Genomic DNA, 66836 nt, shown 5'->3' on the forward strand with positions numbered 1-66836 from the left:
TCCAGCTTGGGTCATCCCCTCTCCAGCTTGGGTCATCCCCTCTCCAGTTTGGGTAATGAGACCCATGTGGTTTCCACACTCTTTCATTCTTCTTGGTCCCTGGTCATGAAACCTGCAATGCCATCAAGGCAGCACTCCCCTGGCCTAGAAGAATGCCAGTAGGTTGTCTGCAGCTGCTTTTATGGAGTTGAATTCATGCCATTTATGCATCCTGTCTGTGGGGAGAGTCTCTGGCAGTTGCATGTGATCTTCTGCAGAAAGATGGGCTACACCTCTGACAGGGCAGGTGTGTCCACACTGCACCTTTGGCCTCTGAGATGAGGATTAAGGGTGGGCCAAAGTCTCTCTCCTGCTGGTTCCTGAAGGTCATCTCAAACCTGTGACTGAGTACAGTCTTGTGTCCCCTCAATGTGAACGTGGCTTCCATTTGTGGGCTTGAACCCATGCTTGAAATGAGCGTACACATAGTCTTTATCCTCAAATTTATGTCAGCTTTCCAAGTTTGAGATGTTTTCCCACCTCTCTGTTCTGTGAAACATCTAAAAAACTCCTAACTATAAAAATGTTAACTATTCTTAGTTCATTTAGTGCATACACTTTGGGAAAGTTGCCAGTATTCATGTACTCAGCTGCTTCTTATTCTCCACAAGTTTGCTTGCTCTTTGTCCTTGTATACGTAAATATTATTGCAGACCCAATTCTCCTGCATCCTGCAAGAAATGAATCTTCTAAATGCCTTGTCAGAGTAGGACTAGTCAGACATGGAAAACCAGCTGGAAAACGGCCAAAAGGAATGTGGTGGTAGATTGTTTTTCCAAGGGCTTGGCAGAAGGTCCCTCCCAGAAAGAGCTAGCAGGAATGTAATGCTCTGTGTCTGCTCCCTGAGTGCACTTCACATCTTGAGTGCTCACTAATGCAGGTTTCATTGGAACTGCAGATGGGAAAATGGGATTTGTGGGGGGTTCCATCCCTCTGCAGTAATGAAGATTAGTAAAGGTTGTTCAAATTAGCAGAAATAAGGATGCAAGCCTAGTGAACCAGCCATTGTTGAGCCTGATTTGTTTACAGTATCTTGGACTGAAAGAGTAGGCAGGGTAGAAGGCTGGACACTGGATGAAATTTGCCTGAGTTCCTGCCCCTCAGTTAAAGGCACCACCTTCAGCAACGGTGAGATCTTTAAAGACATAAGTAGAAAATGAACTCTGGAACTTCTTATAAAATGTAGCTGTAAGTTTAAGGAATGATGACTGATTTAATACAGAACATGAAGGATGTATTAATCTCCAGGTTCAGTTATTGCATGTCAGATGACTGAGCTGTATCAGATGATGAATTTCACATGAAAATATTTTTCTTTTCAAAGGTCCTTAGTATTAGGAATTCATGGAGGGAATCAAATCAGCCACAGATACTAAAACCAGTCATGCTTCAACTGAAGAAGAGTAGACTAAAGGGCAGCAGCTGAGAAGAATGGACTCATTCAGCTTTGGAATTATCTAGGTATATTTAGATTTAAATGGGATGAAGGAAGGCTTACTCAGCTTTCTGTGGATTTTTTAATCTTTTTATATTTGTTTGAGTTTATTTTTTTCAGTTACTTATAAAGAGATGGTACAGAAATCATTCTGAAATCAAGAACAGTGGTACCTTTCTGCTTTCCTCAAAATGGCACAAATTTGTGAATGTGAGTGTCAAAACCTTTCTCGAAGTTGTTCCAGCTCTGTCTCTTTCCAAGAGTCTACTTTAACACATGTGCTTTGTAGCAGCTTCAGAGTAATTCAAGCCAAAAGAAAAAAAGCTTTATCTTGGGACATTATCTCTAAAATCTGACTGTGGGGAAAGCTGAGAAACGCTCTTAAATGTAAACCTCTGGCCACAGTGAAGGTTCTGGAAAAACAGAGTCTTGTGTGAATCTGAGCTTGTTATTGAGAGATGTTGGTGAGTTATAAAACATCCAAAGCATTCTTGCAAGGGATAGGGTGATCTTGACTAGGGGCTGCCTGTTGTTCATGTAGAGGAGGAGTCATAATAGCACGTAAAACGCACAGCTGCAGGCATTAAGCACAACTGAGAAAATGTACCCTGGAAGTTCCTTTGTGATTAAAATGATACCTTAAAAATACAGTGGCTTTCAGGATGAATGCAGAGAACTGGGCTCCAAACAGCATTATTTCATATGCTTTCAAGCTGAGTCTAGCCAAGTTGTTTATAGGCTATCAGCTACCACACTGAGTGCCATTATGCAACAAGTGGAACAGTCCTGTACTTACATTATATTACTTTGGCCATTTTGCATGTTTTAGAGCCTTTAAGTTATCTTTCTCTTGGGTTCTGCAGTGTGAGAGCAGCTAATGATATTCTGTAGCTCTGTTGAGGCTGGAGCACTATGTTTTCTCTACTGTTTTCTGCTCCCTACCATGACAGTCACATTTCTATCAAGGAAGATTGCTCAGAACAATCAGAGCTTTTAATGAAACTCTAAAACTGTATTTTCAATGTTTTGAAAGTTAACATTTTTAAAAAGTACTAAAGAATCCTTTAGAAAGTTCAAATATGTGGATTGTTGCAGAGTCCAGGTGATCTTCCTGCTTAGCAACATTTCATAGAACCCAGAGAAGCAACTAAGGGGTACCAACAACACAAAGACCAGAAAACTTCTAATATGCCTCAGACAGACAGTTCCTTTCAGGTGAGAAATGAAGCCATCTTAATCACTTTTTCAGTCCTGAACAAAATATTCTCTTTCTCCCATATTTTGCTCCTATCCCTGTTGTATCTTGCTATACAATTCATCTTTTATGACAGTTAGAATGTTCTTTGTCCAAAGTTGTACTTTTATACTTCTGTTTTCACATACTCGTATGCCTTGGTTTTGTGTGTACTTTGTTACCTTAGCAGCAGTAAAGTTCTGTTTAATCTTCCATGAAGACCTGGTATAACAATGAATCATTCTTACCATGAAATCTTTAGAAACTACCCCTGCCCCTCCTATAAGCATTGGAAACTGCTCATAAATCATTTTAGCAATGTTTTTAATTTATTACATTTTCTCTACTTAACTAGATGTTTGTACCATTGTCTTCAAACCTCTAGAACTGTACAATAGAAATGGAGTTAGAGTATGGCCTTAAATAAATGGCCTCAGGACATTTACCAGCAGCAGCTGCAGGACAGAGCATGATATCCAGTCTTAACCTGTACACCACCTGAAAGTGAAAAATGTCACGTGATGATGTCTGATTGGTTTTACTCCCCACAGAGTAATAGTTCCCTGCTTAGGAGCCATGTAAAGTAAGAGGCTGCTCTACAAGCTTTAAAATCTTTAACTACTCAGTGTAATGTTTCTTTTCCCTAACTTTCTAGATTACTTCCACGATGAACTAGCTTCTTGATGTGTATGGATACACTAGCAAAAGAGATAAATGAGAAAGCTGTCTGGATTTTCAATGCCTGTGTTGCATCCCAATTGATACCACGAAGTTAGGAGTGCCAAAATTTTAGCCCAAAATATTATAAATTTACTTATAAAAATGGAGAACTGTAAGAAAATTCATTGAAATGCAGATTTGTTCAAAATCTGCTTCAAAGGGTGTTTGAAAGGATACTTTAATTAAGTTGTTGCATTTGTTGTCAACTGGTTGAATGCAGGTGGGAAGCCCCCTGCTCTGTCTTGGATGGTGTCTCTAAACATGTGTGGAATAAGGATGCTGAAGCTTTGGCTAAAGCTGTGTCAAGTGTGATGGTTGGAAGACCTCCATGAGCTCTGACACTTTAGCTCAATTTGAGTCTATCAGCTCTGGCCATAAGTTTAGCTGCTTAGACTCTGTTTTGAAACTCGAACTGTAGGGACCTCCTGACCTAAGGGCTACAGGAGCAAAAGGGAGAATCTAAAAACAAAAAGAAAAATGTATATTGCCTTGGCCGGCTACAGATTAGTTTGGGGTATTTGAAATGGAATAGTGGGTCTGGATTCCTCCAACAGGTGATAGTTTTACCTTTTCAACTACCTCATTTTTTCCCCATAGATTTTTGTGAATTTATGCAGCTCCGAAACACTTTCAAGTGAACTGAAATGAAAGTTGTTTGTTTTCCAGATGAGAAAGGAGACTGAATCTGTGGCTTTCGAAGGTTACAAAGTAGAAGATTCTTTAAAGGAGGGGAAACAACCTTTAAAATACCTTAGTTACAGTTTTTACAGTCCCATTAGAATTCTTAACTTCTTTATTTACAGCTCATGCTTTTTCCAGTTAGTGCCATTGCCACATAATTTCTCTAGGCTACTGGTTATGTGTCAAGGCTCTCTCTGATAGGTAGGAGCATCCTCTTCTTCTATTTACTGAGACATAAAGGTGTTCAGCAGCTTTCAGAATCAGACTTGCTATAATATTTTTTCTTTTTTTTTTCCCCAGCTATATTTAAGAAATATATTAGAAAGCAGGAGTTATTACAGTTTAGTGCTACATACTAGTACTGTGAATGAATCACATACAACCAGCTGCAGTGAGTTGCCCTGATTCTATTTGTTTCATAAAATATGGCCAAAATTGAATATTAAAGCCAATATTTTCTAGTAGTGAGTAAGTAGAGAAATAAGTGGGAAGTAAGCACCTCCATCTTTTAAAGAAAACTTAAAGAAACACAGGAAAATATGTTGTCAGAAATAATCCTGCCGTGTGAAGGAAATTCATTGAGTAAGGTAATGGGAATTTTCCAGCAAATTCCTATAATTACACACCTATCACAGAATTTTAACAAGCTGTTTGGTGTTACCTTACAAACCAACATAAAGAAAAGTTTGTCTCCTTCACTCCTTTTGCTGAGCAATCAGCAGCAATTAAGCAGTAAACACTTGTTGGTCACCGGTTAGTGGTTCCCACAGTAAAAGTTATGCTCAAGTGAAGACAGGAGCACTGAAGCCAGAAAATCTTAACCTTTGTACCTAAGTGTACTCTGAGGAAGTTTACTCTTTTTTTTCAACAAGCACTCTCATGAAAATGAAGTAATGCGTAGCTATAAATCTTTGCAGGATTGGTAATTGAATTCACATTTTGGGATTGGACTTTATATTGCTGACATTAAGCTCCATTCCAGAGGACAGTGAAGTCAGCTTAAAGCTTCCCAATGACTTCCACAAGATAAATCAAGCTCAAAGTGAGCACTGAGCATTTTATGGCTCTTGCTAGGTATCCTCTTCAAGACCTGCCGGGTTTCAAAACAAATGATCAATATTAAAATGTAAAGAAAGTTTTAAGGACATATTTAGCAGCAAGTCAAGGTCCATGCTTAATCTGGACAGTGGAAGATCACTGAGGGCAGTGGCAATGCAAAGGTGTGAAGGAAGCTGACACCATGCACTTTAGCATTGGGGTGAAACGGTTGAAAGGGAGAGTTTAGTCGGAGGAAATGAGTAACCATCTGGCTGCATGTAGAGAAGTAAGAAGATGAGGGTTACAACTGTAGTAACATGTGTAAGGCTGCCAGCTATGTGGTTCTTAGACTTTAAATAAAGACAGGCTGTGTCCTCACAGACCCAAAAGCTGACAAGGGCTGTAGGGATTCTCCTTGGCCCCTTGCAGATGAGCTGACTGACGAAGGGTTATTTGGGGTTGTCTGCTTATCCCTTTGATTAATAACATCTGTTCCATAGCTGACAATACTGGGAACTGTACATCTATACCAGAGAATGAAAACGGGCAGCACTGTTTAACTCCTTTGGGATGTATGGTGTAGGACAGCTCTCTTGCCCAGTGGCCTACTCACCTTGTGTTGTCCCTCTAGCTTGCCTCGACAGGGATACCTGCCCAGAACGGCTTCATTTTCCACCTCTTTGCCGCAGTAAGCGGCGGCCAGCGGGGCCAGACCGGGCCCCAGTGGAGCAGAGCTGACAGCTCCGCACGGGGCAGAAGGACCAGAAGCAGCCTGAGCTGTGAGCGAGGAGCAGCTTTGTTGGCGGGGTAGGTCAATTTCACACGTTGTTCACCTCGACCTGTGAGCAGCGCACCTGGAGGGCGGCGCAAACCCCTCTTATCCTCCCAAAGGCACCCGTGGCACCAGGTAGTCCCGGGCGCTGGGCACGGCAGCTGGGGGCGGGCAGGCTGCCGCTCGTCTCCGTTTACCCGGCAGGCGGGCGCGGGCAGGCTGCCTCCCACCCCCGTCCTGCGGCTGTCCCCGCCCGGGCAGGACTACAGCGCCCGTCGGTCCCTGCGCGCCGCCCCCACATTCCCGCCTCTCGCCGCTATCGCCTGCCTCTTGCCAGCCGGGAGCCGGACCCGGCTCACGGAGGGGGGCTGCGGCCGCCGGGCAGGGCAGGGCAGGGCGGGGGTGCTGCTGCAGGCGGTGGCCGCCCTCGGGGGCGGTGGCGGGGTGGAGCCGGGCGGCCCCGGCCCCATCCGTGCGGGGGAGCGGCTCCCGCAGCCTCGCTGCCCTGTCCCGTCCGCTCCCGCCGCCGCGGCTCATGAGGTGAAGATGGTGATCCGCGTCTTCGTCGCCTCCTCCTCGGGCTCGGTCGCGGTGAGTGGGGGCGAGCGGCGGGGAGGAGGGAGGGAGGGAGGGGAGCGGGGCCGCCGCAGGCAGAGCTCAGCCTGCGGGGCCGGTGCTGCGCGGGGCTGGAGCCGCCGCTCGCCCGCCCCGCGGCTGCCGAGCCTGCCCTCGGCTCCCAGCCTTCGTCCCTAACGCCGAACACGGACCCCAGACCCCAGAGTGCGTCCTGTCCTGGAGCGCCGGGCTGAATTCGCCAGGTTTGCGTGTGCGTTGGGGAGGAAAAAGACAACTATCCCCCGCAAGGTTGCCAGAGCTTAAACTAGTTCGTAAATTGTCTTTGGCAAATCAAGCACCCCGAAACCCCTTTGTAGGGGGCAAACCTTGGGTGTGTTTAAAGGGTCTTGAAGGTGATTAAACAGGGCTGAACTTGCCCGCTTGGGAGGCGGTCAGCAGGGGAGACCGCCCCGAGGGGCACCGAGCCCGGGTAGGTACGGTGCCTTGGTGCCTGCACCGCTGCAGGATGGACAGATAAACACAAGGAGAGCCCAGGGACACTGGGCTTCAGGCCACCAGCACCTCTCTGCATTAAGAAATACTCTAGAAAAGGTACAGTTCCTTTCAAACTCTTTTTTGAAAAAGACATCACTGTTTAATTGAAACTCATGCATCATTCTCTTGTTGAGTTAATTATGTATGTGACCTATGAATTTCCATATTTTCATATAAAGTGACAGTTTTCCGTTAAGGAAATCTGGATATAAGTGTTCTACTAAATTTGTTCTTTAATGACAAACATCAGAAGGATTTAAATATAATTGATGTTCTTTATGCTTCAGCAGTGAGGCATTTTTTGCGTTGCAGAAGGATGTAGCAATGAATTTTCCCATCTGAAGATTTCTTGTGTGTTCACTTCCTCCAGCCTTTTACTGTGTGGTACTAGTTTTCAGTTCAGTGGCATGATGACAGCTATATGTTCTGATATGTTTTGGCATGAAGTGTTCAAAATGCTTAGTGGCTGCATTACAGCTAATAAAAACTAATTACCCATTTGAGTAGCCAACTGAGTAAACAGAGTGTCTTCAGAACTCTATAATCCAGGTCTATCAAGCATCCATAAGAGAAACATCTTCTTCCCCTCATGGGCAGTTGTTTCATGCTCTGGTAGCTTAGTATTGCTAGGTTTAGTTTCTGTTTCATGCCTCATAGGTTGAACAATAATGCATGGGTTTGTGTTTTGTTTTTGTTGAAGCCATAGAAAAGGGCCACATAGTTAGCTCACCCACATCTCCAGTCTGCAAGGAGGTTATTGATAGGGGTTTTTGGTTCTGCTCTCTCCGTACACTGGCTGTCTGCAAGTACATATCCTGTTAGCAGCAGCAATATAAACCTCTTAACTATCTATTAACCCAACAAACCAAATCTGAATTTGACAAGCAATTTAATTTGCACATTAGTTCACTTGCTGACTTTTTTTCTTGGTTGGACTACAAGAAAATGATATGTAATATGGGTAAGAGTTTGTATGCTGGTGATAGTGAAGTTTCTTCATCTAGACAGCAGTACATCTGAGTACAGCCTAGCCAGAGAAAAACAGATTATTTAGTGATTGAAGGTACTGTTATACAGGACAAGAGCTGTGACATCTTTTCTGTCTTTTTTTCTTCATCTGTGTTATTGCAGCATTTAAGAGCTTTCATTATGGGCTAGGTTCCTGCTGTTCTCAGTGTCATATCATGGAGGCTTTTTTTCTGTGGGCTTTGCAGGGGGTGTCTGTAGATCCTGGTTAAGTGATGGAGGAAAATGAAAAAGAAAAAACTAATATTAGCTAGTTATGTGGGAATCTGCATCTGGAGAAAAAGATGGTTATTATATTGTATTACATGTCTCTAAACATGGAAGTTTTAAACTTATTTTCATTCTCCTAGAACTAAACTTTAGTGTAAAGGAAACAAAAAGTGTTTGAGTATCTAATTCCTTGTTTTCTCCTCCAGCCTTCAGCACGACTACATCAGCTGTTTTTTGGGATCCTGTGCAATTCATGAGACAGGATGATTTCCCTGTCTAGAGAAATGAGTATCCCTTTTTGATCCTACTCTGTCTCCTGCTAAAAATGGTGTCAGAATCCATGATTTAATTTCTACCTGTAGGTCAACCTGAGTCAAATTGTAATCTAGCTGCTAGTGAGAGTGGATGTTGCTCAGATTAGTATCTGACCTGCTGTAATTGACCAAAAACTTCTATATGTAATACTGACTGATAAACAAAAACAATGTTGTTTTGACACAATTCACTTTCCTAATCTCACTACACATACTTTGTTAAATTACTTTTTATTTAAAAAAAAAAGTCCATGTAGACTCTAGGATAAGCTTTTGTTTTGGTAAATATAGTGAGCTAAACTCTTTGTGTGTGACTCCTTTTGAAATCTTCAGAATACTGAGGTCAAATGATAGGCATTTGGCTGAAATATTCCTGAGAAATATACTGGTTATGTAGTATATAACCAGGCTTCAGTCAGCACAGGATTCAGTTTGCATAAATATAATTTCCTCTGGAAACTACTAAAATATTTATTGATCTCGATACTTAGTGTAATTTCCTTTGTGAGAAAGAAGATAAAAATATGCAATTGTCATACATAAGTCTAAAAGATAAGCGCACACAGTGTTTTTAGGGGTCATTCAGAAGAATGAGAAAAGGAAATAATTGGAGCAGATGAGAAGGAGCCAAGAATAATATGAATTTTCCCTTCATTTAATCTTGGAGTTCTCCCTGCAATATCTTCCAAATATCTGAAGGTTCTTAGACCCTTGAGAGGTTACTGGTAATAATTGTTTTTTTTGTGGTTTTGTTTTGTTTGATTGGGGTTTTTTGTTTTTGTGGGTTTGTTGTTTTTTTTAATAGAAGCTATGAGTATAAACTCCTCATGAGCTTCAAGCAGCTCACGGATCCCAAAACCTAGCTATTGCTTGAGTGGAAACATTGATTTTCAGTGTTTAGGGAAGCTGGACTGTGGTTTTAGCCTGTAGGGACGCTGTAGACAAGTTTCTGAGACCTTCTTGTGAGAAAGGAGGAGAGAGGCATTGTGTGTGTGTACATTTCTGAATAACCTCATGTTGTTTGAAGCATGCATTAGGCAGATCAGATTGAATCACAATGTGAAGCCTCTGAATAGGCAGGCAGGCATGTTTCTACAAGCCTTACTGTCTCCTACTTTTTCTGACCTGAATTTCTACTTGTGCTGGTAAGCTGTGTCTTGAATTCCAAGCACTTCTTTGTAGGGCTGGGGAGACAGGCTTTGCTACTCCTCCCTGATAAGGACATTCAATGTTCTTTTGTGCCTAGGAGAAAGGTTATTTTTAAAGTAGCCTTTGCTTTTCTCCCTCAGCAGCGCTTCACTGTTTTCAGGAAATAGCTTATGTCCGTGTTTTTCACCAAATCATTCCTAGGTGACTGTAATTTTATTTGTTTCACTTTTCTGAGTCTATTAATAAAAATTTACATTTGTGCTACCATATTATGTATTGACTCGTAGTTAAATGGTTTTCAGTGTTTCAAAGCAGCTCTACCTTTGTCAGGAAGCTGGTAGCATGAGCTAAGTATTCTATGTCTGGAATTCTTACAATTGTCTAGAAATACCAAACCAGAGAAGACTTCAGTTTTGCAGTCAGAGGACTGAGGATCATGTAAGGGGAATATCGTTGAAGAACTTTCAGATAATGGAGAAACTTCAAACAACTGCCTCACTTGTACTTTCTTCTTTGTGATATTTATTTATTGAAACTTCACCTGTTAAGCTGGACAGATAATATAGGGAAGTTAATGGAATAATGACACAGTGGGCAGAATCTACTCTGACTAGTGAGAGATGTGAACACACAAAAATGTCAATGGGAAAGCATTTCATAAGGTGAGAAGAACACATCACTGAAATGAATTCCATTTAGTGTACAAGGGCAAGTGCTGCTCAACCACATTCTCCATGAAAACATGTTTAGAGGGACAGGAGGGTTTTAGAAGGAACAGCAACAACTTGAGAAGAATAGACTTTTTTTAAATGACCAAAACTTGGACTTTGACTCCTGCTACTGAAGAGAATTATGGATTTTTTTACTAGGAAGCTTGATAAGTGCAGTTACAGTTAAATTGTTTCTACAGCAAATATTGGGTTTATGAGACTAAAGCTTGGGTTTTGTTTAAGCGTATTATGGAGGTCAAACAAGTTGGATTTTTTGTTTCCTGGAATGATTTTAAATCACATTATAAAACGTTGGAATGTCAGAATAATTACAGTCAAGTTTGTTTGGTTCACGTGTTGTTGGGTAATGTAATGAAGACAAATACAGTGCTAGCATTCTTAAGGCTGAACCGGTCTCCTATCAATGGTGAATTTCAACTCCACCCATGTTTGTACAAAGTCATTGTACTTCAACATTTCAGGAATATTGTGCATCTCACTGAGTGGGGTGGAATAAGTTAATTTATAATATGACACTTAGAATATCCACCATCTAACTTTTTTTTTTTTGCTTCTCTGCACCCCAAAAGCACAACAGTCTAAATTGAAAGTGATTTGATTGAGTGATTTAAGTGCCTTTTGTGAAAACAGTTAGTTATGGTGGTGATTTGCAGGAATTTACAACTTGTTGCATGTAATTTACAGAAGTTCAACTACCTATAATATAATAATCTTTGCAAATTATAAACATTATCATGATTTTTTAAGTTTATAATTTAGTAAAATCAGAGCAGCAGGTAAGTTAGCTTTTCAGAATTGAGACAGTCTTTACAGTTAGAAGTGATCCTGCAATATCTACTTGGGAAGTAGTAGTAAATTCTTAACCACAAAATTGCCTAACTTGTCAGCATGCCGAGGGTACACCTGTTGGATTGGATCTTCAAAGCCTGATTTATGAATCCCACATGAACATGGTACTTTGTCACTTGGTCAAGATGGTGCTTTTGGTTGTGCACCTGCAGAGCGATGCTGTAACCTCAGCAGTGATACTGGATGAAAAAAGCTGGATCCTTTCTCAGTCACTGGACGCATCATGTATATCCATGTCTTGGACATTAACAGTTATGCCCATAGGAGAGATCTGGAGACTTTCTGGATTTAGTCCCTTTGACTGACAAAATTAGTTCCCTCATTCTTCCTCAAGTTTCTTATCGTCAGGTCAGTTGTTTCATATTCCTCTTTGCTGGCTTCTGTCAGTCCTATTTTGCAGGGCTGTGGTAGAGGGGGTTTGAGAGCCTCACTCATGACTGTGGATTCTGTGAGGCAGGGAGGGCAGTGCTGGTTTTCACCTTTAGCTGGTTTTCACCTTAAGGCCTGTGGATCTAGGTTTCAAGTCTGTATTCCAAATAAGTCTAAATTCTAGTTAATTCTCCTGCCTTGTGATAGAGAGAACTGTGAGCCTCTGAACAGCAGTTTAGATAGCTCAATGAACATGTTCAGGAGGGAGCCGAGTGAGAACCCTAGTCACAACGATGCAGGTGGAATTTGTGTATGTTATTCAGTACCTAACAGTTGCACCATTCTTGTATGCTCTAGTGCTTTTCAAATATTTACATTTCTTCTTGGCAGATAAAGTATGTCAGAAATAATGCTACCTTGAAGAACATGCTGTGGACTACACAGTGTCATGAGCAGTAGGACAGTTACTGACCTTTGATTACAGTTGTAGCTGTAATAAAATTTCAAAGGAGGTGTTGTTCTGACTGGGTTTAAGAAAACTTTTCCCCTTTGTTTTTCTATAGAGTACAGCAGTGTCAAAGTGCGAGTCCCCAGATGGGCATACTTCACTGGTGGTGACCTGTTCTCCTTAATTTTCCACCCATATCATCAAAGCCTAGAAATTCTTTTTCCTGACCCTGATCATAGTGTCAGTGATTACTGGATGTCACATATAACTGAATTTGAATATATTAATGAAAAAGAATATTGAAATAATAACTAACTTGTATGCAGTTTATTAGTACAAATTACTTTTGGAATGCTTTTATTTTCCATATTGTTTTGCGAAATGGAAATTAATTTGGGCACATAACTATCTAGAGAAGGAAAGGGAGGGATTAAAGTGTTTGCAGTTCTTTGGTTGTCCCCATTTTGTTGTCTGACAGTAGTACACCAACATATAAACTGTCACATTTACAGTTGTCATTGTCACATTATTCTCTGCCAACATTGCTCCTGCAGAGAGTAACTCCAGCTGAGAGGTGAGGCTGGTGGCTCCCATGCTGGAACACTTTGGGTCACTGCACCTTCTCGTTTCAGTGCTGCTTAAATGAAGATCCTGGTAGCAGCAACTTTAATCTGGTGAATTCCAATTGAAAGCAGTACATTTTCCATATGCAGCCTACTGCATGCTGAATGTCTGGTTTCTTGTCACTACAAACTGATTTTCACTACATTTTGGCATCACAGAACTGCTTTCCCAACATTTGTTCAACTATTCTTCTGTAAACCTAGGTCAGATATTTGCTTCCTCTCTACAGACCTTTTTTTTCCCCAGAAAGTATTATTTGGGCAAAATATGCTAAGCACTAGAGGTTTGGGTGGTGGGTTTTTTGTTTGTTTGTTGTTGTTGTTTTATTTTATGAACTAAATATCTATGTAAAAAGAGATATTAAAGAAGATATTGAATTAAGGTAATTGCTGGACTAATGCGAATCCTGTGATCTGCAGTCATTTACTAGTTTGTGGTGTTTAGTGCAGTAAATTCATGTAAGATGTGATCCAAAGTTTGTTGAAACTGGTGAAAACATCTTCATTGTCTGACTGGGCTTTTGTTCAAGCTAGATGACTTCCACGCTTGTCATTAAACCCAAATGGTATCTCATGTGTATGAAAAGTTCAGGACTTCATTAATGTGTATTGTTCTGAAATTTTTTTTTCATGCCTGTAAGAGAGAAAATGCTCCAACTTGGAATTGCTCAAGTATGTCTGCAACATTACGTGTCCTCATTAGCAGTAAGGAGGCATGAACCTCAGGATATAATCTACCTAAAATGAAAGAACTAGCTTGTTGGTAGAAGGGTTGTATTGGACTCCTAAGCCTCTGTCCTTTGGCAAACCATAGCAACTGAGTACCAGCTACATGTTTTACAGTCCACATTCTAGGCAAGAGAGCTGAATTTCCTGAATCTCCACCTTCTGGTGGACAGTAAGGCTAGAAACAAATAATTAGTTCCTGCAAAGTTATGTCTCTCTTTCATTACTGAATATTTCCCCATTTTTAAGGTTTAAGGACATGTAGGTAAAATCCAAGAAAAGTGAAAGTTTACTAGGCAAACTTACCTGATAGTGCCAAAGCCCAGCAAATCTTGCCAATGTAGTGGGACAGTATTTATTCAGAGTGAACTATCTTTCTTAGTACTTGTAAGAGCTTGAAAAAAAATCCTATATTTTAACGGATAGATTGAATATTCTAGTTCTAATAGTCTTGCTAAAAATGAAGTATACTGCTAAGTTTCACTTGCTATATGAATGCTTTTGGTTTTAATTTAAATACAAGCAAAACTTAAGTCTATAATTCAACGTGTTTCAGCTGACCACTGATTCTCTCTGATACTCTTCTGTACTATCCATTTCCCAGAGTAATTATTTCAGACAGTTTATAAATCTGTGTATCCAATAAGGGAAATGTAGAAGAAATTATTAGTTTTGGAAAAATAGTCAGCATTTAAGGAAGTTCGTTGTCGTATAAAATCATTATCACCTTTGTCTTTAGCAATTTGAATGGAACTTGGAGATAAAGAATTGTCGCTTAACTGGTAACCAATGTATCTCATTACTAGCAAGTACACTAATGGCAACAGCTTCCTCAGCTGCAGCCTCAAGTGTTGATCCCCTAAGGGAGTCTGTCCAGAAGGAAATGCTGCTATCTGTGTTTTGCTTGCTAAGAGGAGTAATGAACACAGAAATGCTGTATTTTGTAGAATCTATTCCTAGTTGAAATCTACTGTATCTAGCATTCCAGTATGTCAGTGTTTTTTAGCAGCTTAATTTTTAAATAAGTTTTACAGATGATAGTTAACGTTATGCAAGTCCCATAAGTTGGTAAATTTCCAGCTTACAAGATGAGAGGATATCTAGAGGCAGCAGTAGCGTTTCTTACCTGTAGCTGGCAATGGAAAAAGTCTGCAGTTACCTGCAAAAGTTCAAAAAGCTTCTGAGTTACTAAGTAGCCATGAGATTGTTTCTGTAATCATCTCTCCCGGGGTTGGTATATTGTTTGGTCGGCACTCACTAGATGGGCAAATTGAGTCAATTCAGAAACTTAAGTCACTGTTGACTGTTGTTTCTGAAAACACCAAATTTTAGTGTGACTCATGTAGGTGAGCAAAGTGTGACCTGATCTTTCAAGAAGTGACTCAAAGTTGTTGGTAAGAGGGTGGAAGGGGTGACTGAGATACAAACATTGTACAGGCAATTAATTTAACATGGTTTGTCTCATAGCAAGAGAGCGTGCATATAAAGCTTCCTTTCTTTTCTTGCATAGGCTTTAGACCTCCATCTGTGAAGTTTTTTTGGGGTGAAATCTTTTAATTATTTTGTTCAAAGCTGTGGCAGTTCTTCCATTCAGGTGTGCTGCTTTACTGTAAGAGATATTTGTCACTATTCTGAACGGGCTGAGTCTAAAGTGTGTGGATATTCTTCTTTTGGGGTGAAAAGAGCTACAGTGATGAGGAACCTTCTCCAAACCAAGTTATTTCTATCTCATTAGTGGGGGAAGAGAAAAACAATTTGATTTTACATCAGTAAACAAACTTATTTAGTCTAGATTTAATATTGTACTTCACTATAAACTAATCAAATTTGGCACAGAGAAAAGGGATTAACTGTCTTGCTAGCTGATTTATGAAGAGAAGCTCTTAGGAGATGCAGGTTGTTCAGTGAGTCATGTGAATCATCACAGCATGCCCTTCTGTTGCTGCCCATCTCCCTTGTGTAGGACAGACCTTGCCTTCACAGTTTAGAGTTCCAGGATTTGTTTTGCTGTTCTCTCTCTGGATAACTAATCCCCACCCTTCCTACTAAGACAGTGTGGGAAAACACAAATTGTTTCTCATTTTACTGCAAGGAATAAACTTGCACACATTAACACCTGGGAGAGACCTTTGTATATGCATTAACCTGTATTTTGTTTGAGTATACATATGTAGAAATGTACTTTTGCATACACACATATATATGGAGAGAGAGAGAGAGATAGATCTACATATATATATGGAGATAAATATATATGGTTATGTATATATATACAGTGTATGTTATGTATGTTTATATCTGTGTATATGTATGGATGTAAGTATGTTTCTTAAACTTGGAATCACCGATAGATACTAATTATCACTCGGTAAAAATTAAACCACTGATTTTTGGATCCCCAGAAGAGAAATAAAGTTCTGGTGTGTTGGTTACTCAAAATATGTCAGCATCTGTCAGGGCTGTGTCAAAAATGCCTGGTATCTGTCTTCTGTGTAAGCTAGAGTGCTGAAATCATGGTGCTTGCTCAGCTATCTCTGTTATTCCACATCTCTGACCTATACTTAAAACTTTACTTCCATAACTTATTTCAGATAATGAGGTGTTTACAAAATATCAAAATAGCTATACCACTGTAAGATACCCACCAATATAATTGTGATGGCTAATGGGGGCATGCAGTAGCATAAATATTTCCCTTCCTACCTAGGAAAAAGGTAACATGGGTGTAAACAATGTTTTGAGGATTTTTATCTAGCAGCTCTCACAGGGCTATTGGAGGCAATTGAAGACCTTAGTGCTGATAACTTCTAAGTTGCTCTTCTGCCTGTTACAGAGCTCCAGGACAGAACACATGCCTGCAGTGTTATGCAATGCTCTTTGTCACAGCCTTGAGCATTTGCTTTCATGAATGTGAAGATGGACTAGTGATACATTGGCCCATGAAATTGAGCATCTGCAGCACCAGGCCATGCCCAGTTTTGTCACTCTTGCAGGAGTGATGATAACTTTTGGCAAGCTTCTACTTGTGACAAAACCTTAAATAACCACAGTTTGTGGCTTTCTGAATGTCTCGTTTCATGGGACTGTTCTGTTGCAAACTACCAACAGGGTTACCCTCAGAGCTTTTTGTTTTTTGTAGGTAGAGCCCTGAAACCATGAACTTGTATTTCGTGTTAAATGGAAATCAAAGCATGATTGTGTATGTTCTCTTTACACATGCTAACAAGTTTTTCCTGTTGGCTTTTGGATTTTTATGTTTTTACAAAAAGGCAGAAGATTATTTACTTTCATATGTTAGGAAATATGGCCCATCGAGATTCTTTTCACCAATGCAGGTCCCGTGAATTGACTGGATAGATCCCAGTTTAAGCAAGGGAATGTGACTCAGTAAAAAATTCATCAGAATTTAACAGTGGAAATTCTATCACAACTTCCACAAGTTTGTTTTGTGTCCTGGCACTTTCGTGTGCTGCAGAGGATGATATTGGGTATTATCAGTGCTATTAAATCCTTTGAGTGATTATTTGGAAAAATTTAAAAGTAACATTACAAATCAAATTTCTTAATTATGAAATTGGGGTCTGTGTTTTTTAGAGAAAGACAAATGAATTTTTGTGTGTCTTCATTTGAAAGGAAGCTTCCTTTGCTTTGTTGAACAATATAGCATCAGCAACTGTAACCTGTCATTAAGTTGCTGCAGGGATAATAGTTAAATGATCCCTGTCTAATCTAAAGAAATGCAATTCAAGTGTGCATTAAACCTTTGATCTGGATCTGCATCTCCTAAGGTCAGACAGTGTTCCTGAAACATCTCTGAGTGATCTGATATGTGTATATAGAAGCAGAGATAGGAGTGGCATTTGAAGGATTTAAATAGCATCTAATTTTTCAGTAGGAACCTCTTAGGAAGCTAAAATTGGTTAGAAAGAAGATACAAAACCAGTCTTTGATCAAAGAAGACAGCTGCTATGAAGGCCCTGATGCACAAGCAGTCCCATCCTGCTCAGTGAAACTGGGTTGCCTGCAGCGAGGTCTGTTTTCTAGTAAAGGTTCCCAGCATCAGGCCCCAGCGTATGAAAATCTATGGTTTTATGCAGAGTGGTATTCAGTGATAACTTTGGCTATGTGGAGATGACTCCTGTTGACCTTACAGGAAATGTGTTTGCAGTTTATGGGATAATAATCAGCTGGCTGCTGTGTTTGGGGATGTAACTGGTCACTAAGAAAAGCGTCTGCAGAAGTATAAAAGAAAAGAGAATTTACAGATATGGAGCTCCAAGAACACATTATCTACATGGATATAGCTGCATTTGTTGAAAGAGAAATAATGTTGACATTTATTAATAAAGTTAGAAGCCTTGTTCTGCTCAGTTGAGTCAAAGATAATTTTATTACTGATATGAATAATAGCAGTGGCAGTCAGCCTTGGTTTAGAGAATGATATCAACAAAATCCATCATCCTAGCCTTACAAAAACATGCTGATAGAATGTTGCAGTAATATAGTCCAAGTTTATCTGAAGTATGACATTTGTCTAGAGCCACAAGTGCATTTTTTAGTTGCAGGTTCATATACTGCTGGGAAAACATGTAAATATCTGTAAAAACATAGCATAACAAACTCTGAATGACTTGCATTGCTATTACTGCTGTTACTTGCATTGTCAGAGTGTGTATATCTGTAGTTGGCAGAATGACACATCTGTGCCATGTGGATAGTAACTGTCAGAAGAAAATAAGGAAAGCATTGACAACTTTATTTCACATACTTGTTTTTCAAATTCTTGGGAGCATTTTGAAATCATAGTATCTCTGATCCTTTAAGATGAGAAAACAAGTAAATATAAGCATAGTCCTTTTAGGGAAAGGCTAGATTTCCTACCACCCCTACCCCCTCAAGTGTCCAAGAGGTCTTATCATTCCTCCAAATTCCTGGAGGAGGATTAGTACTTATGTGGGAGAAATATGGCTTATGTGGGAACAGGATTTTCCATTAAGCCCAGCATGCCTCTGCTGGGCTAGGCAGTACTTCAGTTTTGGAGCTTGCCTAAATGTCCTTAAAAACTCTACCATACTGTCAGGAGACTCTGCTGCATGTGACATCTTGCAGACCCACATTCTACATTCACTGGCTCTTGTTTCTGGAATAGCTGGAGCTGCAGTTGGCTGTAGCTGGCTGTTGGGCTATGGGTCCTGAGTGACAAAATATAGAGGGTGCAGCCTCATGAGTATGGTAGAAGATGGCCAAGAAACTTGTATCTTGAGCTGACAGAACTGAAACCCCACCCATGCAATGAGGCTGATTACTTGTTACGCCTCATGGGCTGCTGGGTGTTTTTACCCATTCTAATAGGTAGATACTCCTACGCCACTGGGTTTTGATGCTTAAAGCTAATGAGAAGGAAGAAATATGACCTACGTTTTTTAGTGCAGAAAATTTTTCTTTTATATCTCATTTGCAACAAGTACAGAAAACATAGCTGGGGATACTTTATTCATTGTGAAAAACAGTGTGATTGATAAATACATAGAACTAGTTCAAACACTTTCAGTGCTCTGCTGACTTACTGTGTCACAAAAAAAGATAATTGTGTGTTTTCATCTTGAAAGTTTAGGTGATGAACATGTTACATAATAGGAAATGTGTGTTCATGTCTTGTTAGGGAGATTTTGTGGTTTTAAACTTTTATTTTTCTTTGCAGAATTTAGAGTAGAATAGAATATTTCAGTTGGAAGTAACCTACAGTGATCATCTAATCCAACTGCTTGACCAGTTAAGGGCTCACCGAAAATTAATTAAAGCATGTTATTAATGGCATTGTCCAAATGCATCTTAAACATTGACAGGCTAGGAAGCCTGTTCCAGTGTTTGACCACCCTCTGAGAAAAAAGTATAAAACTCCCCTGACACAGCTATTATGTGTCTCATCACTGGGTACCAGGGAGATCAACACCTCCCCCTCCACTTCCCCTCCTCAGGAAGCTGTAGAGAGCCATGGGGTCGTCCCCCAGCCTCCTTTTCTCTAGACTAGGCATGTCCAGAGTCCTCAGCTGCTCCTCACAGGACACTCCTTCCAGCCCTATCACCAGCTTTGTTGCCTCCTCTGGACACATCCAAGGACCTTCACATAAGGTATGGGGCCCAAAACTACACACAGCACTCCAGGTGGGGCTGCACCAATGCTGAGTGCAGAGAGATAATCACCTCTGGTGATGCTGTGTTTGATGCACCCCAGGATGTGGGTTGCACTCTTTGCTGCCAGGATGCATTGCTGACTCATACTATTGAAACATTTTCTTACTTTCCAAAACCTGCTTATAAAATTACTCTCTTTGGTGCTATTTCAGTGAACTTTAAACAATTACCACGTATTTAGCGTTTTAAAAAAATGAAGAAACAAAATGCATTTATCATGTTTTTCTTCCCTTCACAAAATCATAATTCTACCAAGCAAGCTTGATGTACACTAACAAAGTGACATCTCTAAATCCTTGCAGATTTTTAGCTATAGCACTATTGGACTTCCACGGGCAAGATACCAAACTATTCCCCACTCTCCTAACTCTGTGGTAGGAACTGTGAGATTCAAATATCAGCTTTCTGTTCATCTATGCAGGACAGAGTTTCCAATAGTTCAGAACTTGACAGTTCTCATCCACCTTGCTGAGCTGGGACCTTGCTGGAAAGCAAAGGATATTCTTCAGGATCAAATAATTTAGACAAATCAAAAGAAATAAACATATGAATAAACATAATATAACATCGAGATCAGAGAACAACTTGCATTTAGTTATGAGGTACTGAAGAGTAGCTGAATTAATTAGGGTTGCAGCTGTCATCCTTGTATTTATGTGCAGTATACATTTTGGAAAGGAAGATAGATGTTGCTTGTTGAAAGGGTTTGTTTCATGATGCGAAATACTTGCTATAAATGTGCCACTTTGACAAAAGGATGTCAAAGGAGGAGTTAAATATAGAATGCTAAACAGGAGATTTAAATTATTCACTGGCATCTTTGAGAGGTTTCTGTTGGAAAAATGCATGAAAATAACTCTTTTTAATCACTTTCTTAAACTACTGGAACATATGGTAAGTCACAAACAAAACCATTTATCTATTGAAAGAAGTTAACTGCCAGTCGTGGTTTGAATTGTTAGTCTTTTGAAGCAATAGTCTAGTCCTGCAGGATGTTTCCATCAGGAGAAGTTTTTGATAGCTCTGAATATGCATTAGGAATCCCTGAGACCTTATAAGCTGCTCAAAGTTTCTCTTGTCTTTTGTGCTAGCCACTAGGATTGTCAACTTTCTTAAAAAAAAGAAGTCCTAGCACATAATTCTAATAATTTTGACTTCTCAGCTCATTGTTGACTGAGACATTTTAAAAGCTAAATCAAGTTACCAGCAAGCTCTGGTAATCTGCCCTTTGTTTTAGGTAAAGTCCAGTCATAGAAGAATCAGCATGCTTTCCCAGTGTCCTCACAAGGAAATACTTATGACTAGGACAAATCCTGTATCTGAAGCACAAATACCATTTCAAGTGAATAGGAATGTTTTCAGGGCAGTATAATTTCACAGAATGGAGCTCTGTCTGTAGGTTACAATGTACACTAGCAATAGGCTTTGCAAGCTCCCCTACAAGAACAACCAGCTGTACATCCTGACCTTCAATCTGGCAATCACCTGCTTCTTGCCAGGCTAGGCAGGGAACCTTCTTGCTGTGTTTCTTAGTTTGCATGGAGTAGACCTTATCTTCTTTGGCTGCTTGTCTGTCTCTCTGATTTGGAGCTGCCCATCTGTATACTCAGTGGGACTTCCAAGTTCTAGTTCAATTCCTGTTGCAAAGTCTTCAAGTTTTACTTTGTTTTAAGCCATTTTTTATTTTCACAGCAGTGCTATTTTTTTTTTTATAGTTTCACATTGATGCAACAGAATGCAAATTCACATCAATAATTGGAAGATAGATCCAGCTTCAGTGACATTCTTATTCTTTTGTTGAAGAAGTAATGAACCAAAATTTGGATCTCATAATATCTGTTTTCCTGCAGTCCATCAGAGATTCATGTGAGTGGATTTTCAACACTGTAAGGACACATTGTTCCTACTGCAAGAAGAAAATTATGATAGAATCACTTACTTAATTTGTGTACTTTGTTGGCATGTCTTGTTTCCTGAAATACAGAAGAAATCAAAAGAAGTAGACTTAGGAGTGACTTTAGAAACTTTTTCAGCCAAATACAGCTCAAAGGCACCCTGTGTGGTACTGCCTCTAGGTGATTCTTCTGTAGAACCTTCTCCTCTTGCTTTCTTGGTCTTTCCCCTTTTTCTCTTTTCTCGATTTTTGTCTGTCCTTTTCCCTTTATATTTACTGAAACAATGCCTAGTAAACCCCTGAGCAAATTCTCTCTCATCTCTCGTCTTGAGCAGTGATAGATGTATTTGTACTCGCTAAAGACTCCTTCATGTTTCTGAATGCTACTCTATTACTTGCACAGAGAACAATGATTTCAGACAAACTACCTTAAATAAGAAACTTTTCCCTTCAGCTTATGATAGACATACGTAAAGACAGAAATAGATTTAAATGCATTTGTCATAGTGCAACATCTGACAAGAAAAGTATCAGATTACGAATGCTTTGGACGTGGAGCAGTCTACTGTCTTTGTAGCTCTACAGAAAAAGAAAAAAAGCTTTCCTTTGCTGACTGCTTGTGATGCTTTTAAAAAACAAACCAGTCTTAAATTTTAGTTGTATTTCTTAAACACTGGACTCTTTCAAAAATACCATGCATACATTACACTGAGGTAAAAGTGTGCACATTACCTGACTAAGCAGTACTTCAGAAGCTCCCAGAGACCTGCAAACTGATTTTTCGTAAAGCTGAACAGATTGCCCTCCCAGTTCAACAGAGTGTTTCATATTGTGTGTCCTTAATTATGTCTCTGTGTGCAAGCAGAAGATTGCTGCTAGCAGGAGACCAGGGCAGTGCAGACTGCATGTGGCCACTGTTCACAGACTGTTCCATTTCTTTTCAGATTGAAAAGTTCTGGGCTCAGTTTTTACGGTATTGAAACATTTTCTTGAGGATGAAGCATTCAGGTGTTTATTATTGCTTCCTTATGGAGCAGAAATGTATTGGAAACACTGAAAAGAATGCAGATGTTGCTAAGTGTGTTTATAGAGGCATTGCCTCCTCTTGGCTTTTCTAAGGAAGGTGTATGTACACTTGCAGTTAACACTGTTTAGAATTCTGTTTGTTTGATGTGGTTGGGGCTTGCATCTCTTTGTTAGAGCGTAGAATCTTCTTATTACGTGAGAGTATGTGTTAAACCTCATCTGTATGAGAAGTGAAGATTAGTAATCCTCTGCAGTAGCTATATTATATTTACATTTTACACTTCAACAGTCCCTTTGGTTATGGTTGCATGACTTGTAAAGGCAGAGGCTCACATATAATATTTTCAGTTGTAGGAGTGAGCTGAGCTTGTGTTTATGGAACACAAATGCTGCTTATGCAGTTCATATTTCAAATACCTGTAGCTGGTCATGCTTCAGCCTCTGCTAAGCCATTTTCTTAGGATGCAGTTTTGTTACTGATATAAACTGATGAGATTGTGGTACTGGCATTATTGATGCTCCTTCTGTTGTTTCCCTGGTTCCTGCATTATACTTCTGAAGGGAAAGCTGCAGGAGCTACTTGGCAGGAGGGAAGAACATTGTGTCACCTCACTGACAGCCAGCAGTGAGATCTGCTGAGCTGTATTATCAAACTGCGCTATAAAGGTGCCCCTGCCAAATGGAGTACATTCAGATTTTGGCTGAGTCAGTGAGTGGATAATGTGGCTCATGCAGTTCTGGAGTAAGGGCAGGTGTGAGGAAAGTGTAACCAGACGGAAAGGGAGGGAAGCGAATCGGTGGGACCGTCTCCATCTTTAGAGGCACAGGTCTAAATAGGTGTATGCCAGGCTGTGAAACAAGTATTTGAGGTGAACTTAGATGTGCATTCACTTTTCGTTTTTTTCAAATGGGGGACTTCTAAAATGTGCCTGTGGTCTGATAACTTAGAAGATAGCCATCACTTTGTTCTAACTCCGCATGTGTGGTCTGAATATTTTTTTGGGGTGGGATTTTGTGTCAGAAAGCTGGCTATTTGTTCTTGGGATCTGTTTGGAATGAGTGGACAGTTCAGATTAGGCTTTCAGTTCCTTCAGTTCCAGGATGAAGAGGCTGTAGGACAGGCAGTGCAACACATCTCAAGTCACCAGCCAGTGCACGGAGTGGTACCTGCTGTCATTTCCTTCACTTGCAGGCAGGAGGACAGAAACCCAGGGAACACCCTATCTCCAGAAGGTGAGAACTAGAGTCTAGAGCAGAAGACCAACCTTCTGCATCTGCTTTGAGAGCACCACACACACAGCAACATGCCTGCTGACAGTGTGAAGAAATTTGAAACTGAGAATGTGTCTGCTTTGTACCATTTATATTGACTGGGCTAATGAAATAAGGTGGAGAAGTTGTCTTTAATCATGGCTATTTAACAGTTCCTATTAATATTACTACTTGAGTCATCTTGCTTATAGCATATTAGAAGTAATATTCATTTATCCTATTTGAGTTAGATAAGTCCTGGACTAGTGAGTTTTTTGCATGGTATTGAATATCTTGGTTAAAATAGTACAGAATAATGAAATGTTCCTACCATTTAGTAATAAAGAGACCACATGCTATGCTCCTCTGGTTCAGCAGCTGTCAGTAGGCAAGCCTTTCTAGTACAGAAGAACTTCTGAAAACAGATTCAGGAAGCGTAGAGAGGGGGAAAAAAAAAAGAAGGAAACTCTTACCTATTGGAAGTGATGAGAAGCTTCCAAGGAATTTTGGATAGAGGATGTGATCTGATTTTGCTAAACCTTTGCTCCAGTCTGGACATGATTTATGATGGTAACATCCTCATTTTCTCATTTTGCTGTTCAATGAACAATGGGATTTCTCTTGTTACTGGAGAACATACTACTCTCATATTACTTGTGTGGGAAACGGAAATCCTAGAACAGAATAGTTTTTAGTGTGGCCAAAGACATGAAAAGTAAAGTGTCTGAAAGCTGGAAGTCGGGTAAACTCTGAACAGAAGCAAGCAGATATTTTTAAAGTGAAAACAGTTAATTAACTATGGGAACAATTTGCAAAGACTAGCAGATTCTCTGTTATTATCAGTTCAGGAATGGAGCTTTAGAAGGAAAAAAATTTGAAGAAACTCTACTCCTGAGAGGAATTAATTCAGGGATGCTGAAGGTCAGAACAGATAATCCCAGTGGTCCCACCTGGCCAGACCTGAATATGTCTTTTTCCAAAGCAGTCTGAAAGTCAGGCTATCCTCCTGTTACCTGTTGCAAATCAGTATAAAAAAATGAAAACTAGGGCAGAAAGACAGAATACTTGGGCTACAATAGACTTGCTTCATAAATTAGGCTACTGGTTAAATTGGGCTGAGTGATTAGCTCATTTTAGCAGTTTCGTATGTCACAATGGACATCCTATTTTGACTACTTTTTAATTCTAATAAAGACGTCAGCTCTGAATATCAGGATAAAATTGAAATGTTTCTGGGGATTTTTTTCTGTCTTAGTTTTTTGAGTAGAAATATAGATTAACAGTAAAACCAAACCCAGAGAAATGATGTTCAGAAAACAATCACCCTTCTAAAAATAGGGGAGACAATAATTGAATTATAATAGACTCTATCAGAGTTTTCTCATCACATTTAAAGATAGATTAGGAACATATTATGTAAAGATTTTCCTCTGAAACTTCACAGTGGATATATGTTTTGATGGTGTATCTCAGTGTCTTCTGGTGTGCTGAAAGGTATTAAACCCAAAATACTTTGTTGCTGAAGCAGTCTGTCCTGTAAGACTACAAATGCTTTCCCAAAGAGGTGTATGAATAGCCTCCAACCAAGCTTTTCTAAACATGGTACCTCTGACAATGTGAATACTGTTTTCAGGTTCCTTTCAGTTGCATTAGACTCTGGAAACCTTGGAAGCACCAAGGTACAAAGTAAAGTTTTACAAAGAGGATTATCCACCTCCATAGTTTGTCAAATGAGAATATGTATTTCTCCACTGGGCTCTTGACAGGAGCAGATCCTCTGCATAGGCTAGTGAGGAAGGAAGAACTGACACTGCTCTCTGTGCCGTGTTGTCTTTGCTCAGTGTTTCATGTGGCTGAATGCTGGGAGCTTTTAGAGCTCAGAGTAAGCACAGATGAGAGCTGCAGCAGGATTGTGAGGCTGACGCACTCCTGCGGCACAGATCCAGTTGTAGAGGGACACAAAAGGTCCTGTGGTTTTCTTGGGGAATAATCAGCTGGCTTCTGTTGTGGCAGATGCTCTGAGCATCCGTCTTACACAACAAGGCATAATTTAATAGGATTTTAAATGTAACTAATGCTCTTGTTTTAGTTTATAGGCTTGAATCAATACACTTGGGGGAGGAGGAAATGCTACTTTTTTGGCTTAAAATTTTTAAACTATTTTGTTTAAATTTATGCAGCTGGTACATTCACAGCTGATAACTCGTACAGATGTCATGTGGAGAAATTGTGAGGCTTATGGCTAAAAAAAACCCAGTCCAATCTATTTCACTTCAACATCTTAATTAGTTTTATAAAAATAAAAGGAGAGATTAGGAAATATGTGTTTGTGGGAGAATTTTCATGGTGTGAACTGTAAAATAATAGGGATCTGATTAAATCTAAGTTGCAGTTAAACTGCTGCTCAGGGTACAGGGTACTGGAAGATACTGTACTGCAAGGTACAGCAGATGAAAATGGGTACATGTGGCTACATCTGTACTGGTGCATGACCTGGCCCTGAGAAATTGAGCTCTCTAGCACTCTGAAATAGTTCGAAGAATGGTTGCTGACGCAGACAGCTTTGGCCAAGGCCAACTTGGAGTCTCACAAAAAGCTCATGGCCATGATTTAGATGTTACAGCATGCCAGGGATCATTCCCAGTGTACAGTTTGTATGCAGCCACTCTGAGAGGCTGCAGATTTAACAGGCTTGGCCAGATGATGTAAACTGGCTTTGGGGTGACAGGGCTGGACCAGCCACTACGTATTTTGCTAGTTCCTCTGACTAGTGCAGGAGGAATTTCATGTTAGTTTTAGCAGTACTCCACTGTAAGGAAATGACCTCTCTCATACATAATTTTAGATTTTTTTTTGTTGAAAGACAGGAAAATACGTTGGTCTTTCACTTCTACATTTGGAATTTTTAGGACCATGGTAAAAGGTGTGTTGTCTTGGGTAACAGCAGTGATGATGATGTGATAATTTTACTGTTGTTGATAATGTATTAGTTGCATGCAGTTTTAGGAGCTGCCTTCTTGTATGAAAAAGCGATCCTTTCACATATGCCTAAGAAACCCCACTAGTATACGCAAAGAAAGGAAAAAGAATATGACAATGAGACACAAATTTACTATGCAGTAAATTTCACTTCTTAAGAAATACAGTAATTGTTTAAGAGCACTGTTTTTGCAGTTTCTTGGGATGCCTGCCCTCTTGTTTCAAGGAAATAATGATTCCAGCAGTATTTCCTTCAAAAGTTAGTAATTTTTGTGATGCATTTAGATAGACAGACTGGGTTGTGTGACAAGAACAACTAGCACATGCACTTTAAAAATCCTCTAATTTCCAAATAGTATCTAGGTCATATGATACCCAGAGGCATGATTCATCCACCTGGGCTTTATGCCAACCAGCAACTGCATGGATCCAACACTCTAGGAAAACTGTAAAATTCTTAAAGCTGATTTTTTTTTTTTCAAATAACACTACAGCATCTAATTTATAGTTCCTTTCTGAAATAATTAATTTTATTACGCAGATGCAACAAGTACAGAATGGACTGAAAAGAATGCAGAGCAGACCTAGCTGAAAGATGGCTTTCCTTGACCATATAGACTTTAGTTTCAAAGGTTGTTGTCTTGATATAAAGTCCTGTTTGAGGCAGAAGTAGTCTTTACCCGAGTGTATCTGCTTGAAGCCCAGCTAGCCATTAAGGGCTGATCTTAGAGTCATAGGATCATTAAGGTTGGAAATGACCTCTAAGATCATGGAGTCAGCCAATCTTAGCTACAATGACCTAAAACTTGCCAGTGTTCTGCCTCTGTTAGGCTTTTGTATAAAGATGATAATCTCTTTGAGGGGCCAAATGTTCAGTACAAACCTCATGCTATTTTTGTTTTTTGCAAAAAAGTTAATTCTCAAGAGATGATGTCATGCTTGCTTGAAGGCATATGTATTATGCAGACAGACACTCTTAATTAAAGATTCAGCAAGCTTTGCTCAGGAGAATGTAGAGCTGCATTTTAAAATATGTGTAGATGTCTAGGAAAACAAAAATGTGTGTAGCTGGGTTGGGGTTTTTTTCAGATATAATGACATGTTTATCTCAATGAACACTTATAGGAGTGAATTCTTCTGGGACTTGCAAGGTTGTTTACCTTGCATTTCTAGGTGCCTGTATACTTAAAAAATGTAGCCCCTAATGACATTGAAAACTAAATGCCTCTTTTAACTTATAGTTCTGATGAGACCCTTACATGGTCTGTATTACATGTCTGTATTATGGTGGACTTGCTATGACTATTGTTTTTTTTCTTTCTTTTATCTAGATAAAGAAGAGGCAACAGGATGTGGTGAGGTTTCTGGAAGCCAATCGCATAGAGTTTGAAGAAGTGGATATCACCATGTCAGAGGAGAAAAGACAATGGATGTATAAAAACATTCCTGAGGATAGGCAGCCTGCACAGGGCAATCCACTGCCACCACAGATATTCAGCGATGATCGGTACTGTGGAGTAAGTAGCTGTCATGGTTCCAACAGATGATATATGAATATATCACAGCTGGCCTTTTAAAAATCTGAGGTTGCTGTTATGCTTTCTCTAATAGTATCAGAATTAATGGGGTAGTAGGACCAGGTAATGATCATACTGGGAAAATTCAAGTCATTCGTCTGTAAATGCTAAGATCCCCTAGATATAGGGGATTCCCTCCACAAATGTAAAAATTGGCAATGTCACGTGCTTCACGTACAACCTGTTGATGCTAAAGTTCCTTGTGAGACTGCTGTAACTTGGGGACTTGTGATTTTCTTCCTACTTGGGTCTAGTCCAAACACAAAAATTCAGAAGGAAATCTTTGGCACAGTGAATGAGAACATTGTCTAGATTGAGTTATGTTGTCATTGTAATTAAGCTCCTTCTCTGCTGCTGTCATAGTGTAAATTTCATTTATGCTTAGAGTGTCTTTATGCAATCAGTCTCTAGGATAAATGAATAGTATTTGCTGTGAATCTGACAACAGATTAATGGATGGGCTCTTTTTTTTGGTTTAAGCTTCTACATCCACCAGTGCAAGCTGAAGCAGGAACCTTTGATATATACATTCAAACTGATTCTAACTTAGTTCCTGCCACATTCAACAGTGCTGTAACAAAGCTACTTCTGGCTGATGTATTGTTCAGATCTGATGAGAAGTTGTTGACTGCCATGCAATTGTTAATTTAATGTAGGAAGCACATAGGAAGTGATTTAGTATCTTCTGCAACAAACAGATTGAGTGTGATGCAGCAGCTAACTGGCTTCTTGAAGTGAGGTATTTAACATCCTTCCCATATGCTTTGTATTGGCCTTACTTGTTTACCTCAGCAGTAAAACTCATATATATTTTCTTACTTTCAGGTAAGATCTGTCAGTCAAAGGGATGTATCTGGGATGTGGAAGGGATTTTGGCCCTCGCTTATGAGGCAGCCCCTCACAAATAACAGCATTTACATTGCTCTCTGTGATTTTAGTTTGCCTGGGAAATACAACATTTTAAGCTGTTTTTTCTTACCGTTTCAGCTTGTCTTAATAGTGTGTTCTAACCTGGTCTTAGAATTTGCTGTTTGGAATTAGAAAGGCAGAAGATGTCATGCAACATGTGAGATGATCTCATTAATCTGTCTGCTGAGCTGATAGCCAGTTTGGTTGAGCAGAGTTAATCCTATTACTAGACTTCACTGTCTGCATAAACATCTTTAAAGAGCAAACGTGCTTTGAAGGAAACCATATTTTCTAGGATGAAAGAAGTATGCACAGGATCTCCAACATTTATCAGTTAGCCTGCAGCATTAGTTGATGAAGTTCTTAGGTAATGTTGATGAAGTTCTTAGTTCTTAGTAAGTGTGGAGGCAAAACATGCAGGAGACAAAGGAGGTCAATGCTGGAAAGGAGGGTAAAATATCACAATTAGATGAAGTCTGCAGACATTGCACATATTGTCTCTTTGTCATTCCACAGTGAGTGTTTTTATGTGTTTGTTTTGACATAAATAACTAAAACATAATCTCTATTAAGTAACTTCAACTGAAAAAATACCCACTGCATTTTCTGTTAGTTGAGTTAGTGAAATTTGTACCTTAACATTCCTGATTTGTGTCCAGGCAATTTTTAATCCAGTTTTCTTTATTAACAAACTCTGTTTGTTTTTCTTCCTGGCAGTTCTATAATCTCACTAGAAAACTGTCTATATACTTACTCTGTTTTATACGTTGTCATTGACAATTCAGATTTACTTCAGATACAAACTGGTTGGGTCTGTTGCTGTTCCTCTAAATGTATGGGGGCTAGACAGTGCAAAGCAAAATAGGTACACTTGTTATTTTGTTCATGTTATTTTAATAGACATTTACAAGCACATGGTGTATGAGCCCTGACTCAGTGTCATGTTCATAGCTATACTGGTTTTTCTGTGTTAGTATTAGTATTAATAGTTTTTTTGGATTTTTTTCTACCCATTTTCTATTTTGTAGAAAACCTCATCAATGTGCACAAGGGTTTTATCTTAGAATAGATTTTGTCTGACATTGCCATTTGAAATAATCACTTTTCAGAACATAACTGCAGGATAGAGGAGGTTTGTCTTTAGTGGTTTCAGTAAGTATCCAAAAAGGGTTTGTGTCACCCATTTGAACATCTGACTCAAATGATGGATTGTTTTCCCCCAGCGTTAGATCTCACTGAGGTACACACTAGGTTTTCCCATCCTCCTGCATTATCCACCAACTGCAACCTGGTCCTTGAACAAAAGCAACCCCAGGTTGGACTTTTCCTGAGGAAGCAGCAACCCACACTGTCTTTCCCAGCCTCTGTTCTCCACAGCAGAGAGGCTTTACACACTTGAATTGCTTAATTCATGGCACGTATTTCATATTCACAGATAACCTGTTCAATGGCTTCAGTGGTCAGGCCCACCCCTCAATCACGAGCCCATCCATGTATTGCGTTGCTTCGTAGGTGTTCTGATGTGTCATGGGCCCACTGAGCTATAATTAGCTCACCTTTATGTTCCCAGTCCAGCTCCACTGTAGCCATTTCAGTTCTGGCAGTCTAGTCTATCTGTTCCTTGTTTCCAAGTTCTTTGGTGACATGGCTCTTGGGCATGTGAGTATCTGTGTAATGTCTTTTTAGAACAAAGTTCTCTACCCGGGCAGCAATGTCCTGTCACAGTGCAGCAGCCCAGATGAGCTCTTCAAGCAGAAAGCAAGAAATGCTGGAAAACTAATGTCTGAAATCAGCCTGTGACTCGCACCTCCTCTGTCTTGAATTCTCCATGGTTTAATACATAACACCTCTTAGACTAAAAGTGACTTCTGGATCTTTCAGAAGATTGTAAATATCCACTTCCCTATGAAACTGCACTCTTGTAAAGCTGCAGGTTAGCACTTTGAACACTGACAGTTTTATATGCAGAAATCCGTCACTGATGTGAGATTGCCTGATATTTAGGCCAATCAGAATTAGAAGGAAATCTGTTTCCAGGTGGGAGTTTGAGTTGAAGGGAAAATATTTACATAGCAGGCTGACTTTTTTTTTTCTCCCTTAGAGTGTTATGATAAGTCCTGATAGATTACCTAGTGGGCAGCAGTAGAGGTAAAGATATGTAATATTTATTGTCATTCCCTGAAATATAATATATGGGTATCAATTCTAGCAAAACAGTGAAGGCCTATAGACAAGAAAGAAATAAAATAGGCTGCTGGAAGAGGTACAATGTTCTTGGGAAACTATTCAGTGCACAGGCAATTACTGACACACTGATTTCTTCGCACTGTTATGTATCATTCTCTTCTGAGTTTTCTTTAAAGATTGTGGAAGGATGCATACATGTTTCTTTTTCTTTTCTGTAGGCATCAAATTACAAATAGGTAACTACTCACTGACGAAAGAAAAGGAAAGAGAGGATTTTAACAGAATTGGCTAGAGGCCAACTCAGAGTTTCTACCCTTGTCTGTCATTGGGGAATTTGTCATTACTCTTGTGCCTACAAAGAGTTTGAACTTTGTCTCTCTAGATCCTCAAGCATTATGGCAGAATTCAGCTTAGCACACCAGCTGTAATGTGTTCACTTTAGGAGCTAGAGCAGTTGTGAGGCTAATTTGTATTCAGCAAGTCTGTATTTGGTTCTCTGTACCCTTGGAGATGTCTTACCTGACTTACTTAGTGTCTTGTTGGTTCAGGTCTGTCTCTGGAAGAGGGATAATTTTGCTAGATAAAAGTTAATGTGAATTGCTCAGGGATCATATAACAACTGTTAACGATTGATGATGCTGAAACTCTCTTGACTAAATATTTTTACCATCAGAAGTAGAGTTTCCTTTATGGCCAATTTAAGTTGTTTGTGAAATCATTCTTAACTACCTATTGCAGTTGTATTGGAGTAGTTTTTGGCTCACAGGCACCCACAAACCCTAGGCTGAATGTGCATGACTTAAGGCCAGTGGCATAGCACTGTTTATCTTCCTGATTAAGCCCTTGTCTCAAGTGAGGAATATAGAAGTCAGAGCTGATGTTGGAAAGCAACCCTTGCCCACATGTCTTCCCCATGTTGGCAAGACACTGTTCAATTCACAAGGTCTGTATGGTTATTACTTTCAGGCTATGCCGCTACTTTTATCAACCACTTCTCCGCTGCCTTTCTGTGTTCTGAGGCAAAGAGCTTTAGTTCCATGTGATATGTACTTAATAAAGAGGAGTGTGGTACGAGAGGCAAAGTGTAGAGTAGCTAGTTTGCCCATTGTCAAGGCTTAAAAAATAGAAGCTCAGCAACTTAGTAAAAATAAAATAATCCAAGAATTTTGTCCTCCTCAGAGAAGTTAGAACTCATATCAGTAGCGTATTATAGTTCTGCTGTTTACCCTGTAGTGGAGAGAGTACAATTCAGTTGAGCACCATGGTTTTTATTTGGAGTCTTTTCTCTCTGCATTCTAAACATCATGAATAGCTGTTTCAAACTGAAGTAGCAAGTATTTTGTAAACCATCCCTCTATATAAGGATGATAGCTGTCGAAGACATCTCTGGAGATACCTTACTCTGTTTCCAGACTCTCTAGTTCCCAAATATAATAATAAAGGATGTTTGCGTATTTTAAAGCATGTAAAAGTGACTGATACAAAATTAGACAAGTTACCTTTATAGGATATAGTAGAAAATATTGCACATTTTTTTCTTTATGATTTTTGTATTTAGTACATTGATGTTCTGCAATACATACAGATAACCAGCAGAGGTGAAATAATTACTAACAATTTTCTTTGGGATCCTAATTCTTCTTTCCATGGAAGGGAAAGTTCTTTTTGTACCATACTTTCTTGAAGAAAAGGGGTTTATTCTTGAAGATGTTGTGACTTTAGTTAAAAAGGCCAGTTCTACTAAAATATAGGATATATGATATATGAGATGTATGGGGAAAGGATAAGAAATCTTACTAAGTGGCAATAATATTTTGAGGGTGCATAGCATTGCACAAAATATGGATGTAGCATAGTATAGTGGAACAATATCTAGAAAAGGTCATGGATGTTGTCAGAGAACAACCAGGATAAAATAAGTAATTCAGTTCCCACTGCTCCACTTTTAATCATGATAATATGATTATCTACTAAGAAACACTTTGAAGACATAGCAAAGTTATAATCAATTTATATGTAAAAATGGTGTTAGACATGCAGTACCATTACAATTAGTGTGACTTTCTTCTTTCTTTAGTACCTTCCTTTTCTGTTCTTTGAAGGAACAGCAGAAAATTAAGGAAATGTTGAAAGATAATTCTGCCAGGGTCCAATTCCTAAAATAAATGGAAGGGGGAAATTTGTATTTCATTTAGTATTCTGAGATGTCACCTAATATTGTTATGAGTAAAATGCTCTTAGAGGAAAACCAACTAACATGTGGTAGTCATGTCCTTTGTTAAAGTTACAGCTGCCTTAAAACATGTCCCAGTTAAAGTATGTGCTTGCAGAGCTTCTCTGCAACACAGTTGATTTATGTCATTTAACCATGACTTCATGTAGTAGGATGACTAGCATAGTTAACTCCCTGATGTTTCCATGACTCCTCAAATTTCTGTTGTGGTCTGATTTGATGATATTCTTATCCAAACAATTTGTAAAATAACATGATGAGCTGGAAGGTGCGCAGAAGTTAGAGGTGACACCTGTTGCCGTGCATACTACTTACTGATTCTGCCACTGACATCCCCCTGAATATTCCCCTACCCCAGGTGGGCACTATGCCAGTTTGGAGTCTTCAGTGCTTGGCTGGGAGAAGCCTTTCTGCGCTTGGACTCTCTGCCTTAGGGCTGAGGGATATGGGTCCTTAGATAGTTGATGTCTGGGTACCTTGTCACCTTTGCTGCATGAGTTTGTCATGTACTGTCCAGACAATAGAGCTGTGGCTGACATCTGCTCTCTTTTATTGAAGCCTTTGTTTCTGAAAGCCTGTAACTAAATAGATTACTGAAATAAACATCTGGCCTTTAGTAAAGGAGTAACAAGTAGCTTTGTAGAGTCAATTGTATAAGCTCTTTAAAAATCCTGTGCAGAGATCTTATCAGAAGGTTAGGTAATTGAAAACTGTCATGTTTACCTTGTCCTGTGTTGTGCAGACAAGATCCTCTTATATTTGTATATTTATATAATATTAAAAAGGACTCACACATGCGCACACACTCATTCTCCAAGGAGAGCTGTGCTGAGTAAGAGTTTTCCATTGTAATCCTAATCAGATCAGTAAATGAATGTCATCTGTTCTGGAGAACTGAACTGCCCTTTTCAGGAAGGTTGCTAACAGTTCATTCTCAATGGCATACAGTATTAACTCAATCAGGAGTAAAGTGCTGATTCAATGTATTTAAATTGTGAGTTCCTCACAATTACTTGTAGTAGCAATTATGTTGCCCCTTTTATAAGAATGGAGAGATCCTGATAATATATTAAAAATATTGACAAAGAGAAACAAATTTGAACAGTGTGTCAGTAGAGTAAGTGCAGTCCAATAATCACTTAATTTTAAAAAATCTGTAGGAGAAGCAGTGCAAGCTACATTTGGGTGGCTTCCTTGTTTTCCTGCTTTTTGGTGTTGTTAGTATTGTTTTTCTACTTCTTGGTGTTGTAAGCAATAAGGATTTGTCTGAGGTGTTAACCAAACTCACTCTTTTTCTTGTTGCAAAGTAAAAGCAAACAGCAACAAAGCTAACATGGTTGTTTAGAGAAACTTATTGGAAGGAATTTTATTAACAGTTACTGTATTTTAAACTTTGTTAAATGTAATGTTCTCCTAATCTCAGTGCAATAATGGACAGTGTCTGTATAATTGCTAGTTGTAAATGCAATCTACATTGTGTTAATGTTTTACTTTGACCCAATGCCATCACGCTTGTGTTATGTTCCTTGAAGCACAAATAGTTATTTATGCTGATCTGAAGTACTACCAGTTTTAACTTTGGTGTGCAGTAAATAGTTTCTCCTCAGCAATGACAGTGTTTATTTAAACAAGCCTCAGTGTACCTGCTTAACAAAATCCTGAGCCAAATTAACGATGGCAGTGTCTGTAATCACAGCACTACACTGATCTGGTTTCCTAGTACACTTAAGATCTCCACATCACAGCTGGAATCACAACTGTAACCAAGTTGAGCACAAGGCTAGAAAGATTTTGCTTGTCTGTAGGTGACAAGCTCACCTACAGTAGCTTCAGTTTATTTTCAACAAAGCAAGAGCTTATTAGGTTAGCTAATCCATTCCCCAGTAGCTTGGTAGAGCATGTTTAATGCTGTAACTGTTCTGATGTTACAACAGAGAAGCTGTGTCTTGCTCAGGTTACTTGGTGGCTGATCAAGCTGCCATTGGTTTTAAGGGTGAGGAGCCAGGCCTGAAGCAGTCAGATAGTTATTTTGTTAAGAAGCCTTTTCTGCCTTGAAATAGCTTTTTACTTACCATCTTTATGCTCCTGTCACTTCTTTATCCCCTCCAACCATTCTGAGATATATTTTTTCCTCCTAACTGGCTTTTGTCTCTTTTGATAGCTTTCATACCCTCAGCTGTGGGATTTATCAACTTTTCCAGAGGGATTGAGCATCTTTGCCTCACTGACGATTCATGTCCACTGTCTCTGTGTCCCATCAGTTTTTTAGTTAGTTTTAATCAGCTACTAATGTTGCCAGAATTTTATACATAAATAAAGGCACTCTGGAAGGCACCAAGTATCACAATTTAAAATGTTGTAGTCAAAATTATGTTTGTACACATAGTTGCCTTTTGAAGTGGGGCAGTGGGTAGCAGTTTGCTGTGCTAACAGCTGCTTTCTGAGTGTCTCCAGGGTGTCAGTGGGAGCTGCTTCCTTGCACAGGGGCGAGACAGCACTGCTCCACTGATTCCAGCAAAGCTGCAGCACCTGCTGCCTTGGTAGAGCTGCTTGGGACAGTGACAAAGGGATTGTAGTAACTTGGTGCTGATGCAGAAAGATGAAACCACTGCATGGCCAAACCCACTGAATTGTGGTGTCCTTCTGTGGGAGGCAGAATGTCCCACAGAATTTTTCCAGATGGAGTCCGTTGGCTCACCAGTGAGTTGAGTTCTTGCTCATGTAAAAAAATTCTCAGCTTCCACTGAGCTTGGCACCATTTTGCTTCTTCAGCCTCTGCATCTACTGTTGGTAGCAGTGTGATGCTCTTTATGTGAGATAAGAATTTTCATGTCCTCACCTATGGATTGCTTGTGGCCCAAATCTGCACAGACTTCCTCTTCTTATAAATGTAAGATCAAAGGCAGGGTCTTTTTGGAACATCTGTTATCTCATAACGTGTTACAGGAAAAGGCAGGTTTGCCCACTTCTACCACATACCAAAGCACAGCTGTTGAGTTCCTGAGATCATATTTCTCGATAATCTATTAAGAAACTACCGTGCTAAAGTGATTTCTTAAAATCAGATTATTTATGCTTTTTTATAATATTTTGTCACATTTGAATATCTTGAGATTGTTTTAATTGCAGAGACTAGTAGGAAAGTTGTCCTGTTTAAAATTCTATTGCTACTTTAGCTAAAAGCACGATGCTTCTTCCCCCTCATCCCCCATGAAAGTAAGTGTCAATAGCATTTTAATAGGTTTTGCAATGCAGATATTTAAAAACATTGGGGAGATTACTTTTGGTGGATAATCTCTTTTGGTTATTAAATATCCTGGTCCTTTCAAAATTAATCCACTGGGTTTTGTGCCCTTTCAGACATAAACTTATTCAGTTTAGCTCATTGTTTAACCTTCACAATTTTTTCAGTAAGTGAATCCAGGTCTAATAATCAGTAAAAATGTGGACAAAACATACTAAATCAGGACTCGATAAATCTGAAAGTAAAAATTATGACTGATGCTTGAAGACAGCTTTTTATTATTAAGTATTAAATTACATTACAGAGGTTAGGGTAAACAGATTAGTGGATTAACTGAGTCTCAAAGTCATTGTCAGAGCCAGCAACGCAGCCTTATTTCTTATGACATTATTTTCAGCCTGTGAGTTCTTCCCTACCCTGTTTTTTTACTAGTTTATCAACAGAGTGAAAAAAATGTGGTCTTAGAGTAGTGATACTTTCAGAGCTAATTGAAGTACTGGGATTAAGACACTTCAGGAGAACCACAGAACTTGAAAATGGTGATAAGAGATGATGACTCACCTGAACAAACACAGAACCTTCCTTGGACAGACTGTCAAGACAAGTGTCTGGAGGTTCATGAGGACTGCCTCTGTGCTTAGGAGGCATGGATGCTCCTGGCAGGGACCAAAACAGATGCCTGCCTTGAGCCATGCTGCTGCAGAAATACTCGCAATAGCTGCCTGCCCGCAGGTTGGTTGCTGGTAGTTTGCAGGGCTGTAATGAGCATCTTCAGGCAATTTAAACCTGCCCTGATATTAAAGGAGTAGTGCCCTTGTACTTCTCACTGTGAGTTGTACTCATCCACTGCTCCCCTATCTTCATCTCCAGAGACAGTGTGACTCACTTATAGATGAACCTAGTGGAGAAAATTAAGGTTATTTCTTGGTTAGATCATGCGCTGTCTTCACATGTGAGTGCTTATATAGCTTGTGTCCTTTGTGGCTTTTCATCTGCTTTTAGAAGAGTCAAAACAGACCTTTTTCAAGTTTAACAGTGTCCATTCAATTTTTGAAGTCTCATTTGTAGAGGTCAAGGACTTAATCAAACATCCTTCTGTAAAGTTTCCGTATTACTTATTGCTCTTCTAGGAATTCAGTGATTATGTTATCCCTTTTCAATCCATGGCACTGTTAGGATTCCTTTCAGTACTCTTTCAACCTACACCATGGCTTAGTTGATTTGTCTATTTTATTTGGATTTGCTTTCAGGCTGTTAACTGTAAATTTATGTTAATTCAGAAATTAGCATATGGCATGTTTTAAGAAGGAAACAACGAAAAAATACATCTTAAGAAGGTTTACTCTTTCTGCTTTCTACTTATGTCAGCTAATATGTCCAAGGCCTGATGACCATTTGTGATAGTTTTCACCCTAGACCTTCCTGGAGACCAGCTTGTAACCAGGAAGGAACTAGGAAAGTGACCAAGGAAGTATTCCATGCTATTCCTTTACGTAACCTGAGGTATAAATAAAGCTGACGGGAGAGACCTCACTCTCTTCTCTTCCGGCGAGGTTCAAGAACAGTAGATCCCTACGTGGTCTTGCTTATCTGAAGTTGAAGTATTGACTGCTGTTGTCTGCCACGCGTGAGGGGAGAATGCTGGGCCACGGTCTGGCTGTCCTGCTTTCCTCAAGGGAAGTGGTGAGATTTTGCCAGTTCTTTATTTTACTGGTTACTGGGTTTTTAGATTGTGTATACCTGTTTTGTTTCTGTCCCTTTTCATCCTTTTTTTTGTCCTTTTTCCCTTCTCCCTTCCCCTCTTCCCCTTTAGGAAGCTGTTTGGGGTTTCCGGTGTTATATGTATATAGTATTCTCACTGTATATATCTGTTTTATATGTAACATATATTTTTTTTTGCTATAGCTTTGGCTGTTTGTTTTTTTTTTTTTCCTTCCCTCTCTGGGAAACAGGCTCTGTTGTTGAGTTTTGGAGACTTGGTGGGAAGCCAGCTCCAAACTTGCACACCATTATACACTCCTGCAAGCCTCTCTGTCTTTCAGGGCTCCTACTTTTAATATAGAGGGTTGGACTGGGAAACTGCCTTTGTGCAGCTGCGGGTTGTGGTTTTTTGGGGAGGCTGAGACTGTTTGAATAATTATGCAACTGCAAAGTATCACTTAGCTAGGACAGTTGTGTTCACATTGATATAGCAATATATCATTATCGAAATGCTGGTAAAGCATCTTTATTTAGTACACCATAAATGTTTTTTGAGAAATTCTGCACATCTGCAGGGTGATTATGTATCTCATGGGAAGTACATTATTTTGCTATGGTGACTGTGTGTTTTCTGCCCAAACAGTAATTTATTTTACACTGATGGAGAGAAAAAAAGAAAGAGAGCTTTCCGAGAATAAACAGGTCAGAAGAAGATTTCTTCTTTTCAGTTAGAACTTCTGTTAATCATCCATGTTCCCCCTGTAATTGTGGGGTGGCTAGATGTTCAAGAGAATACAGGAAGGGAACAAGTAGGCAAAGCAGCTGCTGCTGGGGAAAAATCGAGGTCCAGTTTCAGGGAAAGCACCTGAAAGTGTGTCCCAGCCAAAACCATGACAAACTAATACTGAGAGATGAGCTCCCAAAAAGTAATGAGATGAGAGGTTAGGAGCCAAAGAAGTGCTAACTTAGGGGATCAGATGCATTGGGAATGACAGGTAGGAAGCATGTGGAGATGCCAAGACTGCCTGTGTTGAAAGCGTGTATGTACACAGTCAATATTGAAAGGGATTTCTCTTGTTGAATGCTTCTAAGTTTAGCATAACTGCTAATCTTGGATATTTAGAGATAATTGCTATGCAATGATGAGCACATTCTTGAATTTTTCTGACATTTACAGAGTATTTTACATTTCAGAAGTGGTTAAGTAAGGATTGATATTTCCATTTTGCTGTTATGTGGTGGAGGAAGAATCTGAACTGTGTGTTTCTTGTTTGCTAGTGGTCACAGAAGAAATCTTTGCCAAACCACAAAGAGCACATGAAACTTCTTACCTTCTTGCCATATGCCAGATCCATTCACTAAACTGTGCCCTGATTTTCTCTGTTTTTTTGCCTTGAAAACTGAATATTGTCAGCTCATTTGATGATAGATGAGTAGCAGGTATCCAATGCAGTAATCAAATCAGTAAAAGTAGTAGTTAACATTTCGAGATCAGAACCTGATTTTAGGCAGCTGAAATCTAAAAGGAGCTTAATCATGATAGTTCAGCTTGTTTTTTATCTTTATATACAATAAGTTTATTTATTTTATACTGAACTATGTGATTGGCCAAGGCTGAGATATGATTGCTGATTTCAAGGGATACAATGATGATGAAGTCTCTGTTCCATGACAGAAGAAATAAGGAGTTCAGCTGCCTTAGGACTTCTTGGAGGTTTCCATGTTAGGGAGTATTTTGTTTGCTAAAATGTAAATTGAAAACCTGGTCAGAAGTTTATTTGCATTGTCAGGCACTTAAATACCTTTAAAATATGCCTACAATATATTTCCTTTGATGCAAGTCTGTGTTTATACTTTTCTGTCAAATAAATTAGTGAGAGGTATTGCAGTTAGAGAATATGTGTTTTTCTTTGCCACTGTAGTTGGTGATATTGTTGCAATTTAGAATAGGTTTTAGGTTTGCATAGGACAATCAGTATTTTTCTGAGCATTATTACGTGTCAGCCTTTAGTCTAATACAAGGTGTGGTAATATCAGTCAGGAAAACATAAATACAAATGTTGATTCAACTTTCTTGCTTTTAATTCTCTAGGATTATGATGGCTTTTTTGAATCAAAGGAGAGCAACACTGTGTTCTCCTTTCTTGGACTGAAACCTACTTTGGCATCAAAGGTCAGTGTCATATTGCAGACTTTTCATGGAATTCTTGAAATAGTGAAAATTAATTTTCTTTGAACAGAAAAAACCCTGTGTGTTTGGATGCACCACTGCCCTGGTCCATACCTTGTCTACATCAACTTCATGCTGATGAGGTAATTGAAATGGTTGTCAGGAAAAGCAAAGCATTTTAAATGAAATCGAGCATATACATGGAAGTTGATTTGAGACAGCAGATAAGTTTTAAGAATACATTCTCCTTCACATTATCAATCTAAATTGTAAGCAACTGGCTGAATTATAACAGGAGACAGAACTACTAAGGTCTTAAGCACTGGAATGTCTGAAGCCTGGCATAATGGCTCAGCATTTATTCACTAGGCATTGATTTTTTTTTTTATTTTTTTTTTTTTTAATGCTGAAACACTGGAGCAGTCAGGAATTATATCAACTTTTTGGATAAGAATTCAGTTTTAGCAAACACATATACACTGGTCAGAACACAAAGCCGGGTAACATCTTTCTGTTGACACCAGTATAACAGAGGAAATTTTATTGCCGTATGGAAGCCTGGACACTTGTTCAAAGAGACTTTGTGGTGCACCTTCTGGCTGTAGATTAGACACATAGGGGAGGATTTTTCTTCTCTTGGGTACTGTAGATATAGGTGTTTTTTGTAGTAGTACTGTCTCAGAACTGGATGGTAGCTCTTGTGTATCTATAGAACTCCTCTTCTGCCAGGAATTGATTTATTTATGGACCCCATGAGGGACAGGAGTGGGAAGGAACCTCAGCAGAGAACTGCAAAAGCAGGTTATTGGCCGCCTGCCTCATTTTGTAGCTTGGAGAATCGTAGGAAAAAGATGCAATCTGAAATACTCTATTCCTAAAAGATCTATTCCTAGAAAATATCCTGTTGTAAGCCTGGAGGAGTGTCTCTATAAACTATCCGCTTCAGTCTGGTAGCATTTCAGAGGATGCATCCTCAGCTGCTATGTGGACCAAGGGTAGGGACACCTTATATACAAAGGGCACAGGCACAGGAGATGAGAATGTATTCAAAACATTAATATTACATTAATAATAATCAATATTTTGTTTTTGTCTTTTCAGTAGGCATCAGAACCCTAGAAAGCCGATGTGAAGTCCCAACAAGCACATTTCTGAATGAATGACCCTGTTCTTCAGCACATAACAGCTTCCCTAATGGATCACTGTGATAGAGCAAACATGCATCATTAGTAGTAGTCTGCTTGCCATGAGATGGTGCTCTCCAATAGTGTGGAGCTAATGACACACATATGAAACAGACCAGGCTACTCATCTTCCTTTTTAATAATACTCACTGTTGATGTTTCACTTTTGTCTTTGGCTTGCTCTTGCAACTAGCCCTGATATTCTAACAGACATGTATGTTTGAGTGCAAGAAGTGGAAGTGTAGGGCTTACATCATTCATGGACATACTTATGTAGTCAGACTTCTTACTGTTTTTAAGTCTTCCCAAATTAGCTCATCATGATAGTTAAAGTGCTCGTGGTTATTAGGCTGTCTGTGCTGGCTATGATCCAGAAGATAAAAAACATAAATCTTGAGATCTCAGTCTAAGTCAATAACTGCTGTATTTTTGCTCTACATTTATTTATCTTTATTTATTGTAGATCATGGTTATTTTAAGAGACACGGGCTGCTAATATTGTTCATGAAAACTTGATTTGTCTAATGATGCACATTACAACTGACTGTTTAAAACCAATTCCTTTCATGAGGGAGGTGCCAAAGTGAAATATTTTGACGTTTCCTCTTCCAAAACCAGGTGAAACGTGCAGGAAAACACTTGGTGGAAATACCGGGGAGTTCAGAAGAACTAAAGGGGTCTCATAGCTAATGGTAATCTGAAGTTATCTCTTAAATGAGAAAGTCTTAACACCCACAGTTGGAGCTCTGTAGTTGGACTGTCTTGAAATTTTGCCAAAACCTTCAGTTTACCTCCAATAACACACAGCTCCACCACAAGCCACGTGAAAGTCAGGGGGATACTTTGAGAGTCAGGGCTCAGTCCCATGAGTGGTTAACACTACTATGGTCCAAGAGCACGCCTAACTTGCCTAGCTGTTGTCCTGGTTATATCCCCAGATGTGGTCATGTGGTGGTGCCTGAAAGACAGTGAAAAAACTGGGTGTGTGCTTTGCTGGATAAGGCCATAATGGCAGCTCAGCTGAGGAACAGGAGCCAAGTAAAGAAAGTGGAGACTATTCTAGGGAGACTGCATTGATGTGTATAGCAGAACTTAGGCCTGTTGTAATATACATTACAAAATGCATTCTAGAGAGAAGTCAAATTGCATTATGCATCTTGAATCAAGTTTGGCTATGAAAATAACAGTTATGCTGTAATGTGTCTTTTACTCAAGTGATTTCATAATGACAGGGTAGTGCCATCACAGTCTTTGGGTAATGAAAGACAACCATTATGTGGAAAAGCTTCTTTGCAATCACAGTACCACTCAGACTGTGTGGCTTGAAGGAAGCCAAACTTGTAAAAAGTGTCACACTGTCTTGTGCAACAAATCGAATGTTCTGTTAGCATCAGTAAACGTGGCATACAAGACATGTTAGTTGGAAGGGACAACAGTTGGAGGTCATCTGGCCCAGCACTGTCAAAATCAGGGCTAATGACAGCACTGGCTTGGATCAGATATAGGTTTGTCTAGCAGAGCATTAAAAATATCCAAAGATGAAGATCTCATAACTCTGTAGGTAACTTGTGCCATGTAATTTGTGGCTGTTGCCTTTGCTGAGTTTTCTGGAACTCAGAAAGAGATTGGCACCATTCTTCTTGCAACTGCCCTCAAGATAGTTGTAGTCTACCATTAGATGACCTCTAAGCCTTCTTTGTACCAGACTGAACAGACCTGGCTCCTCAGTTCAGTTACAGGGCTAGATGGAGCAAGAGCACACACAGATTTGAAGTCCATGGTTGTATTTACTGGTCAAAATCTTAGCCACGGCACCTTCTCTACAGGAATCCTGATTGTATGTTTTTAAGAATTGTTGTCTGTGTTTAGGTACTGTGACATTCTTGTAACCAATCCCATATTTTCATGAGGCTTGAATCTCACTATAGGAAGGGAATATGACATTGTTAACTTCACCAAGTTAACAGGAGAAGGAACTATTCCTAGAAGGAAGTTAAATATTTAACTTTGTAAATGAATACAGATATAAATTTACATAATTGCGCAGTTGATTACAGAAAAGCCATCCTGGATTTATCATGTACTTGATACGTTGTAAACTTCTAGAACTGCCTGAAGTCCCAGGTTTGAAAAATTTACCTAAGTGTGTAAGTATATACACATGAGTAATCCTGGGCAAAATCCCAGGCTTACTGATGTGAAAGGCAAAACCACACTGATTCCTACAGGGATGAAATTAGTTTTGCAAAACTTCTCTTGAATTTTGGTAGATGTAGAATAGAAGGCTCTCATTTAGTGGAGAGTTAGTCTTGTTACAACTGTTAAGTAAACCTAGCTTATTTCAGAGCACACATGTGGGCATAATCTGTGTGGAGGACAACACTAGCTCTGAAGATATTCTACTTGCTTGTATGGATTGGCAGTGTAAGTCCCTTAGAATATGTGCTTTTGAATTATAAGTGGCTAGCTTAAAAAAAAAAAGAAGTGTATATATATATATAAAAGAGGTGTTATTTGACTGTGAATTTGGTCTGTTGTGCGACAGCCTTATTTTTGTAGTTAAACTAAGTAGAGTTCTAGTTTGTTACACAAGATGATCTGGAATTTTTTAAACCAGTTTTGTAATAATGAAATGTAGCTATCAGGTAACTGAAAAGGTCTGGAGAAACTAGAGACAGTTATTGAAAGAAATAATAAATTCTTAGTTCTCTTCAAAATTTTTGCATATAAAGGTATGCTTGAGAACCAAATGGTCCAAATTTCTAGTTAATACTTCTAACTACTCCACTTTTTAAAAGGGAGAGCAGTGTGAATTAAACTGTAGATCTTTGTACCTAGCTGAAGCTGCTGTGTGGGCTGACGTGCACATGCACATTCACTGTATCAGTGGCTTTGATAGAGGTGTTTTTGTTTGTGCCACACACTACTGGATAGTGCCTTGCCAGAAAGAGGACTGTTTCTGTAGGGTCTTCCTAGATGTGCTTAAACTTTGAACTGAGAAAGGGGTAGTTTCTATATTGCCATTTTTTTAATAATACAATAAATTAGTTTCAAGGCCTGAGTCAAAAGGCACATGCTTTGTAAGACTGAAACAGTTTTTGATGAGTCTTCTGAACTTCTGATTTTTCTTATATGATTTTCTTTTTTCTCTTTTCCTGTTTGTTGACTGTCTAGAATCAAACCTTCCAAGGGAAGTGGATCTGCAGTAAAGCCCATAAATCCATGTTTACACTTAGTTTACAATAAGTATCTGATTCAAGTGTTGAGCAGCACAAGTGCTGTGACTGAAGTGAAGAGTAGCTGCCAAGCTCTCACTGCATTTTCTGGTTGTCCCTCCCTGCCCTTTTCCCCCATCAGGCCATTATTTGGGGCAATACCATGGTTCAGATGTAGGACCCTGAAATTTTAGGCCATACCTTGTGGCACTTCACAGGAGTGCAAGAATGGGGTGATCATCAGGAAAGTGCCAAATCCCATTAGTCTTCAGTGACTCACTGATTTCACTAGATCTTGGCACAAACAGTGGCAGGAGAATGGAGCCCTGTGTGTACACCCTGCACAGAGAGCAGGAGTGGCAGACATGATGCAGAATGGTGCACGGCTTGTGACGGCACCGTGACCAGGGGTTCTCACAGGGGCCTTTGGCTGGCAGTGCCAAGTGTGAAACCACATAGCACTGCTTTCCACAGGACTTCCACTGCATCATGGCCTATCCTTCACCCTCTCGTTCCCTAAAGAATTTGGGAGGGAAAATGGAGAACAGTTTGTTGAGAGCAGTCCTCCAGCTAGGGCAGATCCAGCTTACTCCTCTTTTCCTACTTCACCTCTTCCTAATGTGCGTCATCCTGTCTTGTGTAGACCTACATGTGTGCAAAGCTTCCACTCCCAGCCATCTGTAACATCCCTGTGAGGCACAAATGCAGAGCTGGTGTTCACCTTCACGGCGTCAGTGTTCTGTAACTCGGTAGGGGAGGGAGCACGTTACATCCTAGGCCATGTACACATTATGTATTAAACTATGTTCATCTAATAAAAAGTTGTAATTCAAAAAAGACATGCTCTGTGTTGTATGTGCCAAAGGAAACAATGAAAAAATATGACTCTTTATTCTTGCTGCAGCTCACTCTGGTGACAATCAGAGTGCTTTGGTTTGGGCAACTTCTCCAGTTGGAAGCACTGCAGAACTTTTAACCTGGAAGGGGTGGGCCTGATCCTGTAAGAGGCTTTGGACCCTGGTGCCTCCATGGGAATTGCAATGTGCAGAATGCCTGCTGTGCTAGGGTCTCCCCAGGTAAATAGTAGTAAAGAAGAAAAAAAGGAATGATTTATTATCTTCCAGTTTTTGTGCTTGTGTTAGCTGATAAATACCACAGAAATAAAGGACAGATCCTTTGGGGTGACTTGGACATTGGGACCAGGAAGTTTCCACACACTGAAGTTTAACTCCTAGGTAGAGCTCAAATCTTCACTGCTTTTTATTGTCTGAAAGAAATGTGAGTTCCTGGTTTGCCTATCCACTTTGTTAATTCATAGAAGGTAATTAAATATGTTTTGCCAGGTAAGTGTCTAACCAAGTGTACAGGTTTGCGTCATTACAGTCTTCTCTTGATTCTCTGTCTAGTATGTTTTTTTTAATACCTTATTGTTCCCGTTGAAAACTTTTCTGCTATCTAGTGTGAGCACTGCCATGAAAACTTTGCCTATTTATGACTTCTGCACCTTGGAGCAAGGTTCTTTGCCACCTGCTCTAACGCAGGAGGTATGGATGGAAAAGGCAAGCCTGAAATGCCTGAAGCGGGATCCTCAGCTGAGGGAGGACCAGTAGCACCTTTCTGAAGTGAGCAGAGCTCTAGTAGCTCAACTGTTATGGTGGGAAGAAGCAGACAGATTTTGCTGCAGGGGTGGGCAGGAGCTTCTTGCTTTGCAGAGAGGAAGTGATGTTCTATGTCACTTTGATCATGAAGCATCACAACCTGTGTGTAAAGTCACGACACTCACATTCCTCTTACCTGGCTGCTGAGGAATACACTGAGAGCAGTAAGCAGGCAAAGGTTGCATGGTGCAGGATGCTTTGCCACAGTCATCCTCCCATGCATCCCAGCTCTGTGTCTGCTCCCTCTGCCAGGGGAGCATCAGTGGGAAAGTGCTTGAAAGTCATTACTGTGTTTGCACATGTGCACACGTGTGTCTGCCAGTCTGGCTTCATCTCATTCCTACCCCAGAGCTGTTGGTCTGAGCTGTGAGAAGGTCCTCCTGAACTTGCTTATTTGCTTGATCTGCCTTTTAGGTGCCAGAATGACTTGCCTTCTTTATTCCATAGACTTCAACCAAGCTGTCATTGAAGGTCCCTTGACACTCTCATCTGAAGTGACCTCCCTCAGGTTGCCTGGTGCAAACATTTGGGATCAAGTCCTCCATACGCTGATTTCTTTAAAGGTGACCATTGCATGTAATGGAATCCCCTGGTGAATTTGGGAAACATTAGAAAATTATAGGATTAAGGAATTAGCACCCTAAAGAAAAGATCACCTGGAACCTTGAAGAAATATGTTTAGAAGGCAAGAAAGAAATTATTTTAGGTTGGAAACAGGGAGTTCAGAAGCAGAGTCTTTGGGAAATGTGTACCACTCTCTAACTGCTTGGTTGTCCTATCCAGTTCAGCTGTCCACAGTACATACATCTAGTTCAGGAGAGGAATCTCACTCTCCAGGGAAAGCCCATACTTCTGGCCTTGACTCCTTAGCCCAGAGAAATACTCAGAAGTAAAAAAATTTGTGTCTTAAAAATCCCTGCTCTAGAGGCATTCAGATACAAAGCCAGTGGTAGGTAGGCACAGGAGGAGAAAATCCTTTCTTCGTGTCTGGGGAAGCAGGCGGACCCTGTACACCCTGTCCCAATCCCCAAGGATGCCCCAGTAGGCACCTTGTAAGCAAGAGCCCTTATGTGGTGATGCTGCTATTCTCAGAAAACACCTCACATGCTGCAGCAGCCCTGCATCCACCTGGGGGTGCCTCCTGCTCCCTGCTGCTTGAGAAAGGAGGTATTTTTCACATACCAGGAATAAAGAGTGCACTAGTTCAGTGCCTCTCAAACCTCAGAGACCATATACCTCTTCCAGTCCGGGTGCTACCTCCTTTAACCGTGCCACACAGCAAACCGTGCTTACCTTTCACAGCTTTATATCCCTAATGGGGGGAGGTAGGAAGAATGTAAGTGTGAAGAGGCAAAAGTCGATGATGTACTGACCAGACTTTCATATGTGAGACCTAAGAAAGCTGAATCAGTCTTAAGCATGATATGAACACACTAATGTTTTCAAATACAAAACTTTTATCATTTAGTTGTAAATTTTCTGATTAAAGCTGTGTGTGGACACGACCCCAATTCTTTCTGCCTCAGCTTCCTTTGCCCACATACTCATATTGTCCTCTTTCAGCTATTGCCTAATAATTGTCTCTACTGGGAACGGCTCTTTCCGAGTCCTCTGGTGACATCATCTGTCTGCAGCAGAGACATGGCCATATGTCATCTCCAAAATCTGCTTGCTGAACTGTCTGTAGTGCTTTGGGCACTGTGCCTGACTGGTGCTGCAACCCACAGAGTCAGGGCATCCCACTGCTGTCCTGATGTGGGGCACCCCATAATGGCTGATAATGGCTTTCCCTGCTGACCCCTAAAGTAAGGGTCTTATTACTATGAGACCTTGATAATCATTGCTACCGTTGGTATAATTTTCCTTCAACACGTTTTCTTCTTTGGGTTTTCATAGCTTTAAATCTTCTGTTTTTCTTCATGGTTTTATTGGATATGCTTTTCTTCTTTTAGATGTCTTCTGTGAGTGTCATAAATTTGAGTTTAAGCCATGAGAGGGCTTTTAGGTCAAGACAGCTACACAGCATTGCTGTGAAATATGCTCTTGAGTCATTAAGGTAAATTGCTGTACCATCAGTACTGTTCCAGATGGAATATAATACTTAAGCCCTAAGTGACCATTTCATGTCCTTAAGAACATTCTCACTCTGACCAAAATGTGAGTATCCATCAAACCCACTTATACCTGCCGAAACCTACAGAGGGGATGGCATTTCAATGCAACAAATTTCATGATCTGCATTAAATAGTCAACCTAGAGGAGATCTCTTGGATTAGAGAGACAAGTCCTCTGCTGTTTCTGTCGTCACAGAGTCTGTTTCATGAAACTACCCAGTTGCAACTTAAAGCACCAGACTGGGTCTGGGTTGATTTTTTTTTTTCCTGTGGGTGTGTTTTGTTTGGGGTTTTTTGTTTGTTTTTGGTGTTTTGTTTTGTTTTGGGTTTTTTTGGCTCTGCTATACCAGTTGGAAAGTTGTCTCGAAATCCTACTTCTCTTATACCAAAAAAATAAACTTTCCTCCAAACTTCAGCTGAACTTTATATTTTGTCTTCATTGTCCTTGTTGTCCTTTCATTTAAAAAGTCTCCCTCACAGGAATTACCTGTCATACAAGCTGGTTTCCTCTACTGCCTTAGCTATGCTTCTGCCAGGGGAGAGTTCAGTTCTCTCTCTGTCAGCACCACTGACATCTATGGCCAGCTGAGATCCCTGGAAAGAGGAGATTCCCTCTATACAATAGCATGGAGTAACTCCATGAAGCAAGTCCAGAACGAGCACTTAAATTACTTCAGCTACCAGAATTTGTAATTAGAGATGATTCTGATATTTGCTTTCAGTCTCTTAGCAGAAGTGTTGCCATTTAGCAGTTTCCCATTTTAGCTCTGACTGAGTTATTGCTCCAATTTAGCATATTTCCTGGGCATATTGTGTGGGCAGATGAAAGAACTGGACTTGCTAAGTACATGAATTAAACATTCTCATGACAGACGTTAACCTTCAGTTAATTCAAAGGTGTCAGAAAAATCTATAGCCAGGGATCTGGTCCTTGAACTTACAACAGCTGCAGGAATGAAATACAGATCTGGAAAAGACCATGAGTAGCCAATCATCTTTTAGAATTTTATTTCTGTTTAATAGGTGGACATATGTTTTAAAAAATATTGGTAAAGGCAGATCCTAATTCCCCACTAATTCGAAGAAGGAACATGACTCTCCTTGGCAGACAGCAGTTACTTTGGCATAAAATCCTGTACATGTTGGGCCTGAGGCCTGTTGCAGTTATGGCCCTGTTAGTGTGCTGTGGTGAGCAAGATAAGGGCAATGGCCATTTTTCCCCCAGCCTGTACACAATCTGTCTTGTGCCTTTCAGCAGTTGAATGCTGCCTGCTGGTGCTGCACTGGGCTCAGGATCTCGCTCTTCCTTCTCCTCTTGTTGCTGCCTCTTGTTCACCTCCAGTCTTGTGCTGCTGCCTGGCTTTTTTGCACGTCAAACCAAAATCACTGGATTTGCACCAAAAAATCACTCTTGTGGTGTCCTTACAAATGATGCTCTTAGACACTTAACACTGTAGGGCATTAGTAAAGGCAGACTAAATCATGATTGTACTTTCTTGAAGACCTTTTTGACATCCTGGGAAATGAGAGGGGGAGGGGTGAAAAGAGGGTGACGTTAGAGAATGAGGTCTCTAGTGAATATGGGCTTCACACTGTGCTAACTGAAGATGTTTACATTAGAGATGTTTAGAGAAACGTTGTCCACTTCCCCACTTCCCTTATAAAATAAAAAGATGGAAAACAAGCTAATGTAATAAATAAATTATTTTTTTACATTCTTCTTAAAAGATAGAAGCCCCAAAGAAAGTACATTGACTTTTTTTTTTAATATTTTCACCCACCTCATTTTTCATTGAGAAAGGTTCTGATGGAAAATTATTTTACCAGCAGCTCCATTAGCATAGGAAGTTGTTGAATAGACTTTTTTTCCTCCTGTACCTCCTTATTTGTCCATTGTTGTGAGATCCTGCTGTAACACCATCAGCACACACTGGCATGGTATTCCCCATCCTGATCAGGGGCCTACAGTAATTCTCCTCTGCTCACTTCCGAGGAGAGTGTACCTGCTTTGGGAAAGCATGCCCGTGTTTTCATGCAGATCTGGATGGCCTCATCCAATGGAGCAAAAGGACAAACCGTATTGCCAAGGAGTGGTAACCCAGGGGAAAATCAGAGATTCACCTTTTCAAAAAATGAGGTCACAGATTTACATATCAGCTTGCTTTGGAGGACCATCTCCTTTGGTGCTGCCACAAAGGGTCAGTCCTGTATCAGAGACAATGAAGCCAGGAAAAGGAAAAGAGGGAAGATCTTGGCCCAGCCATGAGGAGGTGTGGGTGGAAGTGGGGAGCTGGGATATGCTGTCTGTCACTGACATCTAGAGGACAGCACAGACAGTATGTACATTGTGAAACAATATGAAGTTACCAAACCCAGGGTATGGAGAGCCTTCCTGGGCCCAGTATCACTCACGGGCACACAGATGCTCACAGCTGACACTCACTGGCTTTCCAAACTGGTGCTCGTGCTACCTTTAAGCATTTTACCCAGTTCATCCACGGACATGGCATTTTTTGTTGTCTGTGAGACAGCAGCACTGCTGTCTTCTGTGAGTGCTTTCTTGTCTTCCTCTCCCCAACCAACATAAAATTTGAGGCTGACCAAATTTGCAGCAACAGAAGCTTCTTCGCACGGAACGTGCCAGCAGCTGCCGTCACCCACTGTGACTGTGAAGTCCATGGGCTTTACTCAACCAGGTGAGGGAGGTCAGGCACTGGCAGAGCCCCATGGCTCTAATGCCAGGGTCCATGGGCCCTTGCTTGGCACCCTGTGCTGAGTGAGTGCTGGTAGGAGGCTGTGGGATGCTGCTAGATGCCATATGGTACAAGCCCTACTTCAAGTTGGGACTTCTGCCCTGCTGCGCTGTGGTTGGGGGCCGGATGGAGTCCCTCTGGTTGGAGGAGTGCCCAGGAGCATTGTGCAATCCTGTTGTCATCCGTTTGTGTTATGAATACTTTATGCCTGTCTGTAAAGAACATGTTGTTCAAGCTTCTGTTAATGCAAGATAAGCCAGCTTTTAAAATTAAAGAAAGTAAGTAGGGAGGCTCCTGAGAAATTAGTTTTAATTTTAGAGACATATTTTCACAGTAGGCTCCTCTTCCTGGCACAGCTTAAGGAGGAGAAAATGAAAGTTATTACAGACAGACCACCTTCTCCAATTCTTTCTGCTGACACCAAGCTTTTGTAGATGCAGAAAACAACTGAAAAGGCTGAAACAGCAATTCATACCATTTCCAGGAAGCTTTAGAGAGATTATTTTTACCTGTTTGCAGCTCATTGGACTAGACTGGCTTCTTTTTCACCAGGACGTGGTCAGTAATACTTCAAGCTAAGGAGCTGCTTCTTCTGTCTCAACAAGGGCAGCACCAACAGAGATAAAGGAGCCATTATCCCACTCAGCGCTTGTCAGTCCACACCTGGAATGCTGTGTTCAGTTATGGTCCCTGCTGTGCAAAACCAGATGTGCACAAGCTGGAGAGAGTCCAGAGAAGGGCCACAAATATGATTGAAGGACTCCACATGAGGAAAGGCTGAGAGAGCTGGGTTTCAGCCTTAAGAGGAGAAGGTTTAGGGGAGATGTTATTTCTATGTTCCAGTATTTGAAGGATGGCTACAAAGAAGGTGGAGACTCCCTTTTTGAAAGGAATTACGTAGAAAATGCTGGGGGGAAGGGTGTACAAGTTACTCCTGGGGTGATTTTGACAACACAAGAGGAAATTTTTTCCCAATCAGAACAATCAACCAATGGAATGACCTCCCCAGGAAGCAGTGGATTCCCCAGCACTAGACACTTTGAAGATTTGGCTGGGCCAGCTTGCCTAGACCATGTTTTTGCCAAAAAATGTTGGACCAGATTATCACTGAAGTCCCTTCCAACCTGCTGTTCTGTGGTTCTATGATTCCTCTCAAGGTGGCTGAACATGCATACAGCAGCTCATCGCTCTGCTTAGACCATGTCAAATTGGCACTTTCCGAGGACCACGGAATTATCCTACACCTTGGTTTTCCAGCACTCCTGAACAGTCTGTCCTCACAAAGAAGCTGAGCAGAATAGTATAAGGATGAGTAAACTGTTTTGCACAAAGCTAATAAACATTTTTAGAGGGATTTTAATTGGGCACTGCATTTAATTAGCTTTTCCCATGCTTACAGCTGTGCCCTCTGAATTTACCAGAGGTCAGGTAAGGCAGTATGTGTAGCCTGTGCCACTGCTTCCCAGCAGCTCTGCACATTGGTTAAACAGTGCTCCAGTCAGCCACACCCACTGCTGCCTACTTTGCTTCTGCAGAGGCTTCTGCCAATTTGCCTTTGCAAGCAATGGAATCCCAGCGGTTGAAATTTCCAGAGACTTATTCTGTTTTGTTGGATTCATGAAAGGTCTTCAGGAGAAAGATGTTGCCAATGAGCATGGTCCTCATGCCTGTGGCATGAGGCAAACAAAACCAAAAAAAGGCAAAAAAAAAAAAAAAAAAAAAAGAAGAAGAAAAAGAAAAAAAGTAAGAAAAAGTGTTCATCTGCAGTGAAAACATGTTATGTGTGGAAAATAAAACGGGTGGTGAAGTCCTAATGGTGTTTCAGTAGAGCTGGATGGCACAGGGATTGACTTCTTCACAAAGCTTTAAGATTGCAAAGTTCTTCCAGTTGTACTCTGGAACAAAACTCCCAAATCTTTGCTGTTTTGCTCTATAAACCAGCCAGTAGCCACTATCCTTGGACTTAGGGAATTTCTTCAGTGGATGGAGAAAGGTTATTTTATTCCTCCTGCCTAATTCCCCCAAATGAGGGGCTGTCAGGTACAGTTTCAGCATGCACCCTAATGAAGGAGATATATGGATGAGGCAGAAATGGCCCCAGTTCAGGGGGCCATTGCCCTGGCACATGAGACACCTCTCTGGAGCACTCCTGAATGAGGACAAAGGCTTTGGGGGTCATTTTGCGCCACCTGAGACAGCCAGTGTGGAGGTCAGTGCCTGCTTGCCCAGAGGAGACTGAGACGAGTCCATGGGCTCAGCTCAGTGCCATGCAGGGACATCCCAGTACTCAAGCTGGTTGCTAAAGAAAATCAATTTTAAAAGCAGATGGTTTAATTAGAGCACTAAGCTCCCTCGTTGTAATGCTGTGTCTCTAGATAGTTTTACTGTTTTATTAACAAGTCTCTTGTGCTTATTTCTTTCCCGTTACTTGACAGATGCTTTCATCAGGGTTATATAAAGTCCTATTTTCACCCCTGTTTTGTCTAGAAATAGATTAAAGAAAAGCTGAAATACAGATTAATAATTATATGCAGAGTGAAACATTTACCACATACATTTTTAAAGTGAAAAATACAATTTTATGCCAGTTTTACAAGGGCTATTGTTCCACAACAGTATGTACGTACCTAGGAGTGGTTTTTCCAAGGAAGCAACTGTTCTGCTGAGGCTGACAGAGCTCTACTCTGCTGGGGGAGAGGTAGAGTGAAATGCCTCTCCTTGCACAGGCACACAGAAACAGGAAAAACCCCTCAGGGAATTTCAGTGCTGCTGTTGTCAGGCTGAAAATTAGGCTGCAATTAGACAGGCCTCTGTGAAAATGTGTTGCTTCTGCTACACCTGTTACTGAGCAGTGAGACTGAAATTATGTAGCATGACACAAGTTCACCAAAAATTCGTGGAGTAAAGTTAGCCCTCCTTGTTGCTGGGTTCAAAGAAGCTCTTGCAGAAAGTAGAAGCTTACCATCGATGGTGCCCCTGCAAACTTGCTCTGTGGGATAGGCAAAGGGACCAACAGATGTAACAGATACATTTTAAAAGCAGTTATGTGCTTTCTTACAACCCAAACCACCCAAAGCACAAGTTCTGTTAAAGCAAACCATGGTCATAGGAGCCATAAGTAGCACCATTTTCAATTGTTTAAATATTGGTTACAATCCTTCAACATTAAGGTTTCCATCAAGATCATAGCAACTCTACAAACACCTTCTTGATGCCCCTACTTCATCAATTGGCTTTATCACTGAATAAATGCATCATCACTCTGTTGACATTAATTACAGTCCATAAATTGAATGCATCCTTTAGATTTGTGTCATTTTCTTCAGTTTAGAAAATATGCAAACCCTGGGATGTGGCTTAGCTCCATTTAAAATAAGTAAATGAATGTTCTCATGTGAACAAGGAATCAAAGTTCCCATTCCTGCAAATGAACATCTAGAGAAGGCTACTTGGATGCAGGCATTTAAGTCTGAACCCAAATCCTGTCTTCTGTGGAAAATATAACTAATCTCCATATTTTATTCTATGTCCATCTTCGATGCACCAGCTGTCACAGCTTCCAGACCTCCAGGGACACATTTTCTTCCTGCTTATTTTACAGTAATCACCCAAAACTTTGCTATAGACACTGTGAGACAAGATTTTGAGGATGAGGGGAAAAAAGAAAATGTTTGTTTGAAGTAATTTTAAAAGTTGTTATCTTTCATTGAAAAAACCTGATTTCAGTATAAAATGAAAGGCCAAATGAAAAAATGAAAAGTGATTTGGTCTTACAAGAACTTTAAAGGGCTCAGCTGTGCTTAAGATTTTCTCCAGACCTGTATATCTGCATTACATTAATCACAACAAATGTAAGCTCAGAAAATATTCAATATTTATTTTAACTGACATATCTGTATCTCAAAGATGGTTCATAAATAGGCTCTGTATATCATTGTCTTCTTCAAATAAACATCTTCAAAAAACAAAGGTGACTGAAGGAAGGATATTTGGCAGTAAAGTTGGCTACTACTAGAAGTGTCTCCTCATAGCCCCTGGAATCACAGATCCTCACCACGCAGTGACTGACTTCAATATTCACCTTCCACTGTCTTAACATGAACCCAAGCAGTGCATGAGCATGTGCAAAACACCAGTCATGGCACCATCTGGGCAGCAGTGGTCCCATCTTCTGGGTGCTAATACGGAACCCCAAAAATACATCGTGGGGGTGCTTCCCTTTGCAAAGGGCTGGATTTCTTTTCCACTGAAAATATACTTATTGCTAATAAAGTACTAACATGGTTGTGTCTGATTTTACACATCAAAAAGGAGCAGAACATCCTTTAATTGTTCTTGAGGGAAGAACAAGAGAGTAAAGGAATGGGACAACCTCAACATTCCCTAATAAGTTGCTTTTAAGAAATGGCATTTAATAAACTATAAGCACTATATATTACAGACTCTGTAGTTTAACTAAAAGGGACCATAACCCTCTGGAGTTTACAAGTGCTTTGTATGAACTAAAACAGTTTGGCTGACATCTGCCTTTACAGCAGATTTCCCATTCCATCCAGCTATTCCAGTTTATTCATAATTAAATAACAACACAGACATCTGCTTTAAAAGCAAAAGTAAACCTTCCAAAGCTGTTACAGCTGCTTGGTCTTGATATTATTTTTTTACAGCATGAGACCATCTTCCTTTCCAAATGACCTTTAATTAATCTTCTTCCAACTACTTCTACAAATACTACCGTTGTTTGTGGTTGGTTACTACAGTAATTACTGAACTAGAAACAATACAGAAGGACCTTTTTGATAAGGCTACTGGGGATACAGCAGCAGCAGCAAAGGAAGGATCAGTATAGGCACAGTGTCACTGACATGAGTAATGATAACCTTTAAAGACATTTTCTGTGAAGTAGAGATCTGGTAAGAACATAATCAGACCTTTATTGATATCAGATAAGAACATAATCAGGTCTTTATCAATATCAGATAATAGAAAAAAAAACTTTTGTGGACAATACTTACTCAAACTTTTCTGCTCAACTGGCATTTCATCCAGTTTATGTGTTGTGAAGGAAGATAAATCAATGGAGCAAGTAAGTTCTTTCACACCAGCCAGTTCTGTTTATAAAGTATTTTATAAATTACAGAAATGGAAATAAAATCTTGTTCATCTGTGTTTTGATCACCACCCTTGTTTGATTGTTGCACTTCTGTATCAAAGGAAGCCCAGGTTTCTTCTATGTTTTCCTCTACCCTTTCAACATCTGTCCTGATCATAATATGCTATTTTCAGGTTCACTTGAAATTTGCTTGTCTTGAGTTTGTAGCCAGTGCCTCAGAAGGTAAGTGACCAGCTGCAGGGATGATAGAGGTCTCCCAAAGCTTGTGTTCCTACTGAAATTAATACAATAAATTATTTATCACCTCCAAGGAAAACACCTACCAATAGAAAATGCTTTTCTCTGATACTTAGAAAGAAAAATTGCATTTACCCCATCTGATGTCAAATAATGTGGCAAAATCACAGAATCACAGAATCATAGAATTGACCGGGTTGGAAAAGACCTCCAGGATCATCAAGTCCAACCCTTGATCCAACACCACTGTGGTTACTAGACCATGGCACTAAGTGCCACATCCAGTCTCTTCTTAAAAACCTCCAGGGATGGTAAATCCACCACCTTCCTGGGCAGCCCATTCCAGTGTCTGAACTCTCTCTGTAAAAAATTTTTTCCTAATATCCAACCTAAACCTCCCCTGGCACAGCTTAAGACTGTACCCTCTTGTCTTACTGATAGTTGCCTGGGAGAAGAGACCAACCCCCACCTGGCTACAACCTTCTTTCAGGCAGTTGTAGAGAGTGACGAGGTCTCCCCTGAGCCTCCTCTTCTCCAGACTGAACAACCCCAGCTCCCTCAGCCTGTCCTCATAGGACTTGTGCTCCAGTCCCTTCACCAGCCTTGTTGCTCCTCTCTGGACCTGCTCCAGCACCTCAATATCCTTCCTGAACTGAGGAACCCAGAACTGGACACAGTACTCCAGGTGTGGCCTCACCAGCGCTGAGCACAGAGGAAGAATCACTTCCCTGGTCCTGCTGGCCACGCTGTTCCTGATACAGGCCAGGATGCCATTGGCCTTCTTGGCTACCTGGGCACATTGCTGGCTCATGCTTTGGTTTTGTAACCCCCTTTTTAGGCAAACCCAGGTTTGGTCAATTCTCACCAAAGCTGTGTCATCCAGAAAATTTGTTTCCTCCTTGAAACAAAGCAGCAGTGTGCACATCTGTTCAAGCCTAAAGCCTGAAGTAGATCAACCCACCTTCAGCAGTGACAGATCCAGGCAGATCTGAGCCCCAGACACATTCTGTGTAGTCTTCAGTCAATAGGAGGTTGTACGTGCCCTGCTTCCTTACCCCTGCTGAGGTGCCCAAACTGGTGCTGTGCTCAGACTGGGTGTCCTTTCAACACCAGGAAAGCATTGCTATAGAGCAGTGGGTTGCAGAGAAGTTGGATGATGTTCATGTCCTCTGCAGGAAGCAGGATGGTGTCCCAAGGACATATTCAGACTAATGACTTGTGACTGGGAAGAAAAGGAAGAGTAATATGTGCTGAGAACACAAAAAAACAGAGTGAGAAAAACATGTTACAGGAGAAGCTTCGTAAGGGACAAGACAGTGCTTGAGCTTACCTGGAAATGAATAGAGGAATCAGGACACAAGCAAGATGTTGTATCTCAGAAAGCAGATAAGACTAGCCAACTGGAACCAGTATGATCCAGATAATTCAAGGGAAATTCAAGCTCTTTTGGGGAATTGAACCTTGCAAGGGCAGCTGTACCTAGGAAACCATATCATTAATTACATTTAATGCTGAGATGGCGTATGTACTGCTGTCAGGCATTTGGAAATGGATGTAGTAAAACTGGGATTACAAGGTGGTTTGTTTGGGAGGAGACTGAGTGGAGAAAGGGAGGTAAAAGTAGTAAAAATGAGAGCAGAAATGGGGGAAAAATAAAATAAGAAGACTGCATTAAACCATTCAGCGAACAGCAGGATGTGGGATGTTCACTGGCAGGAGCATGGACACCTATAGACAGTTCTGAAGCTGATGGGCACATCTGAAGCCCACCAGTATGCTGAAGGAAACACCTTGGATAACCCACCAGACACTCCATCAGTCCAAAAGTCTTCTTTGGGACAGTAGCCAAAGAAGGGAGGAACTGCACTACAGTGACACATGGCGTGGGAGGGCACAGGGAGGGGTGGCAGAGCTGGAACACTTTGGAAATGACCAAGGTGTTATCTGTCAAGCTGTTGGAGTTTCCCATTACATTTTTCAGCCTCATAATTAGATAAACTACAGTCAGTCACTAGAAAAAAATCATAGTGTTATCACCCATTCTAAAATCTAAATAAAATAAAATTCACATTGTCTATTCTAAAAATAAAGAAAACATGTATTCCATGAGGCTTTGAACATTCTTTTCTTTGTGAAAAAACATCTTTGTGTTCAACAGGCATTTCTTAATACAGGGGCAGGTAAAGGTGAAACATTTGTCGACAGATACATAGTTAACTTGGCTTTTCCTCTTTACAATGAGTGACGATGAAACACGTATGGATTTAGGAAATGACAGAGTAGTGCTCATCATTTATAATCTGTCTGATAAACTAATAATGCTGGACTGTTCCTTATTAACCATCTGTTCTGGCAGATAATGGTTCAGCACTGAGCACTGTCATGTCAAGGATGCAATGGCCTCTTCAGTCCTGCACATCTACATGGGCTTGGAAATGCAAAACATGGAAAGGCTCTCACTGGTTTAAGCAGTCAGAAACTCTCCAAGTGCATCCATAATCTGCTTACTGACTAAGCTGGTTGGGAAGCTAGGGGCTGAGATCTTGCTGACCTTCCTCAGTGGGGTCATCTCAGTCCACACAAATTTCAGAGGGTCTTAGACTGTGCAAAAAGGGGGCATGTTAGCCCTGCTCAAAATTATTGCCACTGCATCAGAGATGTGTGGCTATTTTATCTACGTGAGCATTTAGAAGAAATACGGGTGTGATGATGATGATGATAATCTGTTGTTAGCTTGGAGAGTTTCACAAAACTGACAAGAGGCAAATAACAGACGGAGGAAAAAACCCGAAATGTACATTTTTCAGCAGAACTGATAACATTAAATTCAAGTAAAGGCCAGGGATTTCTTTTCCATGGTACTTATTGAATGGCTTGAAGCACAAAGTTTCCTATACATTGTATTATATTTATATTTTTAAAAATATATATAGAAATATGAGTGTGAATTCTAGGGACTGGCTGGGTGGAGGGGGATAGAATTATGCCTCTGTCTTGAACATGTAGTGTGATATGATGCTTTTTTCGTACTTGTTCAAGTTATCACTGAAAATATTCATTATACCACCTTTTATTTCCTTAATTTAAATATTTATTTATATTTCAGATGTGGGTGCTCTCGTGACAATTTACTTGGTGTGGTATTAGATCTTTTATACTTCCTTTTCCCTTCAAGGAGGAAGCCACATCCAATTCCAGAGATTCCTAAGGCCTGGTTCTACTGGAAAATATCAAGGCAAAGAAGGCATTAAGTACCTTGGCTTTTTCCATCACCTTCCCAGAGACAAAGGTGTGTCTCATGAGCCTGTAATTCCCTGACTCCTCCCTCTTACAATGCTTGAAAATAGGACTGATATTTGCTTTCTTCCAGTCCTCAGGATCCTCTCCCAATTGCTACAACCTTCCAAAGATGGGCAGAGTTGGTCTTGCAATGACGTTGACCAGTGTCCCAACAGGCCCCATGGACTCGGGTGTGTCCAGTTCCTTGAAATGTTTCCTAACCTTGTTCTCCTTCACAAAGGTTAAGTCCTCCTCACTCCAGACTTTCCCACTGGTCTTGGGGACCTGTGATTCCTGACGGCTGGTTTTACCTGTAAAGACAAAAGACAGAAGGCATCGAGCCTAGCTTTTTCCATGTCCTCTGTCACCAGGTGTCCTGTCCAATTCCTCAGCAAGCCCACATTTATCTGCCTTTCTTTTGCTCCCACAGATACACTTGAAGGAGCCCTTCACTTCACGCTCCTTGCTGGATTTGGCTTTGGAGAGCTTTAACTGTCCACCTCTCTTTCCATCTGTGCTGTATTGCCACAGGGACAATTTGCATTTAACCTTAACAGAGTATTCTAGTTCCTTTCAGTAGTTCTGTATGATTTTCTACAATGATTTTATATTATTAGTATACTATACATTTCAGTTGTTTTAAATTGGCACCAAATTATGGACAGTTATTTATGTGTGAGTGTTTGAGATGACTCCTCACTCCATTAAAAGAACCTGCAGAAGCATCAAGTTGTTACCATGTTAAAGGTTCCATGCACTGTTATCATTTATGCTTAATATATATGTTCTTTTTCTAGGATGAAAGTGAGAGACTATAGGATGGTTGGAACTTCTTCCTTCATATGCATTAGAATTTATCTGCAGAAATATTTCTGAGTTTGGACTCTTTTTTTCCTGGCTTTGAAGTGAGTTTGTCCCTGCAAATAAAGTAAAAAATAAAATTAAACATTCTAGCATTTATATTTCTTGTCATTTTCTATAGGGAGTAAACATTATTACAGAGTAATGAAGTTCACACTTTTAGGAGGTCAGGGGAATAGACCATCAGCTGTGTCTATGTTGCACTAACCAGGCACGGATGACCACCACACTTCTGTGTCTCTTGAAGGACCTTCTGGAGTTTATTGACATCTCATAGTGTTTCCTACAAGATGCATTTCTTTTCACTGTGATGCTGGCTTGACAAATTCCTGACCCAAATGCCTTTGGCTGAGGCCTCTTTTACCCCTCCACAGTTTTTCCATCCCCAGTCACTTCAGTTTGTTGACAATGCAGGAGTGTTGCTGGTCCTTATCTTCCCAATCCTGTTTGCAGTGGACCTTAGTGACCAATGGCAGAATTGGGGGCAGAAAATGAACTGGAAAAAGGGAATAGTGGAACAGAGTACTGGCTCCTGACTTGAGCAGGACTTAATCCAGCTTTGCATGAAGGTGGTCTATTATACGATTATGATTTTGGATGCCAGCTACTTCTTGAGAGGGTGAGGAAGTAGCCACAAAGTCTAAGATGTTTTGAAGGATTGTTGTTTTTAACCTACTGAGCCTCTTGGTTTTTCCTAAGAAATAATAATGTTCTTGTGAAATGAAGTCATACTGTATTTCTCATTCTACAGAGAAATGAACAACCATCGTGTATGGGTAGTGGAGAATGAGGACAGGTTTCCATATGTTAGGACCCAGGAATGCTGGAGTTTATTTTTAAGCTGGATCTGGTAAAGATTTGTGAAAGATTGATTAACAGTTTTACTGTAATTACAGCTCCCTTCCTAATTTAAAAGAATCTCTGTGTCTTACCCTGTTCACCTTCAGAAAGAGACTGAATTGTTTGTGCTGGTAGCAAAGTTCAGCTCTTCCCTCTCTGCCAACTTGCCCAGGCACCACTACAGAGCACAACTGCTGACAGGTGCCCCTGGGGAAAACCTGTACATGCACACACCAGGGAGGTTCAGTATGTCTCAGTAGGCATGAACAGCCATCTGCTGTAGTTCTGATGCTTAAACAGACATCTGGCTCTTCCAATATTGTGTCCCAACCACCATTCCTGCTCCCTTTCAATCTCTTTTTCTCAGGGGTCACTGGTTCTCTCCTTCTAGCACTTCAGCAGTACATGTTGGACCAAGCTGTGCTAGCATGTACTCCTTGCAATCACCTGGGGTCCCCATCAAGAACGGACACAGATTTCCCCTAAAAATTCAGTGTGATGGGAATCACTGTTTTTTACTGACCTTGAGTTAGTTTAAAACTGGAAGATTCACATTTGAACAGAAGCATATGGATTAGTGCTATTTATTCATTTATTTTTAACCATCTGCAGAGGTTGTTACTGATATTCTGGTTTCTAAGTTCTGACATAGTAAAAGGGCCTTTGTTTGCAAACACTTCACTGTTCTGATATGTTTAGTGATGTTCTTCCTTAAAATCCCTTGGAAAGAAAGCATTATACATCTATGAGTCTGGTTCATTTGAATTCTGATAATAACTTCATTTCAATAATTTCCTGTTTCTAATTATAATGACCAAAGCTATACACTGGTGTCTATTTTCAAACACTGGATATAATTTATGACATTGTTTATATAATGTCATAGAGATTTATATATAATATTATTTATATGTTTTTGTTTTCACTTCTCTTATGGATTTCATCAGACTATTTACCAGATTCGAATTTCCAGTTGATTTTAGTAATCTTTGTATTTCTATGCTTCACTTTCCTGGCACCAAGAGGAAGATTAACGGCAAAAAAAAAAAATAAAAATCAGTCATACAATCATATAGGTTGAAAAAGACCTCTAAGATCATTGAGTCCAACCATTAATCCAGCACTGCCAAATCCACCACTAAACCATGTCCCCAAATGCCACAGCTATACATCTTCTAAAGACCTCCTGTGATAGTGACTCTGAAACTTCCCCAAGCAGCCTGCTCCAATGCTTGACAATCCTTTTAAAGAAATTTTTCTTAATAACCAATTGAAACCTACCTTGGCACAACTTGAATCCATTTCCTTTTATCCTGTTGCTTGTTACTTGGAGACTGACTGCTGACTACAACCTCCTTTCAGTCGTAGAGAACAATAGGGTCCCCTCTGAGACTCCTTTTCTTCAGGCTAAACACCCACAGCTCTGTGGGGGGAGATGGCAGGCCCATGGAACCCCTGGGCCCCCTGGAAGCAGAAGAGCTAGAGGCGCTGAAGGGAGTGAGACCGTTCCCCTGAGAAAGGTGGAGATAACTGCACATTCCCATGGAAACAGCCCTGAGAGCTGGACAGTGCAAGGTCAAGCTGTATAACAAACTGCAGGTGTTGCATTCCTGGGTGTTTTGCAGGAAAATGTTCATAGTGTGTGTGTATGGGAAAGTGGAACTTGGCACCTAATAAAAAGCTGCCTGCTGCTCTGAGCAGGCAGACATCCCTTTGTCTCACCATCCTCGTGTGTGTTGTGTGTCTTCTTCCCCCCTTGGACCGGGACCCCTTCGACAGATACCCAGCGACACAGCTCCCTCAGCCACTCCTCATAAGACTCGTGCTCCAGACGCTTCAACTTTGTTGCCCTTCTTTGGAAACTCTCCAGCACCCCAATGTCCTTCTTGTAGTGAGGACCCAGAACTGGACTCGAAGTGCAGTCTCACCAATGCTGAGTACAGGGGGGCAATCACTTCTCTGATCCTGCTGGCCACACTATTTTTGATACAAATCAGGATGCCATTGACCTTCTTGGCCACCTGCGCACATTGCCGAGGAAAGGAAACAGCTCAGCAAGCAAGCCAGTGTAAAAAGGCAATTAGATCAAAGGAACAAGGACAAATGAAAAGGAGTAATTCCCTTTCTCTTTTTGAGTGTCTTTTAGGCACTTGTTATTTGTATCCTCCCACACACATTTTCATATTCAGGTAACCCATTCAGACTTGCAGTCTAGCTGGGTCACTCTTCTCTTCCTCCTCTGAGAGATGATTCCCTCAAATTTTTTTCTGTTTTCAAAGTGCATTCATCTTTTACATTTACAACTTTGAAATCTTAAATTCAGTTATCATTTAAAGCTCCACCTTCCATTTCTGGCCAAATAACTCAAAAAGTCACTTCTCAGGCTGGATCTATGTCACTCTATTCTTCTAATCCATTTGACATGATTTTTAGTTGACTGCTATGGATAAAGCAGCATGAAAGTAAGCTGTGTGATTGAAAGGTATCTTTCATAAAAGCAGGGGATACAACCTGCTCTCAACATTTCACTGAGAGTACTGTGCCATTAGCATGTGTTATCTCTACTGGAAAACAGTCAGATTGCTTTGCCAGGTATTCCTGTGAGGGTTTCTTTCTGCCAAATCACAAAGAAATGGCAATGCTGGAACCTGGCTTTCCTTGAAGGACAATGACTGCCTTGTAAAGTATCTTATTTCTGAGGTAGTTAGAAAAAGGGGAAAGTTTACTCTGTAGTGCCTACTTCAATACCAATTTTTATTCTAAATACTGTTATTTCAGCTGTTTTCCAGAGATCAACCCTATAAAGTGAGGTGATTCTGCAGCGTAGGCCTCCTTTTGCCTGGAAGACTTTTAACTAAACCTAGCTGTCCTTACCAACCAATTAAACCAATTGTTTTCCTCTTCAGTGCAGATAACACAATATCCTTAGTGCAGAGCACAGAGTTTTTCTCTTTCTTTCAGATAAATTTCACAACTCAACTCTACTTTTTCAAATTGCAGATTAAGCTGAATTAATCGTAGAACATATAGGAGCACCTTTGGTAAGCAGGGCAATTGCACAAACAATTTTGTTTCCAGGATAAATGTTAGCTTTTTTTGCTACTGATGAGCAGACTAGCAAATCACATGATGCTACCTATCTGGCTAAGGAGGAGACACAGGGTATGATACCTTAGGCATGCAACTGAAGCACTGAGGATATGTGTGTTCCATGTTCCCCTAAATAATCACTGGAGATAATACGTGTATCTCCATGCCATGTTGACCTGGAGAGTTAATTTGGGGCAGGATTCCAGGACTGGAATCACCTCCTGGTTCAAGCATTTAGCAAAGAGCTCTGAGTTTTCAGGTCCTCTTCATTCATAAGGGAAACCAAGCACAGGGAAGGGCAGTGTCCTATGCACCACTTCTGTGGTCATGGTCTGACTTTCCCTCTCCTTTCTCTCTCTCGTTTATAAAGTTTTTTCTGTCAGACTATACTGATAATAAAATCCTATCCAGGAACATGTTTATCTGAACCTCCTAATATTCCAACCCTTCTTTTTTTCTCCTTGTATCCCCACAGTAGGTGTTACTGGCGCAGACATCTATGAAGTGTGGAGGAATCCCTGGGTATGTGTGTAGTGCTTCTAGTGTCTCCACAAGTCACATCAACAACACAGTTAATGTTTTCTAGGCTACATAGTAGGTTAGAGGGATGAATCTGTTCCAGAGAGATTACTGAAGAGTAAGGCTTTGCATCCTCATACTCCTGAAAAGCACTTGCAGTGACAGTTCTGTCCTTTTAAAACACTCCTTTTACTGTTTTTCGTCAGCAGCGTTTTCAGATATGTTTAAGTGAAGACTTTTGCATATGGACATTATATATCAAGCTCTTAATTAAGAACATATTTGGTACAATAAATATAATGTAAACTTAGAATGCAAACAAAGAAACCCAGCCAACCTTCTTGTAGAAAATCTGAAGTGTTGGATGACGTGAAAAACAACTAGTCTGAAACTATTTTTTGTTTCCATAGTAAGAAGCCACATGATAATCAAGGATTTTGCAAATCCTTGAGTTGGGAATTGCAGATCAGATCCCTGACACACTCCACTTCAGTCCTTGCAATGGTTCTCTGGAAGATCTCCAGAGGGCTGATGCAGCAGAGGGAGGTTCTGTTGCCTGCAGGGTCCTGTCCTCTTCAAGAATGATGTGGTGTCACCCGGCACATCCTTCTGCTGCCTGAAGGGCAGCACTGAGTTTGGGGGCTCTGAACAACCCTGTTGGTGCAAGAGGAATGTGACATGCTGCTTTTTTATAATGTAGGTATGGTGCCTGGTAGTGGGTGGTTTTCATCACAGCCTCGAGCCTCTTCTGAGAACTGAGTGGGGGAATGAGGGAGTGATCAAAATGGAGAGTAGGCATTGCTCACTGCTATTTTTACTTACATCATTACCAGCTGTCTTGCTTGTCCTGCTGAGTCGTGCTGAGTCCTTTGAGTTAATGGGAGACTCGGTGGCACAGAAGGCAGAATTACAAGACATGGCAATTTGGACAAGCAAGCAGCTGTAAACATCACTGTCAAGTAGGTTAAGGACGGTACCACTGCTCACATCCAGCTTCTAAGGCAGTACAGTGGAGTTAAGGGCTGTTTTATTCTGACACAAATTTTGAAACAGTAGTCCACTGTTCCTGAGCATTATCTGAAATCTAAATAATTCCAAGTGATTTGTGAGAGCAATCTGAGTTTGGATGATAC

General features: G+C 40.3%; 1 protein-coding gene across 1 annotated transcript; it reads left to right on the plus strand.

Moving 5' to 3' along the window:
- Positions 1-6365: 6365 nt before the first annotated feature.
- Positions 6366-43594, plus strand: SH3BGRL2 (SH3 domain binding glutamate rich protein like 2). The gene is made up of 4 exons (XM_027644997.1): positions 6366-6510; positions 28151-28336; positions 40763-40843; positions 41942-43594. Exons 1-4 carry the CDS (start codon positions 6466-6468, stop codon positions 41942-41944), a joined length of 315 nt encoding a protein of 104 aa, XP_027500798.1. The 5' UTR covers positions 6366-6465; the 3' UTR covers positions 41945-43594.
- The last annotated feature ends 23242 nt before the right edge of the window (positions 43595-66836 follow it).

Source organism: Corapipo altera, unplaced genomic scaffold (genome assembly GCF_003945725.1).
Source record: "Corapipo altera isolate COAL_440 unplaced genomic scaffold, ASM394572v1 2, whole genome shotgun sequence".
Classification (NCBI taxonomy): Eukaryota; Metazoa; Chordata; class Aves; order Passeriformes; family Pipridae; genus Corapipo; species Corapipo altera.

Coding starts and splice junctions, on each gene's coding strand:
- SH3BGRL2 (XM_027644997.1), top strand. CDS start 6,466: ATGGTGATCCGCGTCTTCGTCGCCTCCTCCTCGGGCTCGGTCGCG. Junction 6,511..28,150: donor CCTCCTCGGGCTCGGTCGCG/GTGAGTGGGGGC, acceptor TCTTTTATCTAG/ATAAAGAAGAGGCAACAGGA. Junction 28,337..40,762: donor GCGATGATCGGTACTGTGGA/GTAAGTAGCTGT, acceptor TTAATTCTCTAG/GATTATGATGGCTTTTTTGA.